The sequence below is a fragment of the Anoplopoma fimbria genome, chromosome 20, assembly GCF_027596085.1.
Source record: "Anoplopoma fimbria isolate UVic2021 breed Golden Eagle Sablefish chromosome 20, Afim_UVic_2022, whole genome shotgun sequence".
In the NCBI taxonomy this organism is placed as follows: domain Eukaryota; kingdom Metazoa; phylum Chordata; class Actinopteri; order Perciformes; family Anoplopomatidae; genus Anoplopoma; species Anoplopoma fimbria.
Genome location: NC_072468.1, coordinates 4158734 through 4230822, shown reverse-complemented (window position 1 = coordinate 4230822; position 72089 = coordinate 4158734). Strand labels below are relative to the sequence as shown.

The 72089-nt window shown below is 39.3% G+C and overlaps 3 protein-coding genes across 3 annotated transcripts; 2 read left to right on the top strand and 1 right to left on the bottom strand.

Moving 5' to 3' along the window:
* The first annotated feature begins 3716 nt into the window (after positions 1-3716).
* On the top strand, positions 3717-17833 carry slc6a3 (solute carrier family 6 member 3). The gene is made up of 15 exons (XM_054621520.1): positions 3717-3803; positions 4237-4447; positions 5013-5144; positions 8347-8563; positions 10259-10397; positions 11528-11662; positions 13052-13155; positions 14032-14156; positions 14319-14431; positions 15004-15132; positions 15343-15442; positions 16929-17029; positions 17203-17370; positions 17566-17637; positions 17810-17833. The coding sequence occupies exons 1-15, from the start codon at positions 3717-3719 to the stop codon at positions 17831-17833; spliced, it is 1857 nt and encodes a 618-aa protein (XP_054477495.1).
* An 8228-nt stretch (positions 17834-26061) lies between these two features.
* LOC129109218 (doublecortin domain-containing protein 2-like) lies at positions 26062-48950 on the top strand. Its single transcript, XM_054621239.1, has 9 exons — positions 26062-26348; positions 27115-27169; positions 30582-30658; positions 30881-31015; positions 31147-31296; positions 32306-32360; positions 32907-33087; positions 47566-47636; positions 48135-48950. The coding sequence occupies exons 1-9, from the start codon at positions 26062-26064 to the stop codon at positions 48948-48950; spliced, it is 1827 nt and encodes a 608-aa protein (XP_054477214.1).
* Positions 48951-53835: 4885 nt separating this feature from the next.
* On the bottom strand, positions 53836-55321 carry nrsn1 (neurensin 1). The gene is made up of 5 exons (XM_054622427.1): positions 55223-55321; positions 54776-54868; positions 54554-54672; positions 54075-54262; positions 53836-53939 (listed from the first exon to the last, which is right to left on the bottom strand). The coding sequence occupies exons 1-5, from the start codon at positions 55319-55321 to the stop codon at positions 53836-53838; spliced, it is 603 nt and encodes a 200-aa protein (XP_054478402.1).
* Between the last annotated feature and the right edge of the window lie 16768 nt (positions 55322-72089).

Here is a 72089-nt window from a genome sequence, read left to right as displayed (position 1 = left end):
CAAACAATTTCTGAAATGAGGCCCAAGGCTTGATGAATGATTGTGTGCCTTGTGGTGGCTGCAGCGGCGTTGGTGTTAGGGATTAGTGGCCGATTGATCACTGCGATTGGCTCGCAAACAGCAGGCTGTCATTTTAGACATGAGGGTCATAAATGTGTCCGTGGGGAGCAGGCTGATTGGGTTATTTAAAGCCACGGTCCTGTTTTGGTTGAGTTTAAAACTGTCGAGGTCTAGATGTCAGGGCTGATTGTGTTTAAGCCTGTCGGACATTACAGGTAATACGATTTCTACCTATTGACAAGTTGTGTGGGCAGGTCAAAAGCTCTATTTAGGGGTGAAGCAACAGTAGAGTAAAAGAAAAAGGGCACCTGGTTTCATGTGGAGTTACAGGGAGGGACTTAGATGCTATAGAGTGAGATGGGAAAGTTGGATTTAACAGGAATTAAAGGCACTGGAAACTCAATTTATTTATCACAGTCTTACTAAAAGTGATGGGGGACTGAAATGCAAAAGTTCAGTGTATTATTTTTCAATTCATACATTTCTGTATATGTGTTTTAGTCTGTGCTTTTTTCACGGGTTTGAAATGAGCAGGGCTCTATTGGAAAAAGATGATGTCACTTACTCCCACAAACCGATCGGGATTTGGTCATGTTGAATCAGAATCTGATTATAGTTGTTGGGTTATTTGCTTAAAATGCCAGGACGTCAATGTCAATCAAATCTGAGCTAACCACACACACAGTCCTGATGGAGCAGACATCATTCATTGCTTATAATACATTTTAAAAGTTATTGAGAATAACTAATGATGTCGAGACAAGATTTCAGGGGCTTTAAATAGTTTTCTCATATTTCTTTCACACCGTTTAGGGTTGATTACATAACTTATGGAACACAGCATTTATTCCTATCTCCAGGCCTTGGTCAAGCCCTACACCCCCGCCCGACCACTTCGCTCTGCTGCCTCGGGGCGACTGGTTGCCCCGTCACTCAGAGGTCCCTGCGGCCGATCCACCCGGTCACAGCTTTTTTCTGTCCTGGCCCCTCAGTGGTGGAATGAACTCCCCACTGACCTCAGGACAGCAGAGTCGCTGCCCATCTTTAGGCGCAGGCTGAAAACTCACCTCTTCAAGAAGTACTACCCTGAGCCTTCCTCGTAGCACTTATTGCATTCGCTGCACTTATTGAATTGGTTTACTGCACTTATCCTATTCGTAGTAGTTTGTAGCACTTATTATATTCGTATTAGTCTGTTGCAATTATTGTTTTCGTAGTAATTTGCCTCTGCACTATACTTTTGCTCTGGTTTATGCTTTAAGATGCTTGTTTAAGAAAGGAGATGCACTTATGACTTCTGGTGACTAGTAGTTCTCTTGAATACCTATGTTGAATACACTTCCTGTAAGTCGCTTTGGATAAAAGCGTCTGCTAAATGACTGTAATGTAATAATGTAATTTATCTGCTTTGATTATCTGTTGAGTTTGCACCACTTTAGGTGAGCACTTTAACATAATATTCAGCTGTCACACTTTTGTACCACCCTCAGGATTCATTCTAGAATGGATGCAAAAAACAGATCTCCAAGAAAATGTATAGAATAAAATGTCTTGAGCAAAAGATTACAATTTCATATCAATTAAATTAATTGTCATATGTTTGAATTTAAAATCTAGATACACATTTCATTATAAAGAACCTGTTGCTGATTTGTCATAAAAAAAATGTTGTTGGATTTGTGATTGAAATTAGGAGGAGGATTTTAAAGAGAAACTAAATGAGATAACACTCTTTTTTTATTAGTCCTTAGGGGACGATGTAAGAATTACATTTATTCATTTAATTGTTTATTGCCAGTTCTAACCACTCCCCTTTTGATTAGAACATGTCATCAACAAAGAGACATGATTTATGTATTCAAAGAACACATTATCTTGTGCATTTCCACACTATATCATGCCGTGAACACCTTCCACCAGTCTTTGTTATGAATATGATTCCACAATGAAGAAAAAATAGTAACTCCTCAACTAACTTGAAGCTTCAGCTATACCCTTGTGCTTCAGATGCATAATGTTCTTATATTATACTTGCATTCATTTAAGTTAGAATAAAACCTCTGGATCAGGTGGGTGATAGTGAAGATATTGATATTTGTTTTGTGTTTACTTGCCAGATTTACATTCACACAGAGAGAAAAGTCATCCAGGAAAATGCTTCAATCAGGTGAGAAAAAGAAAATGCAATAATGTGAGAGAGGAAGAGGAACAGATGAAGCTCCGGTGAAGAGGGAGGGAGGGAGGGAGGAGAGTGACGGCGATGGGGTGGGGGGGTGTTGTTGATTGATTCTCATACAAGAGTGGTAGCGCAGACAGATTTCCATACCAGACCACAGGGTGCTCTTGGATCTGTGTGTCTGTCACTGGAGCCAAGCAGGTTGGGAGGGCTTTCTGTAACTCCCCACAGATCACCAGTCCCTGGGGATTTTTTTCTGTCTTGATCCTCATCTCCTGTCCCACTGTGAATGTCTCTCACTGTCTTTTTTTATTATTTCAGGTTATATAAACATTTATGCTCCAATCTGGGTGCGGGTCTAAAATATTAAGGACGATCTACGTAAATATGGTCAGCATCAATTTGCAGCACACTGAAGAACACCGGCAAAACTGGAATTAAATTTTCCAAACTGACAACTTAAGGAGCTTTTACCTGACATATTTCAAAGGTGAGTGTTTTTGTGTCTTTGCAAATGTTTCTTTTGCAACATTTTTTTTATTTTATTTTTTTATGCTATTTGATTGTATTCTTTAATAAATGTATTTTTAATAATACAGCATTTGGCTGCACCTGATGGTGTTATCTGTTGCCTAATGATAACAGGACATTTACAGAATAAATAGCAATTCAGTGGAATAACAAAGATTAAAATATGATCATTGTCATTACAATTTACAATTTTAAAATTATTACTTACAAATTATGGATATTCCACTTTCAACAAGTTTTAGACTTAGTGTTGTTTTTTTTATCTATGAATGAAAACAGCAACATCGAAAAGCAAAAAAACTGCACATTATCTATTTTACAAAATATGAAACATAGTTTTAAATATAATCACCTTCTTATATTTACCTAATGTGTATAATAACTGGTACTTTTCCCACAAATGTATTTTTTTTATTTAATGGAAAAGTTTTAAAGGGAAATCTGAACAAAATTAGCTGGACAACATGTTGCCAGGGTTAGTAGACACTGGGCCAAATCTGTGAGCAAAATGGCGATCAACAAGTGTGAAATGAGCATGCTGTGATGGCCTGGTGGAGACGCTCCCCCACGCCCTCCTGTTACCCTCAGACTGGATCCCGCTCGCTGCTTTTCTCAAATCTCCTCTTGCTCTTTCTGTATTAATTCAGTTAACAACTCTAGATGTTAAAATAAATGAATATGTTTAATGACATATCCTATTTATCTCCCATACTGTCTGCTTAACATGTTGACTTGTTTTTATTTTATTTATTATTTTTCCTATTGTTTTTTATGGCTAAATTTCTCTCTTTCTTTCTTGTTGAACCTGATTAAGTCAGTTTACAATCGCAATTATAACCCAATTTCCCAAAAAGGAATTAATTATATTCTACCTTTTGTTTTTCTCACGACACCTTCTTCCTCCTCCAAAACCACCGGCATTTCACTCCCGAAGGCTGTGCACCACTTCATGCTGACAGAGAGAGTCCCTGCTGGCCTGATGTCATCGGTTGTAGCCCCGGAAAAGCCCACCTCTAACACCATGGGCCCCAAAGAGGTTAGTGCATATCTGACAAATGTAGTGGGTTAATGGCATGTAATTTAGTCTGGTTAAGAAATCCTGGTATTAATCCCAGTATGGGGCAAGCTTCTTAATTCTGTTAATTTCTCTCTGATTTGGTCTGTCTGACTTAATTTCTGCAGCTCTGAAAAGCATTGGGTCGGGAGAGGAATCATAATTGTAGCAGAAGCCACATTTTCTTGAGGCTAAAATGGACCTAATGACATCTTGAGTAGAATTTGTACATTTACAATAAACTCATTCAGAGGACAACATGTAAAGTCTTGGCTGTTGCATGAAGAATTGATGAAGTAAAAGTGATAGCCATTGTCTGTCATGAGTAGGAATTGAGAGAATAATAAAATGAAGTATGTTTGCAGCGCCTGTTGAATCAAATTCATTTATAACACCTTGACTTCTACCCCTTAAGGTGGAGCTGATCCTGGTGAAGGAGCAGAATGGGGTTCAGTTCACCTCAAGCACCATAGTGGCTCCGGCTCCTACTCAGACCCACCCCAATGGGGAGGAGGAGAGGGAGACCTGGGGGAAGAAAATCGACTTCCTCCTGTCTGTGATCGGATTTGCCGTGGACCTCGCCAACGTCTGGAGATTTCCCTACCTCTGCTATAAGAATGGAGGAGGTGAGATGGATTAAAGGGGTGAGGGGGGCAGCTGAAGTTGGCCCACATCCAAAGGGTCCCTTCCAGGGCATGCACTTTACTCACGAGCACGCTCAAACTATTTGTACATATATGCAAATCTGTGTGTGTGTGTGTGTGTGTGTGTGTGTGTGTGTGTGTGTGTGTGTGTGTGTGTGTGTGTGTGTGTGTGTGTGTGTGTGTGTGTGTGTGTGTGTGTGTGTTCCTTGTGCTCGCTTGTTGTTGTTTGATATTTTTTTCAACCCTTTACAGAGATCAAAATAGTGGAAAAACCACCACAGCTGCTCTGAATAGATTAGCTGTAACAATCACTGCCACTAATTATGGCTGTTTAACATAGAGCCACTCATTACATTTAGGAGCTATAAATAATACTGCAGCCATAGTCAAGGCCGACTACTGTCCCCCAAAATCTTTGGTTTAATTTCAGTCAATTAACCCTAATATATATATATTTTTTTATTAACTATTTTTTAAGAGTGTTGATAATCATCATACACCCTACTGTGTCACTGTACTGACGTTTGACCTGTCTGTGTGTGTGCAGGTGCGTTCCTGGTGCCATACATGTTCTTCATGGTGATAGCTGGCATGCCGCTCTTCTACATGGAGCTGGCTCTGGGACAGTATAACAGAGAGGGGGCAGCGGGCGTCTGGAAGATCTGTCCAATATTTAAAGGTAGGAATTGGTCGTAGGACACAGGTTTAGATATAAAAACAAACACATGCCCACACTTGAGGATGTACACGAGCACATTCTTGACCACGAATGCTTTCACTTGTATTTGAAATCTGTCTCTCATGGTATGTACATGCCTGCCTGTCTGTCTGATAATGGACATTTAATATCTACATGTCTTTCTGTCTGCTTGTCTGCCCACATGCCTGTCTGTCCACATGTCAGTCTCTTTTGTCTGCTTGTCTCCCGTGTTGAGCGGGGCGGCAGGCATTGTTTATCCTCCCCAGAACATCAGGTTCTGTTTGCACTCAGATGGAAAGCAAATGAAAATTGGGCTTTTAGACTCTTGTCCTGATTGTCCAGATTCTTCTGTCAAATTGTTGCGATGAACACTCTCAACGGGTACTTTTCAACACATCAATAAGCAAAGCGCAGTTCAGGAGAATGCCATCCAAACGTGCACTAATGGAGGAATAAACATTAAGACCAATTCATGTTTCTGAGCAAAGTCATTGGTTGGAAATATAATAATACAGTCTGCTTGGTTCAACTTTGTATTCTCTATACCCAGTCTACAAACTGTGACCTGTGTGTATTCATCCATCCCTCTCTCTACACTGTATATTCTGCTCTGGTAAAGTTATAGTTTCACTTAAGTCCATATTTGACACCTCAATATGAATCTAAAGATGCAACAGAAATATAGCCTAAAATACCATTATTACCAGCAGACCAGCTGTTGCTTCACAGTATGATGCAGCAACACTGTCTTTTGTTATTTCATGTCCTTGTTGGTCTGGAGGTGGCCCATAGTGTGTTGTGTATGTGCTCCTTCATAGTGTGTCTGTTCTTGTGTGTGTGTGTCTCTGAGCGTGTGCCTCCTGCGTGTGAACATGTGCCGTCTGTCAGGGACCACACTGAGTAGGTTGACGTTCTAATCACACGCTTCACTCTGCGTGTCTCTGTCTCTCAGCGGGATAACAGTAATTATTCAAATACACACATACACATGCCCGTATTGACAGTAATTATTCTGATCAACAAGCTGGTTTCCTCTCAGGATCAATGCATTTGAAGAAAATGACAGAGAGAGGGAGACAGTGAGAGATAGAGAGATGGAGAGGTGGCATGGCCGCATGTGGCGCTAATAAGAGGCATCGCTCCCTGGACAAATATCACATCCACATTACAAAGGGAATCAATAAGGCACACTTGTGGTCATGCCACTTGGCAAAGGATAACAATTAAATTCTGACTTAGAAGAGGACATGGTTTCAGATTTATAGAAAGGGTAGATGTGTTGATAATTAAGGCATGAAGAGGCAATCTTTAGAAGTTGTGGTGCTTTCTGTGAGACCGCAGGCGTCTTTCATCGGCTGGAGTTCTCATACTGAGTGAGAGATTGTGCTTCCTGGTGTGCCCTCCGTTGGTGTAATCATTCAGGATCTAGTACAGCTATGCCTATGTTGGAACCTTGTGTGGAACATATTACTGTTTCTACTAATTTATAAAGGCTTTTCATCACCAAATACCTTAAAATTAGGACTTGACTAGTTTACAAACATTCCTGCAATTTAAAGTAATAATCTCAAAGTTTAAATTTATCTAAAAGTCACCATCTATGGTTGGATAAGGTCACACAATGGGGATTAAGGCCATCACACACTGATGAAAGCCCTTGCATCTGCAGGAATCCGAACTGGGTGTTTGTGATGACATTTGATGAAAAAACTACAATTGGCAATCTATTGGAGGTGAAATCCAAAAATATACCTGTTAAGATTAGCACAACCACGGTCACTGTTCACTGTGTGGTGCATGATGAAAGCAAACAGTATTTTTAGGGTGTGTGTTGCATGAAAGTGTGAAGAGGTGCTCAACATCCAAGAAAAGTCAATTGGTTCCTTGAGTAAGACAATAAACAATTTCCTGCTACGCTAACATTTATTAGAACAAAGCATACAATATTATATGTTATGTTTCTTTATGTGGATCCTCTCCTGTATCTCAGCTGATGTATCCGCTGTTTACTATTGTAGCTGGTCATGGTTTAGCTATTTATATTTACTTTATATTCTAGTTCAGTGGTGTACAACTTACTGTGGGGGTTGGACTCCCCCAAAGGGATCACAAGATAATGAGGGGCCAAGAGACAAAAAACGCCGTTCCTGTTGAACTTTTCTGAAATGATTATCTTTTGGGGTGAAATATTGGATGATTTTACCTTGTTGGACCTCAGAACAGTTATTTACATGGTAGTATCCAACTGCAAAGTTATGTATTTTGGGAGCATTTCAAGCCTTGATAACTGACAGCAGAAAATGCAGGGGGAGAGAGAGAGGTAGAGAGTTTTAGTGTGACATGCAACATAGATTATATAATCAAGTAATCTCTACAAAATAAAATTAAGACTAATCTCAACTGCTTCAGATTCATCAGCTCTACAGGCATGTCATGATATTCTCACACCTGTCATACTGCGTCACTATCTGGTCAAAAGACTCAAAATCAACTATAAAACCCATCTTATCACTATATAACCACCAAATAAAAAGTTTGGACAAAAGAGCTTTGAAAGCTTCATAATCTATTCCACCTTAAAGCTTATTTTTAAATACCTACATGGTCAAGCTCCTTCCCTGCTTTATGAATTTGTTACAAGACACCAGCACATCTGTAAAGTCAACATACATTACCTAACTTTACATTTTTAAAAAAGCAATAAAAACTCCTGTCCTGACAAGTTTTCTGGTGCTTGTGCATACATTAATGTTACGATTAGTATGTACTGTGATGTCCATATCAAATAAACTAGACTAAACTAAAGGTCATAGGCCAGACTGGCTACGTTGCTTAAATGTTTAAGTATGAATTGTTTTTTATAGGCTTATAATATGTCCATGTATAGACAATACTCATCCACGAAGTAACTAGTTACTCTGAAATGTCGAGGACATGAAGTATAATGAGGCGTAAAATGGAACAGGTACCTAAAAATTGTACAGAAGGACAGTACTTGAGTATTTTACTTAGTTACTTTCCATCACTGGATGGCAGCGGCATGTGGGATGTCAGATTCCACTGAGGTGCCGCTTTCAATGGCGCTAATTTGTGTAGTGAGCACAGAGAATTCCCCCATATTTCTATCAGTGTATCTGTCTTTGATGCCTATAAATATGGTTAATTTGTGTTCCCCTAACAGGTGTAGGCTTTACAGTGATCCTCATTTCCCTCTACGTTGGTTTCTACTATAACGTCATCATCTCCTGGGCGCTGTTCTACCTCTTCTCCTCGTTCACCAGCGAGCTGCCGTGGGTCCACTGCAACAACACTTGGAACAGTCCTAACTGCTCCGACTGGGCTGACAACAGCTCAATCGGTGACATTTACAAGTCAACCCCTGCTCAGGAGTACTTTGAGTAAGTTGTTAATATTTGTTTGATATAGTTTGTTCTTATTCAATAAAATACAAATATATAGACGTAAAGTCAGTTTGGAGCCCCACCTACTCTTGAAAATAGTTGTCATAGTCATACTTATATGACAACTAATGTAGCTAAAAGTGGAAAGATGAAAAAGAAAAGGCTGATATGGATATAACTCCTACCAGTAAAATTGCTTTTAACTAAATATTCTGTTACAAAATTAAGCAAAACTTTGTGTTAATGCTTTTCTAGTTATAACCGTCATTTTCTATTCTAAATTCTCAATCTTTTGTTGGGGTCCTTTAACTTTCAGCATATATGAAAACTTTGAAACCTCTGCACTCTAAGGCAAACATATATATACTTTATGCATTTGTCAAGCTACTAAACATTTGTAGTTTGACATATGTTTAGTAGCCATAGAGCTGCTGGTTGCAGCTAAACTGTTTACTGCAATGCAGTAATAGAGTGTAATAAAACTGAATAGGCTTATATTTAGTAATGTCTCAGAACATCTAATAATGAATACTTAAAGAAATAGAAAAATGTATGGTATGTTTTCCTCAGAATGGATCCAGAGTTTGGATGCATTTAGCTTATGCAGCCTCCCACGTTGTGAAGCTGAACAGGTGTCTCCACAACAAGTAAGGGGTTGTTCTGTTGTGACAGTTGGGACATTTGATCCATGCTAGTTGAAATGGCAGTGTGCTATTTACACAGAACCACCTGCAGACAATTTGACCACATCGGTTGAACATTGGCTGATCTTATTCTGTTTGGCTGTCTCTGAAATGATCTGAATCAAGGCCTTAGCAATGTTCAGTCTTTCAGGTGACACATTCAACTTTACAGAATGCAAAATAAAAGTACACTTTCAAATCTGTTACCTTTTATTGTCAGTGCAGTTTTTCTGTCTTGGCAGGCTGTCATGATCTTTGAGACCTTCAACTTTACTTAAATCCAACATTTTCAAGCAACAGATGTACCGACACTTAATGTAGCATCCATCTGGCCAAATTGCCTAAGGTCTTACATGTCTCTTGTCACCAATAAACCCCCAGGTAACAGTCTTCCAACAAGGCCAGACTTAGATTATTAAGCCAGTTTTATGCAGGATACAAGAACCATTTTCCGGTGTATAGCTAAACTGATGATGTGAATATAATGCAGTTTATTTATCCTGCGTCCAGAATGCATCCAGTATTTGCAAATCTAGAATCAGTTATTTCAGGGTAACCTCTAAATGTCTCTTGGTGAAGTGAGCTCGAAGTGGAGCTCTGCAGGACTCAGTGGGTCTATAACTGCATCTTTGTTTCTCGCTTGGTCATTATGTCAGGGGCTTTTATTGCTTCCCAGCCTGGCAGTTTCAAAAAAATATTCCCAGTTAAGTCTGGGAATTTGTGTGTACTTACCTCCAATTGTTAAGTTAAATCACATTTTCATAACTTTGAAATGACAGATTCAATGACTTATAGGACAATATCCGTCATCCCTTTGACTATAAAAATCAACCCTGAACTCAGATGCGTATTGTACTGAATTGCCTTAATGACAACACACGTGCCATGTAATGTATGCATTATACTGTATATCAACTAGTGGACCATATTTGTCACAGTCATTTATGTAAACTGTAAATATTGACTCAGGAGTGGTCATGGTTCTTACCAGAATATTGTCTTTCCTTAGGCGAGGGGTGCTCCACATCCAGGACAGTAATGGTATTGATAATCTGGGCCGTCCACGTTGGCAGTTGACTTCCTGTCTGGCCGTAGTGATTGTTCTTCTCTACTTCAGTCTCTGGAAGGGAGTCAAGACCTCTGGCAAGGTGGGAAATGATACAGTCGTCATGTTTCTTGTAATGTGAAAACCAGAAAAGTACTCCAAGAATATTTAAGTTAATCAATTTAAGCTATGGAATCACTTTAATGGGAGAGTTTGGGTCTTTTGAAGTAGGGTTGTATGAGGTACTCATCTATAGTCAGTGTATTACCTACAGTAGATGGCGTTCGGCAAGCCCCCAATTTGGATTAGCAGACAGCAGTAGCGTCAACAGAGCAAAGCAATATACTGCTGTGGATGGGGGCAGTAGCAAAACATATTTCTACCCACCTGAAAGAAAGGCTCACTTATTAAAAAAAGCTTAATATTGGTTTAAGTGTAGCCGTCACTATATTTTTCACCACTTTACCTTTTTTTCATTAGCCCTATCTGATGGGACCTAATTTATTTATGCTCTCTAAGCCAAAATATTTCGTTGACAAAAAAGTATGATTGAGTTTCACTTGCAGTTCCCTTCCCTTTCATATACTATTCTTAATTTAGAGTACACGTTTTTTTTAATGTGGCCCTTTATTTTTGGTTGCTACAATAGGTGCTGCTGCCCCCCTTCCACAACAGTAGCCTACATTATTTTGATCCTGTGCTGGTATTCTTGTTTGTTTGCTCAAACTGTTGGCGTGCTGATTGCTGTCTACTGTAGGTAATACTTTGACTATGGATACCTCAGTAGACCCCCTTTCAAAACACAGAAACCATCCCTTTAAAGGCAGGGTTGGTAATCTCCTTCAAAAACATTTTTGATACTTCCTGACAGCAATCAATGAATACAATACTCCGATATAAAATAAAAAAATATCATAACCTTGTCTGTCGCAAGACTGTAATAAGCCTGTCCAATCATTTAATTTTGCCCGAATGTAATAATTTGGTTGGGCTACCTGCCTGTCTACTATTGCCGTTTACTCATTGCTCATCATCAGAGTCTTCCACAAGCTGCTATCTTAACAGTATTCTGTATGTGTGTGTGTGTGTGTGTGTGTGTGTGTGTGTGTGTGTGTGTGTGTGTGTGTGTGTGTGTGTGTGTGTGTGTGTGTGTGTGTGTGTGTGTGTGTGTGTGTGTGTGTGTGTGTGTGTGTGTGTGTGTGCTTGTACTTGTACCTCATGCAACCCTTTCAGGTTGTGTGGATCACAGCCACAATGCCCTATGTGGTCTTGACTGTGCTGCTGATCCGTGGAGTCACCCTGCCCGGAGCCATCGATGGCATTAAGGCCTACCTCTCTGTGGACTTCCTGAGACTCTGTGACGCCAAGGTGAGTGTCGACAGGGAGGGGGGGGGGGTGGAGAGTGGTGGGGGTGCTAGATGAGAAGAAAAGAAGGCTTGGGAAGGTAACTGTGTGTTAGTTTTATTTCTTCTATCCAACAATAGTGCTTCAAACAATGTGTTAAGAAAATTGAAAAAGTTGGGTTGCTCTATAAAGACTTGGCTTGTATCTTGTAACATATATAATACATGCTAATGTGCTATGTCAGACTTAAAATGGCAATTGTACATCATAACAAAATGTCATAACTTATGCTCATTAAATACAAGTAACAACAGCAATAAAATGCAAGCATAGGTTAATTCGATCATTTTTAAATTACTTACAGTTACAAATCTATGTTCACAATGTGAGTTCCTTTTTCCATTCTTTGTAAGCAGATAACGTTCTATGTTCAAGGCTTTGCTAGCAACAATGAGTTTCTCCTTAGGAGCAAAGGCAATATTGACGTTATTTTCAATGTAAAAAAGTGTTTCACTATGACATGCAAAATAGGATAAAAAATGGAGAATGGCAAGTAGATAAGAGAGAATGACAACAAGGCAGGATTGAGAATATGAAGTAAACGTATGCTTGGGAGACATACAAACAGCACACGCACGTTTCCTTTGCAAAATAAATAATCTTTATAAACAGGACGGCTGTGGCTCTGGTGAGCGAGTTGTCCACGAATTGGAAGATCGGCGGTTTGATCGCCAGCTCTTTCAGTCCACTTGTCGAGGTCTCTTTCGGCAAAGATACTAAATCGCAAATCTTTCTTGAAGGTTGTGCTATCAGTGTGTGAATGATTAGATTAGAATCTGATGAGCAGGTTGGCACCTTGTATGGCAGCCTTTGCCATCAGTGTATGATTGTGTGTGAATGGGCGAATGTTGACATGTAGAGTAAAGCGCTTTTAGTGTTGGAAAGACCAGAAAAGGCCCTTTATAAATGCAAGCCCATTTGCCATCGATTTACCAATGCAATATTGGTTTATAATGTTAAGTACTATTAAAGTGGCATTTCCACACGGCATAAAAAAAGTGAGAAAATTGATTGTGTTACCTCTCTCTCATATCTACCTTATCTGTGAAGGCTGCTATCACACCACTAAGGAGCTCAATAAGTAGGTATGCAGGACTAAAAGACACCGTTATGGAGAATGAGAGAGAAAAGAAGAAGGAGAGAGATAGAGCGACGCATGGCAGCAATTGGAGAATTAGATTAGATAGATTCATGGAGCAGTAATTTGCAAAATTACCCCCCGTATTCACGAGGGTCTTTCATCTACTGCCGTTGAATGAGTTTCCTGCAATTATCCCTAATAATGGCTTTTTTCCTCTCCTGTGCCTTTTGTTTGCCGCTTCACACAAGTGTGCTTGTTCTGTTGCTCCCCAGGTCTGGATTGAGGCAGCAACACAGATCTGTTTCTCTCTGGGAGTGGGGTTTGGTGTGCTAATTGCCTTTTCCAGCTACAACAAATTCAGCAACAACTGTTACAGGTACAGACACACAAGGAGAAGAAGGAGGGGAGATGGATAGAGGATGGCGATTGGCTTCTGACACACACACACACACACACACACACACACACACACACACACACACACACACACACACACACACACACAAACACATGCACGCAACATAAGCGGGTGAATTACAATAACCTTTGAAGCTCCTTGAAACCCGCTATGTCTTTGACACCATGCTGTGCCACAGACAGCCGTAACACCAATCAAAACTGTCGCACTCTTTGAAAATCATCAGCATCCCATAGGAGCCTTTTATCTGCTTTTTGTTAATGTTTCTGATAACTGACACATGTTGACACTGTCCACCTTGAGGATTCCTCCATGAGCATAACACAAAATCACTGAAAATATATTTAGGAAAAATGCCCAAGATGTCTGACTTTGTAAATTAATAAGGAACTGCACATTTTCTCGAAGACAATGTTACTGCATTTGAAAAATGTAGTCTCCTTATTATATTTTACACATTCTTGCACACTAAGACCTTATTACACTGACTATTTCATATTTTAGTGTTACCTATTTTTTTTGCAATTGAAAGCGGTTAAACTCCCAACAGAAGGCAGGCAGTCCACTTGCCAGTCTGTCACATAATAAGCAAATCATTGTCCTGCTGACTAATCCATAAAATCTATCTATGGTCTCTAAACTGTTCTGAGACCTAGACTCATTACAGCAAGCTAACATTGTTGTCATTTAAATCCTTAACAGGCCTTAACCCAGCAATGACAGACTCTTCAGTTGACTGACTGGTCAATTATATTGATATTGACTGATGACTTTTTTGTTTTTCATTCTCATTCTGTACTGTTTTTTCATCTCATTTGATTTAAATTGATCCAGAGATGCCATCATCACGAGCTCCATCAACTCCTTAACCAGTTTCTTCTCCGGCTTTGTGGTCTTCTCCTTCCTTGGGTACATGTCCCACAAGCACAACGTAGCCCTGGATAAAGTTGCCAGAGACGGTATGGTATTATTAGTCATGCTCTATTACTCACCATGCATTTTGCTTCTTACCTGTCAAATCTTTAATGTCTGCTTCAATGTTCAATGCTCCAAACACTTATTTGTTTGTTTGTGTTTTGTGCTGTTTTCAACTTTCCTTGCTTTAATTTGTTGCTCTGTAGGTGCTGGTTTAGTGTTTGTCATTTACCCAGAAGCCATTGCAACATTACCTGGATCGTCTGTGTGGGCGGTTATCTTCTTCATCATGCTGTTGACTCTGGGCATTGACAGTGCCGTGAGTATGCACCCCCCACCCGCAAAAGGCATTTCCGACAATCGGCTAGGCTTAAAACAAGCCTTACCTAGTCCGTCTCAGGCCACATTTTGCACTTTGTCGTGGTTTAAAAACTGAAGGTTTAATCTCATTTTGAACTGGAGCATCTGCAGATTTATACCATACCTAAAATGTTACGATCCGAACAAAGCAAAGCATTATACAAGATGAATACATCACAGTTTTTGTTGTCTTCACCGCCATCTTGACTGTAAGGGAGCCAGGGGCACAACTGATTGAGATTCAACGTGTCTTTATTAGTAAAAGGGAGAGAGGGACACACCTGGTGGTGATCCACCCTCTACTGTTTGCACATTTCTAGTTTGTGCCATGAATTGTGTCAGACAGGTTGTTAGTTGCTGCAATAGCTCTGGTGTTTAGGGGTATTTTAAAATATGAAAAGAACAATTTTCATTTGAAATTGTAAGGTTTTGGGGGCCTCAGTGCAGCAATTATGCAATACCAAGTGGTACATCTACAATGATTCGCTATCTTTGTGTTTCAATCTAACAATTCAGTGTCTTCTGTTGTAGATGGGTGGGATGGAATCGGTGATCACAGGTCTGATTGATGAGTTTAAATGCCTACACAAGCACAGGGAGCTGTTCACCCTCTTCATTGTTGTTTCCACCTTTCTCATATCCCTCTTCTGTGTTACAAATGTAAGTATCATACCGGACAGTCTTACACTTTCATACAAACATTTTATCGTTTCCACAAACTCTGGTTTGCAACACTCCAACAATCCAAATGACAACAATAATCTGCAAATGCAAACCGAATCCTCATATTTTTCTTCCTGTAACATACAATAAAGCTTAATTTAATAACACAATTATTGTACATTCATTACATGTTTCCTGTCTCTCCAGGGTGGGATGTATGTGTTCACTCTGCTGGACCACTTTGCTGCAGGAACATCGATTCTCTTTGGAGTGCTTATTGAAGCCATCGGCATTGCATGGTTTTATGGTGAGAGAGATGGACAGTAGGAAAACAGATGATTCATGTTTTCATGCCCACCAAAGCTGATGCTGTGTTAAGGGTTTGATGAAAAATCCCTGGGTATGGACGTGGTGTGCCACAAAGATCCATAGTTCTATTAGAAGTAAGGATACTGCAGCTACAAAGTCTATTCCCACTAAGAGTTTTGGCCTCTTCAGTCTCTGTGCATGTGCTGTTAAAGTACAAGAATATACTGTAGCTGTGCTGCTCATAACAGCTCAGTGAGGTTAAATGGCCAGCGTTTTGAACTCTGCCAATTTTACGTCTGTGTTCACTCAGCAGTGAGCCACCAAACCACATAAAGAAAATTGCAGCTGGGGGGAACAGGCAATTCCCATTTGTCAAGGGAGTCAGCTGTCTAATAGCTAGGTTGTAAATTGTGGTGGGTGGCAAGTGGGGGTGACATCAAAGTCAATTTCTCTCCAGATGTCTAAATTCTATTGACACTCGATTTTATCCAGTTTTGCGATCATCTCTACAATGCTATATGTTTTATATGTATTACTCTACCGACACACAAAATCTCTCTAAAATTACTGTTTATCTCTGCATGACATGAAAGAGTTTTCTGGAGTAAGTGACATGTCTCTAGGGTGATTATTATCATTATTATATCAGGCATTCTATCAGCACAACATGCAAGAAATACTTAAGTTGTGTAAGAGTAAATAGCCATTTTATACTACATGGTACGGCCTCAGAATTCAACCCTTTATTTGCTGAATGAGCCGGCCGTTTGGGGTTTCCCCCTTTTTCACGTTTTATGTGTAAATTATTAGCCAAGACCAACTGCTTTATGGTGGACATTTATCTTCCCCTACAACACCACGAGCTGAAAACTAAGAAAACTGACTTTTGTTTAGTTTAACAAACTCAACCACATCTTGAGACTCCAGCAGGCACAAAATATTATAAAAAAAACAATCTAAAGGTCAGGGAAAATGGTTTACCTGAACTTCCGTATTGAGTTTCTTGTCTCATGTCTACTGAACCTGACTGTGGAGGGATCCATAAAGGGCTAAATAGTAACCAGGCCCCAGGCAGTGGGGTCAGTATATCGCTCCACTTTGGTGGGTCCTGACCTTGACAAGTCAGATAAATCAAGCCTAAGGCTTCAGTGGGTCTTTTTTCCCCATCTTCATAACTGCTGAGAGGAACCCTTGACCCCTGGCCATTGTGGTTTTTCGTTCTACTGTCCACTACATAAATACATTAAGCTGTGCCGAATACCTGGTCGTCAGTCTGGATATATTCCTCTTCAGTGAGAGATGCCTTCCAGGCAGGAAGAAAAAAATGCACAGCCAGTTATGGAGAGAAAGAGAGTTGTGATGAGGTAAAAATGTTGCAGCTGCTTATTACAAATGTCTCTGTAGAGACTTAAGTCACCTACTGTCTGAATAATGTTTTTAATACATGTTATTCAATTCAAGCAAAGTATTTCCATGTATTTCAGGAGTGGACCGATTCAGTGATGACATTGAAGAAATGATTGGCCAGCGACCAGGCTTGTACTGGAGGCTCTGCTGGAAGTTTGTCAGCCCCTGCTTCCTCCTGGTGAGATTGTGCACAGGCTTACAGTGCTGTACATTGGAGCCCAAACCAAGTTCAAAATAGATAGAAGAATGAAAGTATTGAGACTGGGATTGTAACATCACCAATAGAAGCTTTCAGTAATTAAGATGACATGCAATTAACAGCAAATCTCTTGAACTCATTTTCTTCTGTAGTTTATGGTGGTGGTGAGCTTTGCCACGTTTAACCCTCCAAACTACGGCACCTACACGTTTCCTCCATGGGCTAACATGGTGGGGTGGTGTCTGGCCATTTCCTCAATGTCCATGGTGCCTCTCTACGCCATCTACAAACTCTGCATACTGCCTGGAAAGTTTTGCGATGTAAGTCAGAACTATGACTTCTCCAAAAATGGACTAAAGGAAATGAGTGCTTGCAATTCCTAGAATAAATGTTAATCATTTATCTTTAGTAGGATTTTTCTTGCCAGAGACTTTTAATTAAAGATCAAGTTTTCTTTTAGAATGTCTAACCTTTTACAACCATGCCAATTACCCTCTCCCTTTCTCCTGAAACAGAGACTGGCTTATGCAATCACCCCAGAGACAGAGCACCATTTGGTAGACAACGGCGAGGTTCGGCAGTTTACGGTAAGTGTTGACTTCATTTTATTGTATCGTCAGAATTGTGTATTGCTGTTGTCGACTGAAACCTCGCATGTCCAAAGTTTTTGGATAAATGTTCACATTAATGATATTACTGATTTCAATTAAGTAGTCGAATAATTCAGTGTTTCATGGACTTATTTAATTTTTCCCACAGCTGCATCACTGGTTGGTGGTCTGAAAGGTACAAAGAGAGAGACAGAGATCAAGAGAGTGAAAGAGTGAGAGAGAGGTGATGAGAGAATGTAGATTTGGTGGATGAATGAATGCACAGCAAAGGTCTGAAGAACTAGGAAGAAAAACGAAATGGCCATATAAATCAATCACGATGGTGGTTGCGGGGGTGGGAGCAGCTTAAAAGTGCCGACAAAAAAGAAAACCATAGACATTGTAGTGTGTTTTAATTTCAACAATGGATGTGTGAAGCTGTTTATTGACCCTCTCGACCATTGTGTTGACAATGGTGAATGGGATTCAGTCAAACACGCAACGTGGTGGTCCGACTGCTTCTGCCATAATACAAAACTTTTCCTGAATGGAATGTTTTTTGTTTTTTTACAATTTACAATTAAAAAAAGAGTAAATATTTAATCCATGGTTATGGGTGAAGATTTCACAAAATGCACACAACATCTGGAAGAGTTTATTAGATTGTTTTTTGAAAATGAAATTGTTTTAAAGATAATTTTGATTTATTCTTAAATTTCTCAGTCAAGTATTATCAAGCAGTATCTGACGTTTTTTAATTACATGTTTATTCAATTTGTCATTCTGGATCAAAACAATAAAACAGAAATGATAAACTTTTTTTTTAGCAGTTAGACATGAATGCCACAGGCCCAGGTTTCACTGAATCCCAGTCCATGTCTTGTTTATTATATTTATTTATTTACTTGCTCTTCTTAAAGACTGTTATAATAAAAATATTTCCTAAAGATTTTAAGAAAAATACACCTACTTTTGTTACATTAAACAATAGACAGGAAATACCAGCTGCTACATCAACACACCAAAGTAGCATAATCTGAATTACCTAAAAACAGTGACAGAATAAACATAACCTGAGCTTTCTCACTGAGTGGTTCTCATTTCTTCATAAACGAAAAGGACTCATCAGTTACAAATCAATAGTATTGATTGTCTGAAAATAAAAAACACTTCCTCTTACCGTGTTTCTTCTTTTGGTCATGGTGGATAGACAGAAGAGCAGTTGGGTGGTGTTGCAAAATGTTGGCTTATTGTAACATTGTCATTCCATCACATGGTTGGATATATTCTACAAAACATAAATAAAACAAAGCCTGTCTATAATCAGACTTAAATAGGTTCAAACAGCTGCCACAAAGTCCTATCAGCGTATTAAGTGAACAAGCACACAACTTCCAAATAATAATTTCTGACACATTGATAAAAGCAACATCATCAGCCGCACTGATGATTTAATCAACCAAAGACAAAAATAATGTTCTTTCTTTCAATCAATAGATCACTTGATTGGTAACTTAATCGTACCAGGTCAATCTCTCTTCCCCATATTAATAAATTGGTGCCAATGCACATTTAATCTTAGTTTAATTGAACATTAGTTGTGGATTATTATCCCCGCAGAGTTTCAGGTGGTGATTTGAAAGCTATCACTGTCACAAACTCAGAAAGCATAAAGCTTTAATTATACGGTTTACAGAATCTTAAGTGTTTCAATACTGTTTAAAAAGCTGCTTTTTATTGAACTGCAAATGAATAGCGTGTAATGTAATATATGAAGTAATTTAAGCTATATATCTGTGTAAGTAAATGTAATGTAGAGGGGCTTGTATCGTATTGTACTGTATGATATTGAATAACAAGTCCATATATACACATAAATCCATACATATATGGAAAATGCTTTGTTACTTTGAGGTTGATACATATTAACCTTAAGGATCTTAATGATAATCGCATAGAAAATCCATATGAACTCTTTTATCATGAACTCTTTCTTTTAAATCACAGACCATAAACATTTTTTTTAACTTGTCAGCAATGACTTGTTGTACACTTGTAGTACATGTAACACACTGAAGGGTTCATAAATTGTATGCCTGTGCTGCTGTACTGTGCCTTGTGGTGTTTCTGACTGTATAACTTTGTTTTGTACTGTCAAATAAAGTATTATAAATTAAGTTATTACATTTAAAATGTCCCTCTCTGTTTTGGTCTTTTATTGCTTTATTTTAGGATTAAATTACAATTATATGTCTCAGACAGGGACACATGTAAAACTGTATCCAAATGACCACTCGTGTTTTCTAGTTAACAGTACATTTCGTCACCATTCTAACATTTTGCAGATTATGTAAAGCTCAATTCCCAAATGGTAATAAATCAGATATTTTGTAGTTAAAAATCATCATTGCATTCTGTGGCTCATGCTACCACAGTCTCCCAAGTCTGTTGGAAAACTACCTAAATGTAACCGAAAAAACGCAGTAAGCTCAAGCTCGAGCCAGTGTTTGGTATTTCAGTTCAGGGCTACTGTAGAAACATGGCGGTGCAATATGGCGAATTAGATCCGCTCCCTATGTAGATATGAAAGGCTCATTCTAAGTTAAGGAAAACGCAATTCTTGGTTTCAAGTGAATTAAACTAATGGAAACATAGTTATGAATATCATAATTCATTTCTGCAGGAAATGTCCCGAAATGCTGCACACTGGCCCTTTCATTTTTATTTAACAGTTATACTGTGCAGAATAAATAAAGAGCTCCATTAAAATATTGATACAGATATATATATATATGTGTATATATATATAGGGAAACATAAAGACAGCCCTAATGTAGTGAAGAGTACCTAAAATGGTTATGAGCTTTTTCAAGATTGGTCAGCATGACCCTGAATCAACAGTGTTCATTACAGTAACCAGGGAGTCAAATCGCACAGCCTCAGGGACAATCCACACAGACAGAGGACCCTTTATCCACAGCAGACACAATTTGGAGATGATTACTATCTAAAAAGCTTATCGATGTATTGACATATTTTCTAATCAGTGTATTGCCTGGCCATCATTGTTGAGTTAGGTATGTTTTGCAAAGTTTATACACTATTGGCCTTTTGCAAAAAGGAACCAGTCTTATTTATTTAATGGAGGACAGTCTAGCCTCCTGTTGTGCATGTGGGTGTAGTATCCTATATAGCAGTGGTTCTCAAATGGGGGTACGTGTACCCCTGGGGGTACGTGAAGGCACTCCAGGGGGTACGTGAGATTTAAAAAAAATATATTTAAAATTAGCATCCATTCAAAAATCCTTTAAAAAGATTTATTTAATAAATATTCAAAAAATATAAGTGTAAGTTCATGAACTGAATTCAATGCAACGATGCAATCTTCAGTGTTGACAGTTTAATAAATCAGACACTGATGGCAGAGCGCTGTGTATTACATCTTTTTTTCAACCAAAAATTCTTTGCACTGGTTAGGGGGTACTTGGCTGAAAAAATATTTCACAGGGGGTACATCACTGAAAAAAGGTTGAGAACCACTGCTATATAGTATATGGTCTTACTCAGCAGTTACCTATTATAGGTTATTTTATCGACACTTAAATAGAGGAAAATACAGAAATAAATACTTTGTGGATACAATGCGTCATCTTTGTCATTTCACCCTATTTCACCCCTGACCAAGCGCAAAATCCCCCTGCACCATTTATCCAGACTGCAGCTTGGAAGAGGGAATTATTACTCCAACAAATACATATATATTTTTTGTTTGATTTGTGTCCCTGTAATTGACAGGGTTTTTAAATGTAAATATTCACTTGGTAATTGTTCTCTGTAATCCACAGTAATTACCCACTCAGCAAGCCTCCAATGCCCACTACTGCTTTCATAGAATAGATCAGATGACGTGAATATGGCACATTAGCTTTGAGATACATTCATAGAGGACAAATATTGTTGTTACAGTAGAGACCTGATTGAATATATACTTTTTGCTCTCACTCCAATTACAACGTGTAACAGTTAATCTGTTATTTTCATCCATACCGTTAACTATCAGTCATTTTTTTTTACATGTTACATCACATGGAAGGTGATGGGGTCCTTTATGAATCTACATTTTGTTTTTTCTCCACCTTTCCTCCATTGGTTGACACTGATAAAAGGCTCAGACAGATGTAAGCTGTGAGGGTTTCCAAATGTTGTCAAGCTAGGACAATCGCTAAGCAATTTTGGCCATGCAAGGATCGGGTTTAAAAGGTGCCATCATCACATCCAATAAACAACAGCAATTATGTATAATTTCATGTCTTGCCACGGGCGTTGAAACTGAAAGGATATACACAAGGAGAGGTGGTGCACTGCACTATATGGTTTCTTTCTAAATGTAGCGCTAATTTTAACAAAATTTTCTGAAAATTGGTAAAAGAAAATGCTAATTTATGATCGTTCCCATGCAAATATTCAGAGTTAGTTAAACATGATAAGCTCAAGGTAATGCTAATTATCATGTCAGGTGCCATTTTACTATTGCAGAATAGAGGGTGCAACGAGATAACATAATTAAAAGAGCAACAATCAAACAAAATGGTCACAAAATGTCGAAAATGTGATGGAAATATGACATTTATGTTTTTTTCATGTCAGCCAGTTCTCACTCCCATCTCTTCAAATAAAGCCTCTTGGTCTGTACCCTTTATAATAACTTCTTAGAAATTGCGTTTCAAGACAAAATTAAAATGCTTGTTAACAAATGATCATGGTAACGCGCACAATTTTAATCCCTTAACACAACCAAAAATGATGCATTAAAACGTTGGGTAGATTTTTCTAAGCTTTGAGACATCAGGTTTTATACTCCATGCTTTCAACTAACTCCAATGTAAACCCATCCGCATCAGTATTAGAGTGCCAGAGCAAATGACATGTAGAAAGAGCGAGAAAGTCCTTCTATGGCTTAAGGGAGGGGAGGATGGACGGCTCTAACAAACCCTGGACTTTCACCTAGGAGAACGCTGTTCGTGTATAGAACACAATTTGCACGAATATTGTCTTTGCAATTGTGTGTCTAGAGTTTGTGTTTCATGTGAAACTAAGTAAATGTTTACCTATTTACCAGATGTTTGACGTTACCTACTGAACACCAGTTGCATGTTATTCTATGTAACAAACACTCTTATTTTAACCCGAGCAGCAATCTTCACCTGAGCTTAACAAACTACTTGTGTTGCCTAAGTTGTTCAGATTTGCTTTTACTTAGTTGCAAATCTAATTACACACTTGTTATGGTTTTAGCACGTTGCTTTATGTCTGCATTTCATGTCTGTTGCTCTGACTTTTACTAGGTTTTTTTGTCTTCAATTTTGAAGCACTTTGTGTAGAAAGGGACAGGACAGCAAAAAAACTGCATTTGATCCAAGTGTTGCTAAATTTGGAATTTTCACAGAAAGTGTGTGTGAAAGTGTAGGTTTAGGTTAAGTTACATGCTGGGGTTAGGCATTTACTTGAGATGGTTAAGGTCATGGCAAGGGATGGGGAATTCATTATGTCAAAGAGTTCGCTGAAAAATATAGAAGTACAGAGTTGTGTGTTTAAGCTTGTTTTTTTTTTTGTTATACACTGCCCTCTGGTGACAAAACACCTGCACTACATGTCACTTCTAAGAATATTTCTGCAGTCAACATCACATATCCTAATGTAAGAGTCAGCAAGTTCATTCAACAACCCAGGGTCCAAAAAGAGAGTATTTTGTTGGCTTTACTTTCCCAAAGAGGCCATTGATAGAGAATCTTTGTCAAGCAACTGGGTAATTTTAAAAAGTATATATTTTCGACAACTAGATGTTGAAAAGCCCTATGCAAAACATAAAGTTTCACACTTTAAAAATTCCTAAGCACTAAAACACAGTCCCAAAAAACAACAGAAAATACAACAAGAACATTTAATTCAATTGAATTCTTAAAAAAGGATACAGAAACTTATTATGCTTTCATAGCAATCTTAAAACCTATTTCCTTAGGTTTGCCTGAGAAAGTTATAATTCCATAATTGTAGCCCCACATAAGTAATCAATCTTGAACCTACAAGAGTTTCAGGATGGCATGTTAAACTCTACATCCCCCTGTTTCTTTCACTCTGTTCAAAAAGACAATCAAATATAAATTATACCCTTAATGACGTTTACAGTACAGATCGACAGTATATAAGTGGTTCAGCTGGTGCAGAGATGCTGTAGGTTATAACAATCCAATGAATTATTGTACATTATCCTACACAATATATATTTTATTTCTTCATCTACTGACTGAGCTCACCCAACACTTAGAGCATATATTGTATTTTTCCTCTGATTGCTGCTGCTGATGACAGTGACAGTGAAGGAAGTAAGAAGAGGTTTTGGTGATGATTAGCCCCTCTGCCACACTTAATCTGTAGACTGTGGTAGCTTGGCCACAACTAAATAAATATCTGAAATAGAATTATGCATTCACACTTAGGAAACTGGATATAAATCTATCTATCTTTATTTTGTTGTATAGTATGTGTATTTATTGTCTGTGTAGTTGTATAGTTGTATAGTATGTGTATTTATTGTCTGTGTAGTTGTATAGTATGTGTATTTATTGTCTGTGTAGTTGTATAGTATGTGTATTTATTGTCTGTGTAGTTGTATAGTATGTGTATTTATTGTCTGTGTAGTTGTATAGTATGTGTATTTATTGTCTGTGTAGTTGTATAGTATGTGTATTTATTGTCTGTGTAGTTGTATAGTATGTGTATTTATTTATTGTCTGTGTAGTTGTATAGTATGTGTATTTATTGTCTGTGTAGTTGTATAGTATGTGTATTTATTGTCTGTGTAGTTGTATAGTATGTGTATTTATTGTCTGTGTAGTTGTATAGTATGTGTATTTATTGTCTGTGTAGTTGTATAGTATGTGTATTTATTGTCTGTGTAGTTGTATATAGTATGTGTATTTATTGTCTGTGTAGTTGTATAGTATGTGTATTTATTGTCTGTGTAGTTGTATTATGTATGTATTTATTGTCTGTGTAGTTGTATAGTATGTGTATTTATTGTCTGTGTAGTTGTATAGTATGTGTATTTATTGTCTGTGTAGTTGTATAGTATGTGTATTTATTGTCTGTGTAGTTGTATGTATAGTATGTGTATTTATTGTCTGTGTAGTTGTATAGTATGTGTATTTATTGTCTGTGTAGTTGTTAGTATAGTATGTGTATTTATTGTCTGTGTAGTTGTATAGTATAGTATGTGTATTTATTGTCTGTGTAGTTGTATAGTATGTGTATTTATTGTCTGTGTAGTTGTATAGTATGTGTATTTATTGTCTGTGTAGTTGTATAGTATGTGTATTTATTGTCTGTGTAGTTGTATAGTATGTGTATTTATTGTCTTAGTATGTGTATTTATTGTCTGTGTCTGTGTAGTTGAGCTGCTGCAACACTTGAATTTCCCCCATGGGGATCAATAAAGGAATATAATAATAATAATAATAATAATAAATAACCAAATATTCAACGCCTTTATACTATTTACACATTTGGCTTTAAATTGCTATAACAGCAAACGTGTCACTTTGTTTAAAAGGACATTGAGTACAGATCTCCCTGTTGTTACGCAACACATTATAGTAAACAAAGGACAAACATGTTTTTTATCCCACTTTCAGGATGTCACCTCCGGGTTTCCAATTGGTCTCTGGATGCCCAATTAACTTCCTCACATGGCTGCTGGAGAGAGTCACAGCGTCTAACTCATGCAGCAGCTTCAGCCTGCATCACAGAGCATCTTTCATTATGTTTTCTACACACTGATAGTGTGCATTTTTTAATAAATAAGTCTTATTTTTATTTATTTTGCTCATCGGTTAATGATTGACTACCTGTTGATTTGTGAGGTCCCTGGTCATCTGTGGGAAGAGCAGTGGCGTGTTCCCATAGATACATCCAAACAAGTGAGCTCCCATTATAACCAGTCTGCATCGTGGGGAAACCACAGAGTCCCGTTCGGCTGATGCGTAAAGCTGATGACTCTGCACCTGTTCCTCTGTAGCGGATTTGGAAATGTATGCTAAATGTATGGATAGTAACTATTTATAACATCAACAGTTTTATGCATGTGCTCATTCATTTTTTTTATTTTTTATTCAGTATCTTCTATTTAACCTAATAGTAGCCTCTTGCCCCTGAACGCGTCTTCTGTCCAACTTTGGTCCTCTTGGAAGATCTGCGTGGAGCTTCAGTCAGCACTGAACACTTGGCCGGGATGGACCAGCTCTAGTGTGATTATAATGGCCTATGAGCTTTTGTCTCGCAATTGGGATCACCCGGTTGTAAGTTTATTATAACGAAGATCTCTCTCCTCTCTTTTTTTTTTTTTTTTTTTGACGACGCACTACGATGAGCTCGGAGAAGCCAAACTTTCTGTCACAGCCGGTCGTGAAGAACGTCTTCATGTACCGAAACGGCGACCCTTACTACGATGCTCGCCGAATCGTAATCAACCAAAAGAGGGTATCCAACTTCGAGACTTTGCTCAGAGATGTGACCGGTGGGATCCAAGCCCCATTTGGAGCAGTGAGGAACATCTACACACCGAGAGGAGGTCACAGAGTGGACTGCTTGGAGAGCCTGCAGAGCGGGGAGCAGTACGTCGCTGCTGGGAGGGAGAGATTCAAAAGACTGGAGTAAGATAAACGTTTGGCTTAACTATTTTTTTTCTTCAAATGAGTTCCTCACAGTGTCTAAGCATGAACTGGTGTTTTGCATACACATAACTGTGGAAGAGAGTTACTTTAAGACCACGACTTAACAGAGTCACAGCATGAGGCAGATGAGATCAACACTCCAGAGAAGTGTGCACTGCTCTGGCCTAAAAATAAGTGGACTTATACTGCAGATAATGAGATTTCTGCAGAGAGTTATTCATAGAATGCAGCTAAGTGGGAAGGTATTCTGAAGCCAAGACGTATGTGTGTGTGTGTGTGTGCTGTCACTGTGTCACCATGCCAGGCAAAGTTGTGAATTTTGTATGTATTATCTGCTGCAGGACTGGATATAGCCTATAGTGTGCACTTCTTCTTCACCATCCTGTCCATCCTCTCACTGCATACCATGTTGTTGCTTCATTACCCAGAGGAATTGTGTGGAAAATCCAGATCCCAAGAGATGATAATTTCACAAATGATTCACCAACTCACCGTTTCCTCACAGTAAATGTGTTTGTACCTTTTGGGACCTACATTACTTTAACACAGCAGCAAAGCTAGCAACAAAGGAAAGCCATGATGAATATTCCATACTATAAAATACCACGTCAGGACATTTCCCATCACTAATTGATGTAATATTAAAAAATATATATTAGTTTGTTAGTTACAGAATACCTCTGTCGAAAATCAGATAACTGTGTATCTTTAAACAGACAAATTTGCCTTTATGTTTTCTCTGTAGTTACCTACAGATTGGTTCAAGGAGGAAGAAGATGATGCAGACTCTTCCAATGCAGGTAAGGCAAAATAGCTAAATTACACATGCTTTCTTTCATTATATCAGAAAGCAATTTATGCGCTTAGTCAGTCAAGAAAGGTAAGTCCCTGTTGAATGTAGTAAACTGTCTTAAGTTATGTAGTGCAGTAGCTGTAACTAATAGCAGTGTGTTTTTACATGTGTGTATTTGCCTTAAGACTTGGCCCCAGCTTTATACAGATTAATTCATCCAGATCAAATATGAGTCACCATTTAGGAATGGTTGAAATGCTTATGTGTAATAAGAGTGAAGTGCAGTATGCGAAAAGTTTTCGTTAATGCCTGGAATTCCCAATCTGTATCATCTTTGGAATCATATGAACACAATCTGCAGAAATATAACCTGTTTACATAATTGACATTGTTGTGTCAATCACCCAGACAGTCTTGGAGTGCAGTATTTCCCCACATGCACTTGCCAGAGAAGATCCTCAGGTTCCACTTTACCTCTTAGTCCTTTAGTTTTAGCACTAAGAAGTAAGAAGTACTAGTAGATTCACTTGCTTACTCACTCACTCACTGTGGATTGAACAACATCTAAACAGTGAGCCAGTATCCCAGTATCTGTGCTAAGTGTTTGCCAGACACAAAAACAAAACCACAATTAGTTTCCATAAATGTCCCCCTGTTTAAGCTCAGTTAACGTTCAGCCACATGAGAATGAATACCTTAATCATAGACACATTGTCTAAATTGTTGTTACTTTATTGCCTTATTATTATTATTATTTTTTGTTTGGAGATTAATGAAACCCTTCACTGGCTATGTTTCTCAAGACATGGTTTCAGTTACAGTATCCTTACATAATCCCACTTTTGAAATTGAAACTGCCACTAAATGCAAGATACATGAGGATTTGTCACAGTGTAATGGTTTTAGAAAGATCATTTTAAGCAAGGTGTTATGTTTAGCATTCCTCTCTATTGTTCACTGCGAAAAATCACTTTGTTGTTGTCTCAATGGCCATGCATTATTGATTTATGGATCATAATGGATCATCCCTCCTTTCAATGCATCTTTAATCACCAGCTATGAAGTCACAGCCAGAATAAGAGCAGCTCAAAACCTGGTTCAAGGGTGTATTGTTTCTGTTTTGAAAGTCAACTGCAGGTCTTCTGCCAAATTTTTTATAAAAAAAAATTTCATAACGAAATAGATTAATGAATAATGAAACAACAAATAAATAGGGGCAAAAGTTTGTGATGCCTTTTTGACTCTGGCCACACAGCGTTAGCTGTACATGTTAATCAAACAAATTGAATCAGGAGCTGATTGGGAACTGTTCTTGATTTGGTCCTTTTACTGGCTATTTCAATTCAAATAACCATTTTTTTCCCAGCTATATAAGCTCATTCATCACAGATAACCTCAAGGGTTTGTTTTTGCTGTTGTGATTACGTGCCGAGCATAAAAGCAGACAAGATCGTTGATGAGGACCCTGCCCGCCCCCATTACCCCACTTAACCTGCCTGATTGTGTCGATTAATGACGAGAACTCTTAGCCGGCTGAATGGTTGGCAAGTTTTTTTTCTTGTCTTTTTTTAGCATTTTAGGAAACGGTCATTATAGAAAGATCACTGCTTCAGATGTACCATACTGTGCTTGGCTCATCATGACCCTAGCTTGTGACAATAGACCCTGTTATAAAGAAATTATTCTTTTATTTTGCACATACAAGATCTTCTACTGTTCTTAGATTCCCTTCTACCTTGAAATGTGCCTCTTTACTGCTCTATGTTTGATTGGATGGGCTTGAAAAGACCCACTTCTAGCAGTGCTCAAACCTGCTGGTTACAGTGATGATGGTAGATTAATGGAGTGTTTAAGAGAGAGGAATCATAGGGATTTTTACCTCCAGTGAAGACCTGGTTATACCCAGAATTCTTACATCATAAATTAGCACTGACTTTGCTTAATAATTTAACTGCATCTAGCATCTGCACTCTGTAGATGGAATCAACTGGGTGTGAGATGTATTTCAGTGTATGCGCAGCTTTGAAATCACATGGTATTTCCTCTGTCTTGGTTTCCGATAAAGGTTACTGCTTAGCTCTAACAGTACAAAAAGCGTTTTGCCAAACATACATTTTTCCCACCCCTCGCTAAAATGAGCTGAGGTGACATTTATTTCCTTGCTCTACACTCAAAGATGATGTGCTTATAAAACTAATTTTCTATAGAAAAAATTATCTGGTACATCTAATGGATCCCTAGAGAGTGATCCACGCGGCACCTCGCTTGTTTTCTGTTTGTTCCTTGCTTGGATTGGTTATGAGCTATGAGGTTTATTCAAGTCCCTGTGGTTTGTAGTACACATACGTGTAATGGTTAAAATGGAAGTGCAAGTGCATTTTGTTCATATTTAACAATCTGTGTTATAAGAACCTCTCTTTGCTATTATGCAGTCAGTGTATGTGTTCTGACCATATGCCCTGTTACTGGTATACCTCTGAATGTGTCTCACACCTTTTTATATGAAGTAAGGTACTTCTACTTCTGGCCTTCACATCTCTGTTGCCAGGGTGCTCCTACAGGCCCCCAGAAGACTTTTAATATACCTCCTTCCTTATCTCTCTCTCCCTCTCAGGGGATCCAAATCTTAGTGTCACAGTGGGTTGCCTGGTGTTATGGGACAGGACCTGCAGTGCTCACTCTTTGCAATCTCACAACCTCAAAGGACTTCAGAAGGCTTGTTCTTTTGTTGTCACAGAGACGAGAGGCAGATTATTTTGATTGTGAACAATAGCTCTTTCTTTTTTGCTGTCAGGGGTAAAAGCTTTTGTTGTCACACAATCTTGTTTTTTGGTGCCGTTTAACAAAAAGAGAGAAAAAAAGTTGCCAAACAATTAAAGAAGTGGATTGACTTTTTTGTGAATAGACATATTGCTACAACTATGCTACATCAAACTGTTGCCACTCTTGGGTGATTCTGGTTCTCCAAGCAGTTCAGACTCTAGAGGACATTCAGTATTAGCCCTGTTGACTGTCCTGATATGGGCAGCTATATTTAGCTGACCCAACTGTTAGTACTGGTCCCTGAAGCAAAGTCCCCAAAGTTTGTACTGGTCTGATGTTCTGAATCTCCACTGGGAAACACAAGCTGTCCTTAAATCCCAACTGGACTTACTGATCTGCTAATACGCTTTCAAAACAGTCTTAGGTACACAAACACACACACACACACACACACACACACACACACACACACACACACACACACACACACACACACACACACACACACACACACACACACACACACACACACACACACACACACACATACACACAAAGTCACACTTTTCTCTTGTACTCTCATTGCCACTACCAGATGTTACTGTGTGCCAGACAATCTTAGCAGCTGTATGTTTGACATATTTCACTATTTCCAGGCCAAACCACTGCCACCAAATCGAATCATTGTGTCAGCACGATTTCTGAAACCCATCAAGGAGCCATGTACAATTTTGTAAGTTAAATTTTCCTTTTTTCCCCACTAACCATTTTACACTGCAATGATTTCCGATTTACTCTTTATGTATTTAACCTTGTTAAATCTTTCTTGAAATCATAGGATACATTTGAACTTAACAGATAGTATTGGCTTCACTGAACTCAGAGGGATATACTTGACAAGGGAAACTAGTCTGTGTCAGTGTTTGCTTCAGTCATGCATATTTTCTCTACTTAGTGTGGTAGCAAATGGCGATGTCCTGAACCCTGCCATGAGGGTGTTGATCCACCAGAGGATTCTCAGCCAGTTTGAAAGAATACTAGAGATGATCACAGAGAAGATGGGTTTGAGAGTCCTCGGGGGTGTCCGAAGGTAGGCCCACACTTTAAAAATGCTCACGCTTTATATGGATTGTCTGCGACTTAAGTGCATCTGATGTGACAAACTAGTATAAACGCATGATGGAAACTGTGGGGCTTTTTGACATTGTTTCTGTTTCCCAGTCTCTACACCTATGAAGGCCACCAGGTGACTGATGGGAATCACCTGGAGAGTAGTCAGCTGTATGTTGCTGTGGGAAGAGAAAGGTTTAAGAAGCTGCCCTACAGTGATCTTCTCTTCACAAAACCCAGAGGGACAAGGAGAGTCAATGGGTAAGCAATGCACTATAAGAAAAATATTCAATTAAATGTTGTTATTCTCCTTCTCAAACCTAAAAGAAAAACGTGAAGATGCAGTTAGTAGGATTTGGCGGCATCTAGTGGTGAGATTTCAGAATACAACCAACTGAAACTTCGTCTGTGTGCCAAACGTGTAGGAGAACGACAATAGCCGATGCGAAAACACAGATGGTACTTGACCATGTGTTTGGTTTGTCCTTTCTGGGCAAATGTAGAAACATGGCGGACGGCTTTGTGAAGATAATACTGTCCGTATGTAGATATAAATGGCTCACGACAAAAACAAACAGCAATTCTTATTTTCAGGTGATTATACATTAAAGAAAACATATTTGTTAATATTATATTCAATTACTGCCAAAAGACCCACCTAAATACTACACACTGTTCCTCTAAACTCACTTTCAGAATATCTGTTTGTCCTTGAAAACTCTTTAAATAATTACCTTATATTGAGCAAGGTATCTAAGGTCACTAATTTAACAACAACAACAACAACATTGACCAAATATACACACGATAAGCACCATCAGTATGTACATTCATGACTTAGATAACTGAGTTGGGTAAATTAAAAAAATGGAAGATTATGTCAATCAGGAATAGTTCTTGAAGAGCAATTAGATTGTGTGTCTGTGTTCCAGTGTGGCAACTTATTACACCTCAAGGGTTAATATCTGCTTTCCAATTTCCTTAAACCTACATCCTTTAGGTCAAATTAGTCTTTTAAGGATGTATAACTTGCTACATGTTAATTAAAGTGTTGCCTTTTTTTGTGATGTTTGAATAATCATTAGAAAGGAACAAATAAAAACCAAATATCACACAGTACAGTGTTCAAACCTTAAACTTCTAATTTTCAGTTGAAGTTTGGTTTCATTGTAGTTTAATTTCATTTCAGATGCTTTTGTTAATGTATCTGAGATGTAAGGCAAGCACTCGCTATCTTGTATTTATGTTAATAATATTGTTTTATTCACAGAATGAAAGCTCACTCTCTACCACCTATCTACAGATTCTCCAAGCAAAATGGAAATGTAAGAATTACATATGCCTTCCACATAATATATTTTGATGATTTTGTTTAGTTTAAAATTGGAAAATAGAAATTCACTATTTTCATAGCTGGCGTCCCAAACGTTGCTTATATAAACCAGCTTGCAAAGAGATAATTTGGACAGATTTACATACACAAAATGGAGGACAGTATTTGATTTTCTGTATGATTTAGGTCATTCAAACTAATCTGATGAGGGATTGCTAGATAGACAAAGGGTCTAAGGTCTTCAAATGTTAAACCCAAGCCTAGTTCAGGTTGTATTATTTGGCCTTGTTGTTTGATTATTTAGTTAACGCAGTTCTCATTTCCACAGCCTTTCAAACATAATTAATACAATAAACGTTCAAAGTAAAACTGTGGGCATTCATGCAAGGTCATGAACTTTAGATAAACAGAACCAGATAGTTTAGATAGAAAATATTTTGTTAATTTTGTTTATATTCCAATGCTGTATTTATGTTTATTGTTTGTCATGTTTTCCACAAGTTTCTCATCAACTGAACTAGACTTGTATGTCCTCCAGAGTAAGTCAATGATCAGATGCAGTGATAGTGGTGAGGGAGACTCCAAGGCCTCTCCTCTAAGCCACAATGGCAGCAAGGATCACCTGTCCTCCATCGTCAGAGAGCTCTCTAAGGCCAGACTCATGTCCCTCAGGAAGAAGAGGAGTGGACAAAGCATGACCCTCGGCATCTCAGATAATGGTAATGCCGAAACAAATAGAACGGTATGAATAGGAATTCCGATGTAAATACAGTGTGGTGAAAGTGGCCTTATCTCAACAGCACCACATTCAAAATTGTGTGTGTATTTCTATTCCTCCGCGTCGACCACAGCTGTGGCCGAAGACATGAAGTTTTTGGGTTTTCAGTCCGTCCGTTTCGGTACATTCTTGTGAACACGATCTCTCTGGAACCCCCTGAATGTTTTCAAATTTGGTGCAAACGTGCTGTTGCACTGGGAGTAATGTGTGTTATGTCTGGGGCAGGAAATCGGAGATACCATAGCGACGGAGCAGCAGCTAGGAGTATGGAGGAAAATCCTTAAAAAGCGTCCAAAAAAGAAGTGGACAATCCAAATAAAAAATAAACTCAGTGTTCGAAGGAAGTATTAAAGTCAATAAAATGAAAGCGATCTTTGGCGGGAAAAAACACGATCACCATTGGCGTAGCTTTCCTTCATTGGAGAGCGCCGAAAGAAAAGAAGGTACTAAGGACAGACACAGATGTAGTTGTGCTGCTCTTGGACTGGTGCCAGTGCAGTGCCAGTTTAAAACCTTAACTTTTTTGCTCGACAAGACTTGAAGTTAGCACTCCTGGGGGCGGGGGGGATGCAGCGAGCTCACCTGTAGGCATTGGTCACAAGCACACGTCGATAGTGTTCGTGTATTACTCTCACTACAAGAGGGAGGAAATCAAAGTTCCACCATGCGTATGGTTTAGAGCGGGAGAGAGTTTGTGTTTCTGTGTGTGTTTCTGTTTCTAAATCCCTGATTAAGTGAATACTGGCGTAGTTGTATGCTCACATGTGTGGTTGCATGTGCTTGTGCAATCAAGAAGATGAGTGTCCTGGAATAATGACACTTCTCACAAGAATGTCACATAGCGTTAGAGACTCCTGGCCTTTTAATGTCTGTATGTCTGAATTGTGTTCTCCCATTAATCATCTCCATAAACATGTGCACAAACAGGGTTTATATACAGTTAGGCTTATATGTTATCCAGATATATGATGTAATGCATGGCCTTTGAAAGCTTATGTAACCTGCTGCAATCTTAAATGCCCACATAGTGGCGCTGTTGCTCTGCAAAAAAATTGAAAGAAATCAAGAAATATTGAAAGTAGGTCTTGCATGATGTCATCAACTACTATTACAAGAAACACATTGCGTCATCTTCTGGGCTTATGATCAGTATTATAATGCCCTGCAGAAACTACTGTTTTTACCTCTGAACATTAAGATGTTTTATTGCTCTGGGTCCCTATAGATGTTTTGTATACATTGTATATAACATTGTTAGAAGGAGTTGAGAGCATTTCTTCACTTAAAAAAAGAATAATCTTACAGTAAAAAGGACTGTCTGCAGACTACTGCTGACCTTGTTATAACTACTGCGGTACGAACCACCATTACATCATCTCTGGCTCATGATAGATGTCGCCTGTTTGCTACTCTGGCAGGAGTCTTGATAGAAGAAGCCCAAAGGAGCGTGGAGAATTGTGTCTGTGGTTCAGGGGAGCTGGCATTTTGCATCAAGAGAGGGATCAGGGATGTGTGTGCGTTTGTCTTTTTGTGTATTTGAAACCTATAATGTCACCCTCAGAATCCTGCATGCATCAGATTGTGTGGCATGTCGTATTACAGGTAGAGAAAACATGTTGCGTTATTGGTACCCTTGGGTGACATTGAGCAAAGATTAAATTAACAGACAGACAGCTTGGAAAACAAGATCAGGCATCAGAAAAGATTGTCTGAAAAGCTTGGAGAGCATATCATATTTTAATGCACCGTTCACTGTTTGACCTTTAAAGTCTTTTTTCAAATGTGCCATGTTTACAAGGAACAATATTTATTTATTTGTTTGGTTTAGTAGCTAGGTGTTGTCCATGTAATGCAGTCTCTGCATGGCAGTTGTTCTGTCTCTGTCCATGGTGCTGAACAAACTTGTTCATAAGATTCAGCAGGTTGAGGTTCCCTGAAGAAATTTAATATTTTTGTTCGTCTTCTCTCCCAAAGCGAACCAATGCTAAAATGTTATTTGTGCATTTTGCTTCTACAAAGCAAACAAGAGCTGAAATCATAGTTGCCCATTGGCTTACAAAAAACTAATTATGTATGTACCCATTAACTGTTACATTTAGTGATGTGTTCATGTTTGTCTAGTGTAGCTTCTCAATAGGGACACTGTGTCCATATCCACTTTGTTTAGTGATTCACAGCAGCACAGAGGTGTTTTTTGGTGTCCCTTTGGGAAATCCTGCCCTGGCTGGGTATCAGGTAAACACATCCCAATCTGGTGCCAAAATGAACACAGCCAAAAAGTTTGCTGACTGGCAGAGGCTATGGAAAGAACACAGCATGAAACCCACACTTCAGATCTCCGGTGTGCTGGAACATTGGAATGAAAACAAAAGATTATTATAAAGGTGTCATTGGATTAGCAATGTTTTTGTGAGAGAGGGTGGGGTAGGAAAAGAAAGAGACATGCACAGACTGTAATGCTTTAAAAGAAGAAAAAGAGAGAGAAAGAGAAGGGAAAAAACAACAAATGAGACAGAGTGACCCCGTAACTCGAGATTCTCCCTCTGTTATGTGCTGACTCTGTTGTGACAGGGAGGTTAGTTTTTGTGTCTGTCAGTATGCCGGTCTCCATTATTCACTGTCTATCAGCTGCTGTGAGGCTGACTGAGGATAACTCCAGCAGTTTCTGTCTGGTGTATTGTAAAGCTTCTGACTTTTCTGCTTCATTAGAGTGAACACAGTGGTGAGTGACAGCAAAGACAAGGGGGAGGCAGAGCGACAACTCATGCAGCAAAGGTCACAGAATGAATCTGAACTATAACAAAGACATTTGGCGTAAAGGACTTAACCAACAAGACACATTGCCTGTCTTACGCTTCACCCAATATAGTTATTTCTATGGCAGCCGTTTTAAATGAAGGAAAAGTATTTGGCCAGTTTAGCCAGTAATCCAAAACACATTCATGTTCAGGTTGTATATAACCAGTCAGCAGTTGTTGCAAACCTCAAAATAGAAATAGGATGTTTATTAGTGTCTTAAAGGGCCTTGGTGACCAGTTCAGTTAATGTTTCCCTTGGGAAAAGAGGAGGGATGATGAGAAGTAAAAATAGAAGCAGTAGGAATGGGAAAAGAGAAAGAGGATAAAGAGGAAAGGATTTGTTTTGGCAGAGGAGGGGAGATAGGATGTAAAAAGAAAGGAAGAAAAAAGAGAAGGTTAAATAAAAGGGAATAAAGGGTTGAAGACATTAGGATGAAGGAGAAAAAAAGAGTCCAGGTGGAATCAAATAGTGAGTATGATGAATAGCCTGAGATGGTGGAGCATATGCATTGAGTGGAGGAAAAACGGTAGACGGATGGGTGGGGTTGGGATAATTGCCTTTCATTTGGATAATCTCTCCATTTAGAGTCATCAAAGCAGAATTTTACTTGTCCCTGCCCCTCGCTGGGACCAAATTGCTGCTCTAAAAATCAACAAAAGAGCCTTGCACTTCAAGAAGGACAGACAGACAGAAAGGTATGGACAAGAGGAGAAAGAATGGAAAGGGGAAGAAAGAGGAAAAGCACACCAGAAGGGGTGGAATAAGAGTGTCTACTGATTATCTGGACTCTTACATGCATTGTATATGTCTCTGTGCGTGCATTAGTAAGGGGGCGCTCTGATTTGCAAAACTGTGTGTGTCCTTGTCAAGGCTACTCTGAAAATAATTGGTATCTGCGAAAATAAGCAAATTTTTCCTCTTTAGCAATGGCAAGAATTAGGCCAATAACTCTACAGCATTGATATATAACACAGGTGTTGCTTTAAAACATATAACAGTGCGTGGTGGTTTTTGTCACAGATAACCTTATTGTAATTAATTTGATCAAATGTGCTTAAAGAGGGTTGGAATAATACCTCATCAGGAAATAGTGATACACTGGATATGATGAAAAAACACTCAAAGGCCACTTTTATGGTATCTCCATTTGAGCTGTCCTTTAATTATCACGAAAACAAGTTTATTCCTTGGAAGATGAAGCTTACTTAAATCACATCATGCTCTTTACATTGTAGGGCACTCTAAGGGCACTGTAAATTACGTTGGTGCCAGTAGAGCAACACTGTAATAATGATTTACAGAGCTGTAAATCAAACAAGCTTTCATATGTGTAGTTTTTGCAATGGCAAGCAGATCCCATGCAGCCTATACAACCTGAAACCCAGCAATATCGTAAAAAACTAAGTCTTCCAACTGGTATGAACAAAATGGTTGTTTATTCATACACCCTTATACAACCTACAGGAGCGTCTCTTAAATTAGAGCCCCTACAGGTGGAAGGATATAACCGTTGCAGTTTGAAACATGGGTTTAACGATGCAAAACAGTCGCAGTTTGGTTAGGTTTAGGCAACGAAACTACTTGGTTATGTTTATGAAAAGATCATGATTTGGGTTAAAAGGCTATGTTTGTTGTTCAGCTTAATTTAAGTTAGTAAGATAACATGCGTTACAAATGTGATGCAAGTTAAGTGCATTACGTAAGTTTACCTACCTCCTTTTTTTTGCATGAGGACAGTGTCAAAAGAACAAATGTTTCAACAGTCGCCCTTACTTTATTTTATTTTATTTAATTTTGGAATCTCAATTGTGCAGTCTCAGTATCTCAGTTAGGTTTATCTTGCCTTTTGCTTCACATCTGGAGACGTTGAGTTCCGACCGACTCAGGTAACTCTACCCGGCCTTCATTGAAACATCAAGGACATCCACTTTACGCATGACGTTATGTTCTGAGTAGCCTGCTGCCTCCTTTTCATGTACAAGGCTGCATCCTTTAATGTAGCAGGAGCCGATTCAATTCATGCCACACAATAGGTACACAATATGTCCATTCCATTTTTCTCGAAGTGACTTTAATTTAAAGTCAAGGAAGTTCTGAGGTATTTTTTAAAATAACTAATTTCCAAAACTCTAAATGGAAATGCTCTTGGTATTATTTGCAAGTTGAAAATGAGAGGAATGAAGATTGCTGCATATGTGAGCGTGTCTGTGTGTTTATGCGTCCCTTTACACATGCACAAGCCATCCAAGCCAGATCAACTTTCTGCCTCTGGTGTCATAAAATGTGATGCTGCCTTGGGGAATTAGCTCTGTTAGCATGTGTATCTGTACCGCCTGTCAGAGTGAAATAGGGTTCAAAACAGCATTCGGAGGCAGGAGACATGTACATAAAGAGGCTGTGTGTCTGAAATCGTGTGCCTGTGTCAAAAAAAAAGAGGCTCAGCAGCAAATGTTGAGAGATGGCAACATTTAAAGGACGTTTTTTTTTCCTTGCCAAGTTCTTCGAAAGTGTGGTTTGTGAGCACTGCGTCAAAAGTATTTATGTGTGTGTTTTGTGTGTGTTATGTGCGTGACTGTTTTTATGTGCACACGCTTGCATGTCACATTTCAGACAACATGGCCATCCTTTCCAATTCCCTCTTCAACACTTCTTCTCGTTTCATCTCTCCCTTTTCACTAGAGCTCAAAAAGGTTCTTTGTGACCCTTTGATGCAGGATTACTGGATTAAAGTGCAGGGTAGCTGTACTAATCTGCAACATAATCTGTTAACAAGTGTTTCAGCTGTGACATACAACAGTGCTAGCTGTGACACGTAAATTATAGGGTTAGGGTAACGTGTGACACTTTCAATGAATGTTTTTTTCTTAATTTCTCTCACTTGTAATCTAGCCCGCTTCGCGTGTTTTTGCTTTGAAGTTTAGCTAGTCGCAAATCTGGAGTAGCTGTGATAGGAACATCAGCATTTGCAGGATTTGTATCAGTCTAAGACAGTGAAACAGCGTTGACATTCAACCTAAATGGCAAAAGGACATTTTCTGACATTTGTGGAGATCTTAAATTTACATCATTAGTTGGAGCTGGGCTCAGGAAGTTGCTGTGTTGCCAGCGCAAAGGGCTTTTCGTTTATCACCGTCAGTTATATATCAGTAATACATACACTTTCAAATGTGTGCTTCATTTCTGTTATTTATTATTTTTCATCCCAAAACAAAGCATTTTAGGTATTCCATGAGAAAAGTTACTAAAAGTAATTGCTTAGTAAAACATTTGCATACAAAACAGTTGTGTTTTAAAGCATGCAATCATGTTTATTTGTGTTGAGAAAGAAAAATCATTGCAATCACTGCAATTTTGTTTATATTTGGTCATATTACACTATTACAGAAGCTGTTTGAAATAAACATTTCATGTGATAAAGACACTGGATGGTATGATTTCCGGCAACTGTGAGAAAAGTAAGAGAGAACAAGCTCCATGAATCATTAAACTATTTAACTAAAGCTGTGACCTTTATGAATATTACTCTGCCTGTCTGACTGCAACATTGTTAAGCAGCACTTTCCTCTGATTTAATGTCAAAACTATCTAAGCACAGGGCTGCACATAACTTTAGATGAGAGGCATTTTCTATATTATAGAAAAAGTTCACTCTAGTTATAATGTAGGGTGTTTATTTAATCAGATGCATCTTGGAAACAAAACTTAATGTAAATGGTGTTACACTCATACTTTAAATAACCCCTGTATTTGTCCTGTTACCATTGTATAAGCAAGGCCATGCTGCTTCCAGGACCCCTTCGAATAAGCCTGAGGCCTGCTGGGGGAGAAGAAGTCCAGCTTAGTGACAGCCAAAGGGAGAGCAGCCTGGATCATCAGGGCATGAACCTCGCCCACCCGAGCAATCCTCACAGTTCAGCACCATCCATCCATCCATCCATTTCCTCCGCTTATCCGGGGCCGGGTCGCGGGGGCAGCAAGCTAAGGAGGGTCCTCCAGACGTCCTTCTCCCCAGCAACACTTTCCAGCTCCTCCTGGGGGACCCCGAGGCGTTCCCAGGCCAGACGAGATATATAATCTCTCCAGCGTGTTCTGGGTCTACCCCGGGGCCTCTTACCAGTTGGACGTGCCTGGAAAACCTCTAAAGGGAGGCGTCCAGGAGGCATCCTGATCAGATGCCCGAATAAACTCAGCTGGCCCCTTTCGACGCGAAGGAGCAGCGGCTCTACTCCGAGCTCCCTCCGGATGTCTGAGCTCCTCACCCTATCTCTAAGGCTGAGCCCAGCCACCCTACGAAGGAAGCTCATTTCGGCCGCTTGTATTCGCGATCTCATTCTTTCGGTCACTACCCAAAGCTCATGACCATAGGTGAGGGTTGGAACGTAGATGGACTGGTAAATCGAGAGCTTTGCCTTACGGCTCAGCTCCTTCTTCACCAAAACGGTCCGGTACAACGCCCGCATCACTGCTGACGCTGCACCGAACCGCCTGTCCATCTCCTGCTCCATTTTACCCTCACTCGTGAATAAGATCCCGAGATACTTGAACTCCTCGCTTGGGGCAGTGACTCACTCCCAACCCAGAGGGTGCAATCCACCATTTTCCGGAAGAGAACCATGGCCTCAGACTTGGAGGTACTGACTCTCATCCCGACCGCTTCACACTCGGCTGTGAACCGCCCCAGTGCGTGCTGAAGGCCACATTCTGAAGAAGCTAACAGAACCACATCTTCTGCAAAAAGCCGGGATTTGATTCTGAGGTCCCCAAACCGGAAACTCTCCTCCCCTGGCTGCGCCTTGAAATCCTGTCCATGAAAATCACAAACAGGATTGGTGACAATGGGCAGCCCTGGCGGAGGCCAACACGCACTGGGAACAAGCTCGACTTTGTGCCGAGTATCCGGACACAGCTCTCACTTTGGTCATACAAGGACCGAATGGCTCGTAGTAACGAACCAGGTACCCCATATTCCCACAGTACCCCCCACAGGACTCCCGAGGGACACGGTCGAAGGCCTTCTCCAAGTCCACAAAACACATGTAGACTGGATGAGCAAACTCCCATGCCCCCTCCAAGAGACCTGCAAGGGTAAAGAGCTGGTCCACTGTTCCACGGCCAGGACGGAATCCGCATTGCTCCTCCTGAATCCGAGGTTCGACAATCGGACGGAGCCTCCTTTCCAGCACCCTGGAGTAAACTTTCCCGGGGAGGCTGAGCAGTGTGATGCCCCTATAATTGGAGCACACTCTCCAGTCCCCCTTTTGAAAATGGGAACCACCACCCCGGTTTGCCACTCCACAGGCACTGTACCCGACTTCCACGCGACAGTGAAGAGACGTGTCAACCAAGACAGCCCAACACTGTCCAGAGCCTTTAGCATCTCCGGTCGAATCTCATCCACTCCTGCCGCTTTGCCGCTGAAGAGCTTTTTAACTACCTCAACGACCTCCACCAGGCATATGGACGAGTCTTCCCCTGAGTCTTCAGACTCTGCCTTTTCCACAGAGGATGTGTTGGTTGGGTTCAGGAGTTCCTCAAAGTGTTCTTTCCACTGCTCGACAATATCCCCAGTCCGGGTCTGCAGTTCTCCCCCCCTGCTGAGCACAGCCTGAGAGAAGCCCTGCTTCCCCTTTCTGAGTCGTCTCACGGTTTGCCAGAACTTCCTTGAGGCCATTCGAAAGTCCTTCTCCATGGCCTCGCCGAACTCCTCCCACACCCGGGTTTTTGCCTCAGCAACTGCCGCAGCTGCAGCCCTTCTGGCCAACCGGTACCTGCCTGCTGATTCAGGAGACCCCTGGGCCAGCCAAGCCCGAAAGGCCTCCTTCTTCAGCTTGACGGCCTCCTTCACCGCTGGTGTCCACCAGCGGGTTCTCGGATTGCCGCCACGACAGGCACCGATCGCCTTCCGGCCACAACTTCTAGCAGCAATGGAGGATTTGAACATGGCCCACTCGGATTCCATGTCCCCAGCCTCCCCCGGGATGCACGAGAAATTATTCCGGAGGTGGGAGTTGAAGACTCTGCCGACAGGATCCTCAGCCAGACGTTCCCAGTTCACCCTCACTACACGTTTGGGTTTACCGGGTCTGTCCGGCAGCCTCCCCGCCACCTGATCCAACTCACCACCAGGTGGTGATCAGTTGACAGCTCTGCTCCTCTCTTCACCCAGTGTCCAAGACATACGGCCGCAGGTCTTATGACACAACTACAAAGTCGATCATAGACCTTTGGCCTAGGGTGTTCTGGTACCAAGTACACTTATGAACCTCCCTATGCTCAAACATGGTGTTTGTTATGGACAGTCCATGACTAGCACAAAAGTCCAACAACAAAGCACCACTCGGGTTCAGATCGGGCAGGCCGTTCCTCCCAATCACACCCCTTCAGGTTTCTCCATCGTTACCCACGTGAGCATTGAAGTCTCCCAGAAGAACTATGGAGTCCCCAGTCGGCGCCCTTTCCAGAACACCACCCAAGGACTCCAAGAAGGCTGCGTACTCCGAACTGCCGTTTGGTGCATAGGCACAAATGACAGTCAGAGACTTCCCCCTGCGATTCGCAGTCGCAGGGAGGCGACCCTCTCGTTCTCCAGGGAGAACTCCAAAACAGCGGCGCTCAGCCGGGGCTTGTGAGTAAAATCCCACTAAGGATAACGACTTCTGGCCTTACATACCTAAATGGATGATGTGACCATTCTCCCTCAGACCCAGCATTCACCTCCAGACTCCTGAAAAGTCTAAAGGAGCTGCTACCATGGGCCAGGATGACAATAAAATCAGTCCTGCAGTCTCTCAATTCGGAGTCAGGAACAAGTACATTCCCTTTCAGTTGATAGTCAGAATATATGGCTTTATGTGGTCAGCAGAATTGAAACAGGTCAAGTACAAATGGCACCGCGACTGGGTCTTGCATAAGATAGTAGAAACCCTGAACGCACTCAGGGTGGAAACATACAGGGTCAGACCGGTAACAGCACAGGAGTGGATCCAGTATGTCAGGCAAGAATGTGAGGCTCAGAGCAGCAGGATGAGGGAATGGCCCCTCCTGTCATTTGGAAGTGAGTGGAACATGAGAGCTGACCTCCAGTTAAAGTTTCCACAAGAGATCCCCACAACCTCCCTATTGTTAGATATCATGCTCTGGTCCACCTCTACTAGAACAGTCATTGCTGAATTGACTGTTACGCGACAGGAGAATGGAGGCTGCCTTCAAGAGAAAGAAGGGCAAGTACACAGAGCTCGCTGCTGTTTGCTTACAAGCAGGTTGGAGGGCCTTCACCTATCCAGTGGAAGATGCTTAAAGATGGTACACTGGAACATCGGCAGTGTAGTAGACTGATCAGGGGAGCTTCTTGCTCTGGCCCTGAAGAAAGGACAGGGCAGGGGGAGAGCCAGAAACATAGCTGGCTGCAGTGGGGAGGTAGGGAAAAGTCACTGCCACTGCTATTACCTCGAATTGTTCAGGGATTAAAGGAGGGAAACATCAGTGAAAGGGGCTCCTGGCTGATGACCCTAAAGCCAGCACAACAGCACCGTCAGAGGTGCGTCAGACAGAAAATACCAACATATGGACCCACGTATGCTAACATAACAGGCATCACTCTTGCCCAAAGATTCTCTTGATACCTACACTGTATGCTATTTAGCCTCTTACACCTATGAATAACATTCAAATATTTTTATGATAATGCATGAGAGAGAGAAATAGTTGAACAGAATGAATGTGCAGTCATCAGTTTTTTTATTTAAATAGCTGGATTGCTTTCCTGTCTGTCACATCAATATAAACCCAATACCAACTAGGTCTTTCTCATTGTGGCTGCGGCCATACAGTCATTAATTGTTTTAACAAGACTCTTGCCAGTGACTGGAGCACACTTGCTGAGTGGCAACATTTCATAATTACCATTTAGAGTTACTACCCATGTTGTTTTACAACCCACCGTAACTCAGCCATGTGCTGAGTGGGTTAAATTAGCTGGATATAAATAAGCAATATAACCTACTGTATCGTGATATACAGAGAGTGTTGTGTGAAGTGATTTAGGTACATTAAGTAGTACGTCAAGTGTTTATTCAACACTGCAGAGCTAATCCGCTGAAAGTAGAATTGGCTTGTGGAGGCCATGTCAACAATTTGTTCCTGCCTTGTTTTATAAGCATAAACAGAGTGTGTATTAAAACAGTGATTTGTATTAGAACTACAACCTCTCCCATTTAGGGATGGATTTCTTCATGAAGATTCTACTATTCCTCATCCCATAAAAAGGAAAAAAAAGAAAAATGACCATAGAATCCAAAACATTTCTAAGAACACCCGTAACAGAGTCGGTCACAAGACGGGCATGGTCTGAACAAAGGGGGCGAAGAGGCCTTTGGTCCCTAAACCACATTAATTTTCAGTCGAGGATCACTGTATCCAAGTTTCAATCATTCCTATTCACTCTTTCACTCACTGACAAAGGAGAATCCTTAAAATTTTCATTGCCATCACAAAGACACTGTACATCAACATTGTGTCATCCGCCAGCAGATTTTTCAAAGATGAAGTGGATGAAATACAATTAATTTAAACCCATAGCTACAACTATTGTAAGAAAAGAGAAGCTTGGCAACTATCCTTTAGATCCTGTGGAGTTCATTAAACAATGCACCTGTTTGCTAACCCTGTGCTGGGACTTGAATTTAAAAAAGAATGCTCTATTGTTGACAATGTAGATCAGATTCAGGGTTCATTTGAGCACAGGGAACCATGAGGGATGATTCTGCTGTGATGCATATTGTTTTATTCATTGAGTTGATGAATGGAATTCATACATACAGTATTTTGTGGAATAGTATTTACTTCATGTTACCTAGTATGAACTACACACTCCATTCCCCCAGTGTGTTAGAGTTGCCAGTAGTGGATGATCAAATGGAAACAGAGATCAAAGCAATGCTGCACAATGTAACTCTATTTAGCTTGAGTGCAGAGACAGAGATCAGGTCGCCTGCTTTTTTATTGTTTTTTGTTTTGTTTTGTCATACAAACCAGTTCCCTAAAACTAAAATCTGCAGCAGTAAGGCAGAATGTGTGTGTATGTGTGTTTGCGAAGAGAGAAATAGTTTGTTTGTAGAGAAGTGGGAGGATGTTGTAGTTTACTACCTGCTAGCACTTCATCTTCAGTTTTATTATTGCAGTGCAGTGCAGTTATTACACTTCTCTGGAACAACTTTCATTTATAAGTTTTCCTTTCACAAGAATGGCAGCGAGAACCATTTATATGAGTAAAATATACATATTTACAGTTGCATCCATGTTTTACCTCACACTGATGGATGACATTTAGCATTACTTCAGAAGTCTTTGTGTTCTGTCGGAGTTTGTTAGACAGTAGTGTGTAAGGGAAAGAAGGATTATGTGTGTGTGTGTGTCTGTGTCTTTGTGTCTTTGCCTGACTATGAAAGAAAAAAAAGACAGACACATATTTACCTTTACCCACAGACACACAAACACACACACACACACACACACACACACACACACACACACACACACACACACACACACACACACACACACACACACACACACACACACACACACACTGTAAAGTCATTTGCAAAGCCCGAGAACCTAAATCCACTGGATTTAATGAAGAGCAAGAAAGGGAGATTCTAAATATTGTGTTTAATTTGATTTAGCATTTTCATAAGCCTGTGCCTCATCCTCAAATCATGTTAAGATGTTTAGAGTCGTTGCGGCTCATCTGCTGCTTACTGCTTACACTCAATCGCTCGGCCCTCGCTGTTAATGAATGTGGGCAATTTCCATAAAATATTCTTAAAGAGGTCCGGTATTATTACCATAACGTTTCATCTCCCACCATAGCTAAACTTCAATCAGTTTTGCATTTGAAATGCATTAAATGTCTCCATAAACTCTTCTAATCTCTACCCAAGTCATTTTTCTTCTTTAACTGCTGTGTGTAGAAAGGGGAAATAATATTAAAGACATTAATTACACTGTTTTTTTCCTCACTCTTTTGTCGCTTATTTCTGATTGGAAATTTCAGTCGCATCCGGTGTTTCAAAACTAGTGTGTAATTATGTTGTTTATCAGAGCGTATAGTTGTATTCCTCTTATGATGTCTAGGGTTAATTATTTCAAGCCCTTTGATGCAGATGCTCACATGAAAACTGAAAAGAAAAAAATATATATTAATTTTGCACTCCAACAAACCTGCCTTGCTGGGCTGATTGCGTCAATAGAAATGAGTGTGCAGGGTCTTGGTATGTCTTCATTTAACACCAAAACCCACAATATCGCTATGCTGTTGTTTTGGCAGTAAATGATGACAGGTGATTCCTTTGGGGGTCTGGGCAATATATGTTCTTGTCTTCCAGACTGCTATTATGGCATTTCTTTCTTTTTTTTTCTTGTTTCCAATCTATTCCCCCAAGCTACGTTTTCAGTCTGTCTTACACATCTTGTCTTGGGTAAAATTATTTAGACTGTAGCTTTCAAACAACGCTGATAAGAATATAGGAAATTAAAAAAGCTTCTGCAGATTGAACAAGTGATTTCTCCATATTAATAAGAAATGATGGGGCCCATTTCTTCTCTCAAATCAATGTTGTGTGCCCACTCTTACATTGAAAGCTGGTGTCGGGGATACACACCAACACTGGTTGTGGGGACCCTGAATAAACTCTTTAAATGTTTGTGTGTTGGTCAGTGGTTACATGTACCTTAACAGGGATTTTTAGGACAATAATGGTATTGTTGATGATGAAGATGATTTAATTCTGAATCTTCTCACAACCTTGAACTTCCCTGCCGTAGCCATGTTTTCTAGCTTATAAATTGTTCTCTGGCTCTCTCTGCCACAGTTCCATTGTCTGGGCAAGTTGTTTACTTGGCTTAGACGGTCTTGGGTGTTTTCCTTCTTCACCACCAGGTGTCAGTCTTGTGCTGTGTTTTGGTCATGAAAGACTGAAAACACAGCTGCCTATAATTTCAATAACTGGATCGTGAGTAAAAGCTCCCTTATGGATTTCTGAAATGATGTAATGGGCTCTGACTGAGCTTATGGTCCTGAAAAGTAGTCAGCAATAATCCTTATATTAAACCTGTGAAATTGCATAAGGGAATGAAAAACAAATACTTGGCAAGAGTGCTTTGAATTGGAATTAACGAGCACATAGCCTATTTGGTATTGTTTTACGTTAAATTCATGCTGTGATGTGCAGAGTTAAAAATGTTGATTCAAAATAGTATTCATGTCTTTGATGCATCTAATAGCATTTTATTACCTCTCTCTCTATTTTGTCTGATATGGCCAAGAGTCTCTTCAAGCCTGTGCGAGATATAATAAATGCATTTACACAAGGACGAGACCCATAATCATCCTTCATGTAATATTGCCCCTAACAAGCCCATTCAGGTCATAATTTCACACATTTTGATGAGACACATAGATTTCTCTTTCTCATAATGTCACACTGAACCATACTTTATTCATGTTCTTTATTTAAAAAAAACAGACTACTTTTCAGTGAAATCAGCTTGCATTTCTCTCCTCAGCTATTTGCAAACGGTGTGCTCAGGTAATATATTTGTGTTTTCTCTCTATTTCCAGATGACCTGGAATCAAAGGCTGATGATGGAAACACTGAGGACAAGACCCCCCAAGACGAGCCAGCTGAGGAGGTAGAAACATACAGAACTGTACATAATAGACTACTACGGGAGCAAGCAATGCCATCTTTGTAAAGAGGTTATAGGTGTGCACTCAGCTTCGCGTGTTACCCAAAGAATGATGATTAGTCTGCTCTAGTTTTGAAGATGCTTATATTTTCATATTTATGTCCATTTCAACTACTTTCACTTTGCTTTAAGATACAAAACTCATATGAAAATCACCCATGGTATGTTCAGAATAAGTTTCATTCATATGTGCCATCTAATGTGTTTAGCCATTACTTGTTGCATATTGATTGACATAGCATTAAAAGGGTTTTGAAATAAAACGTAGTGCTTTTGCTCCTCTTGATTTGTTAGTGTTCATGATTCATTAGTGCTATCTGTCTCTTTCAGAAAACTGTAAGTCCCAGGGAGAATGATTGTAAGAATGCAATTATATTGTGTGCCTGTTAAAATATTTAGAGCCACAGTATGAATCGTTTCTGTGGTATTATTGCATTACAGAATTCTGCAGAGGAGAATGGTGAAACAGTAGGAGAGAAGGAGGAGGCTGTTGCTGAAAACACCACAGAAGAAGACCCTTCTACCAATAAAGATGAAACGAAGGAAAGCCACGAGAGAAGTGGCGAAGAGGAAGAAGGGGAAGATAAGGAGGAAAATGCAGAGCAAAATGATGAAAAAGAGGGAGCAACAGCGGTATCTGAGGAGGAGAAGGAGGAGGAAGTAAAAAAAGAGGTACAGGAGGTGGTCACAGATGAGAGTGAGAAGGAGGTTAAATGTGAGGAGCAGGGGTCCAGCAGTAGCAACATTGATAAGACCCAGGACAGTAAAGGGAAAGAGGATGGAAGCCATATATCTTCTGAGGGTGAAAAAGATGAGCCAGACAAAAATATAGAAGAGAAGCAAGATAAAGACAGCGTAAAGGGGGAGAAGAGCAGTGAGGACCAAGTTAATGATGAAGACATGGGGGAAGAACAGAAAGAGACAGAAAACAGCATTGACCCAGGGAAGACTCAGTCAGATAACGAGACAAAAGAGAACGATAACGGCAGAAAAAGCAGCAGCTGCAGTAACCAGGAAGAAGATGTGAGCAAAACAGAAGAGGGAGCTACCAAGGAGTCAGGAGAAGAAAAGAGAGAGGTGAATGGAGAGGTCAGTGGAGAAGATGATGAAGTGGAAAGTGAAACAGAGCAGGACACTGTCAAGAATTCAGCCAAAGATCCCGCAGCAAATGGAGAGAAAGGGGCGGATCATGATGAAGATAATGAAGCTAAAAGCACTGGGAAAGGATTAGGAGAAAAAGAGAAAGTTGTTGGATGAGCCATGCTGGAAATAGTAAACAATGCTTTACAATACAGGCTTAAAATAATGAATGGGAAAGCACTGAAAAATAAACAGGGTCTCACATTTCAAGCAAGCAATAGAAGTTTAGACAGCCTAATGATGTCAGGTTAAAAAAGAAACATTACAATTTCATATATATATTCAAAGGCTATTCATCAAAACATTATTAATTAATATCATGACTGAAAAAGGCAAAACAAATTAAAGCATTCTTATTTTTAATTTAACACATTATGTTCATGTCTATGAGCGCTGTAGTGAGTGATGCTGGGAAATGGAAATATGATTACAGTCTTACAATCTTTGATAAATATACAGTATCTTTATTTTAACATGTATAATTATACTAGTTGGCAGATTTTTTTGTATGTATGGTATATTTTGTTCTATTTCCCAAAACATGTGATACAAATTAACTTTTTTAAGAACAATAAGCTACGTGTAATATTGTAAGCTCACTGCATGCATTTGAATGTTGTTCCAAATCATAATCCTTCATTAGGTTGTCTTACAACTTATGATATCTGTTTATTTAAAACTATGCCCTACTATAAATATAAAAGAGAAAATTACAGTGGGGCACCTTTTAAAAGATGCTTTAATCATTTGTCAAAATATAATAAAAAGAATACATGAAGTTTGATAATACTAGCTTTTTTTCTAGCAGGGGATATGATCATTATTGACTTAACTATACACAATGTTTGTCTAAAATCAACAATCTATATGACATTTTTAAAGATAAACATTCATATTCTCTATAGCCACAACTGGTACAAGATTATTATTTTTTGAATGCTTTATTTTTAAGTACTATTTATTTATTTTCATTATTCATTATTATTTGTTAAATAGTGGCGCCAAATCCAGCACATACAGAAACAGTGATGGTGTCTTTGTTGCTAGGACAACTGATCCTACAGCTAGAGGCAAGTACAGCACATGTTAGAAGTAGATGAAGTTAGAGTTACATGACAACCATCATCCAATCATGACAACATGGTGAGCAACACAATGTTTCTATAATTCTTTTGTCAATCAGAAGAATATATCTCCAGTATACATGTCAGCCAGTCTTTTCATGCAAAGCAGTGATTTGTGTGCATGATAATAATGTGTGCACAAACACTTGAGTGCTTTTTGTGAAACAGTCTTCTTAATGCACCAATAAATATAATGATTATGTGCATTAACCATAACTTATTTAGGCCTTTAATCTAATTCAAGGAACCAACATGCAAAGTTTAGCAAGTAACAGTCTTGAGTCTTGAACATCTTTAATTGGAAAGACAGATGAAACAAGACTTAGAATGTAATGTAGCTAATACATCTTGTTATTTTGTCCCATGATTTTGTCACTCTGTTTTCCAATGAAACAAGGTTGCATAAAGCCACTATAAACTGCCTTCCCACAGGCAGGAAACTATAGTGTAAAATGTGATCTAATTCAGTGTCTATGATGGCCTCGCTGCCCTCTCATCCCTGCAGCTGTTCAAATTGGGATTCAGTCAATGTGGTTGTGAGTCACCACCCCACTAGAGAGAAACATGGGTGAGAGAGAGGGTGAGGTGGAAGGAGAGCGCAAAGTGGAAGAGACACAGAGAGGCGGGGGAGGGCGTGTGTGTGAGTCATACGGCCTGACTGGACGAGGTGATGATCCTCAAGGTGCTATTTCTGGAGTTACCATCAATTCAGTCTTATCTCATCCACTGGCTCCTTTTTAATGTGTGTGCGTGTGTGTCTGTGTATGTGTGTGTGTGTGTGTGTGCGCATGGTGGTGTGTTAATAAGCCCCTGAGCAGCACTGACACCCTTCTGCGCTTCCCCTACCTAAATGTCTTCACTGATTTATTACAGTAAGAGTTTCTACACGGTGTAATGGAGGCTCAGTATGTTGGAACACCATTGACAGTCTTAGTGAAAACTAAATCCTTTGATTACTGATTCTTTTGGTTTTTCTCCATGACGTGAAGGAGACACACTTTATCTTTACGAACAATAAATATTTGCTTAAACATGCACAGTACATAGAACTAGTCCTGTATTTCAGGTACTTAAAGATTTAGAATAAAATAGTGAAGTGTCAGTTTTTTTCGGCCCAATACAAAACAGCATGGAAGTTACAACAAGGTTGAAAAGGCATGAGTAAAGAATACAACTCTGTCTAACTGAGACATGTTCACAATAAAGACATTCATTTGAGCAATTCAGGATGCCTAATAGCCCATGTGATGTTCTTCGCATTGTAAGTTATTAAGTATTATGATTCATGAAAATACTGACAATATAACATTTGTGAGCAAGTATAAATACAATACCCACACGTTTTGAGCTGCAGATATTTCAATTTTTATTGTGTTGTTTGAAAAATAGACATAATGTATATAGACATTGATATATATTTGTTCTTTATTCAATCCAACCTCCATTAAGTACAGTATACGTGTTTTATTTACTGGGAAAATCCACTTTTACATCAGGAGACACTTAAACCGGGAAATGGTCAGATTAAGAGCTGACAAATATCCATTGTGAATTTGGGATTGTAAATTAAAACTCAACTTTGGTCAATGTTAGGATAAAAAAAATAAACTCACAATTTACAGCATGAAACTACAAGTCAGCACATTTCTTGATCACTTAATAACGCTCTGACCAGGCTGGAGGGTTTGTTGATAACTTTGTTTAACAGCTTGTTTTTTCTTCTTATACTGTAGGTTTGCAGCTTGACAGTGGTTTTGTAAATTCCTTGAACATGTCTTGATTATTAGTATATTGTTCTTCATAGTTAAAGCTCCACGTTTGTGTTGTTTCTGAGACCAAATGTGTTGACATAACAGAATAGAGAAGAGGTTGTGAGATATTTAAAGGTCAACTTACATGAACAAATGTTAGCCAGCATAGCAAAAGCTCATATAGCTTATATAATATATGTTTATAGAAGCAGTATATAAACATATATTACTTCACACAGTATGTGGATTTGAAGAGGATGAATAGTTTGGAAAGAGCTGCAGCACTGCTTGATGGCACTTAGACTGTGACTACCACAAAAACATTGTTCTAACCAAAAAGAGTAAAAAAAAAAAGAATAAGAAAAAAAATACTGATTTTTTTTTACAGCACTGTATCTGTGTGCAATAAATTCTGAACAAACAAAGCAAAATAAAAAACAAACATAACAATTTAAAGTTGCAGGGTCACAATATTTAAAAATATATATATTTAAATACATATATAGACACATAGTTTTGAAATGCAGCAAAACGTGACTATTAACAGCTAATTGTGCTTACAGCGCGTAAAAGGGAGTGGTAATAAAAAAAAAAAACCTTCTTGATGTAACTCCTGTTTGGTATATAAAGTATGCAAGTAAATATGCAACCAATTAAAAGACAGCTTTGATGACACATACATACCATAAGCTGTTCAGCTTCCTGCATTATGTAGTTTCAAGTTTTGTTTGTGAGCACATGAAGGCAGTTAGTGTGTTGAAAGCATTTGTGGATCCAGACACACTGTAAACAACGAGCGCTGTCAAATTTGATGTAGCTGTTGTGTTCTCACTGGAGAGCTGAGGTTGCTCTCTTCATCCCCCTTGTTATGCAACATAATCTGTCACATTGTTTGTTGGTGCGTCCTTGCTCTGTCTTCATTTCAACACGCAGCACCTGCACATCTTTCTCTTTCTTTTTTACCAACTGCTAGCTGCAAAAATGTGCATACTTGGATGGATAGGTGTGGATCTACATGCTTGGGTTTGTCACAGGAATAGACATATAAAAGAAGAGCAATCGGTAATGAAGTGTTTAGGAAAACAGAAAAAGATAATAATTAAAGACAGAAACATGACGAATGCCCCCATTTGTATTATCGAGAAAGTAATCTGGTTGATTATGATTTTGTTATTAAGCGACAGACCATGTTGTTCTGCATGTTGCGTCCGGTTCAATGTACCTTTCCTCAGTCTGTCTGGTCTCGACTATCGATCGTGTCTGAAGATGCACTGAAGGAGACAAGGTCAGAGGCCTAATAAGACAGGAGAAATGTCAGTGTGATACCTACCCTGAAGGCTTATTCTAATCTGTGTTTATCTAAATCTGTTCTGATGATGTGTGAACTTCTAGCAGTGTAAGACTTCTCTCGGCTTGTTGCTGCATGTAAACAGAACTTAAAAGAAGTATTCAGCTACAGTAATGCACATGTACTCATATTGTGCATTTGTGATTGACGAAGTTGCGCTGCACGTGCATGTTCACACAGTACCCACAAAGTGTTCTGCACTCAGACACTATCATTCTCTGATGTCCTTTTAGACACTATAGGCAGAGAGATAATGGTTGTTGTGTTCAGTGCTGCTTGTGATCATTTTCTGGCTATGTGGGCCAATCACCAATAACTTAAAACAACACTGCATCTGCTGCTCTACTCCCTCCAGCAGTAACACCATCCTCCTTTACAAAATGTGAATCCTCTTCACAGAGAATTGCTAAGCTACGATCTCGTCGTTCAGCTGCTATGTTCCATTGATTTGTTTCTGTGGTTTGTTTGTTTTTCTGGGTAGGGCTCAAGACCTGCAGGCGCTTTGTCAGACCACTTTGATGTTCAAACACAAGGCTTCAACTTTTCTCAGCTATATTAACTCTGCACCTATGTAACCTCAAAATCAAGCTTTAATGTCAAACACAGCAAAAAAAGATGATGAACCAATACTAGCAATCATGTAAGCTGACCTTTCAAAAGAGAAAAAGCACACTTAAATCAACACACGCTCACACACATGTTCGCACTCACGCACAGTCTGCACACTAAATCCCTAATCACACACACTTCTTCACTTTATGCCTTCATCTGGTCTTCTGTCAGGTCTCTGACTTTGTGGTCACTGGCTGTATGTTCTGGACTTTTGAAAGTGTGACTGGCACCTTTCCCTCGCCGGGAGCTGGTGCTTTCATTATGGGGGTACCTGTGATGAAAGCAGTTCTGTTATGTGGGATATTTATACAAAGCCCGTTGAGTACAATTTAACAGTAAACAATTACCCTTTCACTTACTCTTTGGCATTTATGTTTTAACAAGAGAGTAGAGAGTGAAACCTTACCAACTGTTGCGTGCAGATCTGCCAACCTCTCCTTAAACTTCTGCTGCAGGTACAGTTCTTCTTTGGAGTAGCTTTTGGCGAAGGCAGACAGCATGAGACCCACAGCCATGGAGGTGCCTCCCACACAGAACAACACAGCCCCAGTCAGCTTGCAAACGTCCAATGCACGGTTGAAACTGACAGCATGGCTGTTCAAGAAAAAGAAAATTGGTTTAAAGCGTTAATTAAAAGACTAAAATCTATACTTGTGCCAAAATAACTGTGAACCTACGGAAGTTAAAAGTCTGCACCTAAAAAAGTCACCTTATTTTTACTGCTATTTTCAAATGTCGCAACTAGACTATTGCTCTATATAGAATAAACCTTATGTGCATTCCACTAGAATATCATATGATGATAATGTGAAAATGCAGCACATATTGTAACTGTTAATGTTCAATACACAGAGTAGTATAGTAGTACTTGTTCCTAAACAGTACCTGTCAACAAAAAGAAGATCATCTTCGCCAAATGCTTCGATCCTGGCTGGAGTGGCATAACCCACCAAAACAACAATGAGGCCTGCAAACATGATCAGGGATCCAAACGCGAGACAGACCTAGCGGAGTAAAAGAAGAACCTTTGCAATAACAGTATGACTACCAAAATAACAACAGGTGATATGATGTTTTTTTGTGTTTCAGCATGAATGTCAACCACACCTTCCAGAGTAAAGAGCTCCACCTGCTAGGCGATCTCTGAATCTGAAAATCTTCATCACGTTCCCAGATAGAAGCTGTGCACTCCTCATAAAACTGGAGAAGAGATCAGAGAGATACATTTTACTTTATAAACCTGGAATATGAAACCCACAAGCAATCAAGAACTAAAACCCTCAAGTTTCAAAAAAAAGAAATAAAGTCAGGTGATTACAGAACAATATGAGACTGGGAAGATGAAGAGCTGGGGTTGAAGAGAATGTTTAATATTTTTAGAGGGATGCCCTATACTCTCTTTACAGTGTGTGTGTGTGTGTGTGTGTGTGTGTGTGTGTGTGTGTGTGTGTGTGTGTGTGTGTGTGTGTGTGTGTGTGTGTGTGTGTGTGTGTGTGTGTGTGTGTGTGTGTCTGTCTGTCTGTCTGTCTGTCTGTCTGTCTGTCTGTAATATACCTGGTGTAGGTAGGAGCGGACTCCATACTGCTGGCAGTTCCCGCTGGCTTGAACTTGTTCACCATACTCCGACCCACAGATCTCTGGGCAGGAAGTCATCCTTCACATCTGCCTACCTGCTTGAGGACACACACACATGCATGACTGCACCCCCTTGCTTTAACAGCCCACCCACAGACAAACTGTCTCCTGCTTTTACCAATGCCTAAACATGCACACACGGATATGCAGTGCATTAATACATACATAAACACAAACATATACCCTCACACACAGTGCAAGAAGGTTATGTAACATTGTACTGAAAGCATGGGCGCCTCGGTAAGATTGAGATTAATGATGCATCCTTCTTCTCTGCTGTTATGAAATCGGTCCTCCTTTTTACATTCAATGTAGTGTCGGCTAAAAACAAAGAGGGCTGACGTGAACAAAATTGAACCTGGTAACATTCTAACCTTCCTTAATTCTGCTCTTTTTCATATTGTCTTTCATGCAACTATTAAACATGGAAACATTTATTTTATTTTTTGTGCTGTGCATCAAACATTAAGCAATATATTAAGTTTGTTGCAGTTTACAAGGTTTCGCAGATGATATAAAGGACATAATGTAGACATTTATCATGATTTTATTCTTGCATACAGAAATTATCAGGTTCTGTTAAGATAAAACTTTTAATATATCGGTGATACACAGTAGAAAATAACTTGCCCAAACTTGTTTTACTAATCTATAATTTACTTCATCTAACTAGATATTTTACTTCAACTTACATTATATTACATAGTATCCCTATTACCCTTTTATTTTCTGTTTCTATAAAAAAAACAAAAAAACATTTGCATCCTGATAAATCAAATTACATTAAAAGGCAGGAAAAGAGATGCTCTGGGGAATCGTATTTTGCGCACAAATGCAATTCCCTCACTAACCATTTGAGATCTAGAACCATTTCACAGCTCAGTGCCTCTATACAAACACACTTAACTATGTTTCAAGTTTTGGTCAGCTAGCAGTAAATCACAACTGCTGTTTTTGTTGCACCACCAGCGCACATTATTGGGACTTAAACACTGATCCCAGTGTTGGCAACATTTCTTATAAATGCCAAAGCAGTAAAACTAAATGAAGACACATCTTAGAAACACACTCATTTACATTATGTTGTAAAGCAGCATGCAATTATGATACACGTGACAAATAGACAAAGAAACTGCCCTACGCAAAAAAGCTATATATCTAACCAATGTGACTCAACAGGCTTTCTGGTTCATTGTGACAGGAATGTAAATCAACTCGTGGTTAATGTAACATTTCATAAAGAAGCAGTAGTCACACACCTCTGATGAAAAACTTGAATGTTGTTAACTTAAATAGAGTTGGGAATACATTTGGACTTGCATCTGGAGGGGCTTTCTAGCCTAAACTGTATTTGTGATATTTACTGATGCAAGCTGTGCAATAATAATAAGGGAGGTGAGCACAAAAGAGCATCTTTGACCTTCAGCCTGTGTTGCCATCAATGTGATAACACAGCTTGTGTATGTTAAAGCTGTGGAACCGAGGCTTTACTTTTAAAGGCATTCATTTTAATGAATCCATAACAGACATCGCCAGTGTCTTCCTTATTGTTGATCACATTTAAAAGTTAACATAACACATTCAGATGCATCTTGTGAGGTTTAAGTGAAGTGAAGTGTTTTTGTTGTTTATTTATTTATCTAGCACACATTATTCATGAATCACAAATTGCCCTCAATAAACTTGACAATCTGTGAAGCATATATCACCCTTTATCCTAATACCCTTGATTTAGGATTGACCTATTTAGACCTATTTACCATTAGAATGATCAAATGTCAAACAGCACACAAGTTTAATCTGCTTGTAAAATGTAAAAAATGTAGACATAACCAATACGTTGTCATTCTATTCTACAGACTGTTTGTGTTATCGACATATAATAGATAATAGAGATGATAGATGGTCAGAAATGTGTGAGATTGAGAGTGTCTCACGTCCATAAATTGCCAAACATGAATTCACACAATATATCAGAGATGTCACCGTTACAATCAGATAGCATAATATGAGTGTGATGAGAGGAATGCTGCATTAAGATGAGACACGGTGTTCCCTGGTACCTCGTGTTAATCATATTACTGCCTAATTTGTACCAACTGAGGACTGTCATGAACATCTGGCGCTGCCCAGATGCTGTGAACTTTCTCTCTACCCATATCTGCATATTCAGGAAAGTTTAAATATTCATCAGCAAGCCAAATAATGTAAAATACTAAATATGGAAATATGAGCGATTATGAACAGCTTGTTCCAGGGACTCCATTGAGCCTTAATGTATCCCCACATAGTGGGGAACATGTGTGATTAGGAATTTCATAAAACAGGCTAATTTTACATTATCATATTACAATTTGCAATAACATGTTTTTGAAACAACATAGAAGTTCTTCAGTTATTGTAGATTTAATCAGTGCCCTTGACCTTGTGAGGTCCAGGAGAACATTCAAGCATAAAGAAATACACATGCAACGATTTACAAATAAGGTAATTTGATTGACTTAATGAGATGACTGCAATGCAAAGTACCAACTAGGGCTGAATAAAGACAACACTACCAAAACAAATAGTTAAAATGGCCAAATACTAAATGCAGAGGGGATAATAGGTCGCAGGTGTACAGTCTGTTTCTAGTAAGGCGATTTTCACTCTCATCATGGTGCATCCTCTCCTGTTTTGATTGTGTCTTCATCTACAAAATACACCTCGACCTTCATTGACCTACATCAAAAACTAGAATCTTTCAAATAAAAGCAGAATAAATCAATACAATGTAAGTGGTAACCTGCCTACAAATGATCCATCAACCGTTGAACCGGGAGCTGGCCGTGGTGCTGAACAGCATCCAGCCCTCAGCCCAGCAGGACAACACACAGACGTCATGTGTGACGCGTCATATGTGATCCCAACCCCCCCATGAGACACAAATAGAAAGGCAGCAGCGTTTCAATTAAACTTCGAAACGCGGACTTTGTATCAAAGACTACATCGGGTCGTCTGAAGTCAAATGTAATCTCATAATATGACCTCCGCAGGTACAAGCTTAATGAAGTTTTATTTCATCTGAAAAGGACAGCAACGCCCCAAACCCCCCCCATAGATGTATATAGAAACCAGAGAATAGGTATAAAGGTGAAAACACAAAGTTAGAAGGAAAAAAAAAAAAGATGTTTTGACAGTGTTTCCCAGAATAACGCTACTTCCAGATGTGCTAAACGACCTATGCAGGAAATGGGAAATTTAATTTCCCGATATGTTATTTACAGAATCATCAATCCATCTGAGTCTCTCTATAGTTCAAGAAATATGTCTTAAAAATCACTGAAATCGTCATTTACCTGTCATTAACAGCGTGGAGAGTGATCACGCTGCCGTTCCCTCAGCCGGGTCCCATCACTCTACAGTCACCTCTCTCTCTCTCTCTCTCTCTCTCTCTCTCTCTCCTCCGATGATTCAGATTTTCACGCTGTCTTGTGCGCAGGCGTCAAATCCATGACAACATATGATTCAACGGCGAATATAAATAACCAGACAGGAGGGAGGAGTAGCTGAACAGAAGAGACATTCATTCAAGACTAAACATTCAGTCCTAGATGAATGAGATTAGATGGATGGATGGATGGATGGATGGATGGATGGATGGATGGATGGATGGATGGATGTTTCTATAGGAACAGAGGGCAGGTACACTCATTGTTTCTCAGGGAGCTTGTCATAACAATGTCAGTGGAAAGTCAAAGACAGGTACAGGCCTCCAGAATGTATTGGTCTCAATCATAATATAATAATAACCTTTCCAGTATGCATTTAACTTCCCTCATATGTTCATGTTGGAACATATAGATAGAAAATGACAAAATACAGTCATTTGCATAGGCGCAACGGGATGTCATACCAGTCACAGAAACACAATTGATAACCTCCGGGTAAAGGAAAGGCATTTTAGACTTGCATCAAAATCCACAGCAGATACACAATAATGAAACACACACACACACACACACACACACACCATTTTCTAGAATTCCAGTCACATTCCAGTCTATTTGTAGCGCTGTCAATGACATACACTGTTGAAGGAAGTATTAGTCACCATCTCAGTGCTCCTCTCGAAGAAGGTATGACCTAAAGGGACGAACCACATCACGACTCAAGTACAAAACTCCTGTTCATAAAGTACAAGAATGAGTCTGCTGTCCATTAAAACTCACCACATTAAAACGAGAGAAGCGTTTTTACTTTTCAGATTTGTTCAATGATTGCCCTACAGTAATTACAGCATTTCTTGGCAGTTAATTTCTTGTAAACACTTAAAGTGGACAACAAACATTAGGCACATAGAATGCGGTGTAGAATGAGCCCTGATTATGCCTATGACCTCGCACACTGTGTAAAGTTGGGTAATTTGAAATGGCCAACTGGTGAAGTGGGAACCCCAGTATAATTTCAGATTTTCAGAAAGAAACCTTCCAGACAAAAACACATTGTGAAAGAATGGAACTAGTGTTAGCCCTTAATAAAGATCTCTGAGGTTTTGACAAAGTGGCAGCTAAAATGAATCCTACTTGCACCTATTTAACATAAATCAGCATTTATTAATTGGCAAAGGCTGTAAATGGAGAGATTCTATTAGCAACACTGGACTAGAGATCTTATTCTCACAATATAGATTCATGAGGCATTACAGGTCTGGTAAAGTTAGACTTCAGTGGTTGAAAGGCAGAATGTCAGTCAGCTTCTCAGGCGAACAATATTCAGGGGGGCTAACCCAGACAGGTACTGTAATCTAGATTAAAGATGACTGATTGAGAACGAGGAGCCTGGTGGAGAGGTGAGTGGGTCAGATGATCAGCTGAGGCAAGAAACTCAAAATGTACAGCTCATGGGCAGGTGTGGAATAGAACATCTCTGTTAGGTTAGTGGGCACACATTAGCTGAACTAGAGGCAGCAAATGGGGATGAGAAGGTGGGAGCAGCGGTCACCATCACAGTTATCTTGGGGATATTTCTAAGGTGAAGAGATGCTGTTTTGTCTCAAAGATGAGAATGTGTTGTTTTGTGCTGCAAATGAGCATTTCAGTTTGCTTGTATGAGGACAGGTGTCAATTCATTCATGTAAATGAACTGCTGGTATTAAGGTTTACTCAGTTGTATTATATCTTCAAATTGTGTTGCTTTAAAAAGTTGTTTAATATAGACTTGACAATAACTGATTCAATTATTCCATATTTTTAACGTATGAAAGATGGGTATAACAATTTGCAGACGTAGGTTTTCAATGATTAGACATGATTTTTGTTTCAGATCTAAAAATGACATTGTATTTCACCTTATTTGCAATTACTTGAGTCGCGCGTACACATTTGTTGCACTGCCTATGTACCACATACAAATGATGATATGTGAAGGACTGGAGACCCATCTAGGGGGTATGTCTGCCTTTTGTCTGATGTATGTTAACATAGGCATAGGCCACTCTATATGATCCTGAATGAATCCTGAAGCCCCATATCTCTCATTTTGTACCGGTGTCATACAGAATACGACTTTTTCACACAAGAGCCTTGATAATCTATCAGAGCTTTGTTTTTGCATCTTGAGTGGTCTCATAGTGTATTTTTAGACATCCCAGAACACTTCTCACAGCATCCACTTGCTCTAGCTGACAATTGCAGATTCATTGCATGCATTACTGGGTTCAATCACACAAAGCAGTGCTCGCACACACTCACCCCATACACATTCAGTGGAGAATATGTTTCTCTGAGGCCCTTTCAGCTTACCTTTTAGAGTCATTTGTTTTTTCTCTAGCCAAATCCACTTATAAACATGTTTAAATCAGCAAAACAATCTGTGCTGTTACATCATACATAGACTTGTGCTATCACATTGCAGCATACTAATGCACTTTTGTTGGGAAGAAAATGTTCTGTTATCTCTCTCGCTTCCTCTCTCACTCTGTGTACAAGCTGAGCATCTCAGAGCGGAGAGAGGAGGTTTCTATGGCGACGTGAAAAGGTCACCTTCAGGAAGTTCTCTGTGAGCGTGTGCAGAATGCCAGTTGGATAATCAGGCTTCCTGTAATGACTGATAACAGACCACAGCTCATTAGAGAGAAAGAAAGAGATTGGGTAGGGTGGGGTGGAGTGTGTTCCGGGGGGGATTATTAGTCATTGAGCAAAGAAACAATAGAACATTTATACCAGTGGTATTCCACATTTTTAATTTGAAATGCAGTGCAATACATACACTTAAATCATACATAGCATAAAGTGATACAAAAAAAGGAGAAATTGGAGCAGCCAAGCAGACATGACTTTGGACTAAGCTACTAATTGTTTACTGTCCTCTCTACTTGTTGGATGACGATTCTGTAGGCATATAGCTAACTTAGGTTAACGTAGGTACTACATGAAATAAACAAAAGACACTTTGATCTGCTAAAATGTCTGTAGAGTAGGCTATATATATATCAGGTTGACAAATCTTCTAGCCAGAAACAAGACGACCTAACTACCATGTAGGATAATGCTTCCTGGCTGCCTTGCAGGACATTGTGATCTACATTAGCAGCAATTTTGCAGCTAAATTGCTAAACAAGACATTTCTTCTGTACAGTGGTATGATAAGAAATGATTACAAAGGTAAAATAATGATTAGGATAAGTTGCAAAAATCAAATTATTTTGCACACCCTAAGTTGAATAAAAAAAAGTCTAAATAAATAATTACCAAGAACAAGTGTAATCTTGTTTTCCTCAGTAAACAGAGAAAAAATATGTATTTCATCACTACTCTGGAAAGGGTCTAAGCCAACTTGTAGTCATTAGTTTTTTCTTGTTATTTGCTGTAGGCTACCTTTTCTGAAGTAGGGCCATGTTTCCTTTAAGCGTGTGTGATTTATGTTACTCTCTCATGCTTAACTTTACCGATGACTTCACCCCTTGCATGCCAGATTACTACCGTTAGACCAAAATACACACTAGACAACATTTGTGTCTCACGCCTTCAAAAATCAGAAATAGTTATAAATATATATATTATATCTGAGTGGGGGCTGGTCCATTTATGTCTTCATATGCATCTTTATGCAATTGTAACATTTGAATAGTAAAAATTGCTTAATTTATTATGGAGAATCTGTGGGTCTTTGCAGGTGCTGTACATTCCAGATATTTAAATGATATTTTAAACCATTAGCAACCACATAGTCAAGTCTGATTTAGTTTATCTTAGACAGTAAAAGGGGTGGGTTCTTGGTCAAATTGTGTCCCTGTTTCTGTGAACGGTTTGTTGTTATGATGTGTCCTCTCATAATCTATCCAATAGGTGCACTATTATGATGGTGGCCATCTTGCTATAAATTAAATTAATTGATAATCCATTTGAGCAGCTTAACACAGAACATAATTTTATATTTAACTACTACTGTACACACCAGCACTGGAGTCAGTAATTACTCTGAACTAACAAGGCTGACATCTACTGGGCATAAGGGGCTCTGCATCAACAGTGAATAAATGCTATTATATATAACATATAAGTATTAACTTTAAAATCTTATTTATAACATTCAAAGCTCTTCACAACTTAGCCCAACCGTCAACTTCAGCACAGTGACTGCCAGGGCCTTCTCCTATGCTGCACCTAAACTCTGGAACTCCCCCTCACATCCGTATACTACACTCCACTACAGAATTCAGATCTGCTCTTAAAACCCATCTTTTCAAACTAGCATATTCACTTTAACTACTCCAGCTGCATCTTTTCTCATTCGTTCTTTCGCATGTGTTTATGTATACATGTGTATATATATATGTATATATGAATATATATTTTTTTACTTATTTCCCAGATATGCTCTGGTGCTGAATGTACAGATGTGCTACTGTTGTTTTATTATAGTCCATCCATCCATTTTCCGTAACCTGCTTATCCAGTTAAGGGTCGCAGGGGTGCTGGAGCCGATCTCAGCTGTCAATGGGCGAAGGCAGGGTACACCCTGGATAGGTCGCCAGTCTGACATATAGAGACAGACAACCATTCACACTCACATCCACACCTACGGGCAATTTAGAGTCTTCAATTAACCTAAGCTGCATGTCTTTGGACTGTGGGAGGAAGCCAGAGAACCTGGAGAGAACCCACGCTGACACAGGGAGAACATGCAAACTCCACACAGAAGGTTGTCCAGCCCGGGAAATGAACCCGGGCCCCTCTTGCTGTGAGGCGACAATGCTAACCACTAGCCCCTGTTTTATTATAGTGATGTTTTTATTAATCTGTTGTTTATTGTGCTTTACCACTGATTTAATATGCTGTAAGGTGACCTTGAGTGCCATGAAAGACGCCACCAAATAAAATGTATTATTATTATTATATGTATGGGAGTAGTTTAACCTTCAGAATACAGTACTGTCTATGTTTGGCCTCATAATATTACATCACGTCACAAATGTTGGATTTAGGCATGTTAGTGTATTCTGTTGTGTGTACTGTCATTTAATAACTTCAAAACCATGCTTGTGCAAGGTGTGTTTGACAATCAACAATTACTGTAGATTTTATGCTATATGTCAAAGCTAGTGCAATAACTCTTTTAGTTGTTATTTGATTTATTTCACATGATTTATTTTGGTTCACATTATAATGAGAATGTACGACAATAATATTAACATGTTACAGAGTTGTCCATCCAAAACTGAATCTATGCTTTTTTCCACTTAAACCAGTAATAAATAATGGTTCATTGTAAAATTTCTCAAATATGATAATCACTTTCTGTCAAATTTGTACTCCGATCTAAGCACAGATGTATTTAGCTGACTTGCATTAGCCCTTCCCCTATATTTTATGATAGATGGGAGGGAGGGCCACCTAATCTATCCATCTAAAGGAACCTTAGCCTTGGTGTTGTTGTCCATTCTTCATCATATTGATTCCTCTGTCATTCTGCCATACCAGGGCTGGAAGCTCGGACTTTCCACTTGGGCCTTGCTGTATTTCATAAACTATTGACTAGAGAGGCCAAAAAGGTGTCTTTCTCTGTGGGACAAAGCTGTCAAAGTTATGGCTATACAGACATAAAAGTGTGGCAACATTTATGCTGTTGGTACATGTGAGGAAACATCTTAGTAAAAGCACAATTAAATAATTTGGAAAAATTACATAATAGGTTCCATTTGTTAAAAGGAATTGGTTTAAATGTATCTTTACCCTTGCGATGTGCCCTGTATAAGTACAGGGCAGTCCTTTGATCAAAGTACTTTTATCAAATAGAACTACGGTCTCTTTAAAAAAAAAAAAAAAAATACAGATGCAAGTCATGCAAGTTTTATTAAAATTCTAACACATCTGCCCCCATCACTAATGATACCAATATATTAAAACTGTGGCCAAAGGCTCTCTGTTTTATTGGCCATCAACAAATCTAGTTATGAGAATGCTTTGCTCATATTTCCTGTAATCATTTATAAACAAACTGAGAAGCTTCAGGGGAAATACAGACAATCAGGTTAGGATGGCAAAGCCGCAGTTCTAAACAAATCAATCAAAAAAATACTCTAAGGTAGGCATAGAGCTATATGGGCAAACCGTAATTGTACAATATTTTTCTATTAAATGTAAGTGTAACAGCATTAGACACTTGGGCTTTCAATACAAACTAAACTTACATATTTCTTTATACAATTTTCTTGATCAAATTTCATGTTGAAATTTACCACAATAAATCATGAGTTAAAATTGAACTTATAACGACAAGAAACAATAACTGCCAAATAGTGTGCAGCAGTGACAGAAGTGTTTATGTAAATTAAATTATGTTTGTCTTTGTTAAGTACCTCCTTTTTTAGTCCCCTAAATTACATGTGTAGGAAGTCTGGCAGAGAAACAAAAAAGTTTCTATTCATATATTAATCATGATCATACAACACTCGTAAATAACAACAGTTAATCGTTTTTTGCCAACTCTTTACCTATTGGCCCTGACACACATGTGCACACACAGTTTCTGGGGCTCTAGCCTTGTGTTCCTCCAGTGATCCTCCGCTACCCCCATATTTTAATTGTACCATTTCACACATTTACGCTGAGTGGTCATCAGTCACCGACCCATGGGGGATGATGTATGAGTCTGAGTTTTAATAGTCTCTGCTTTGCTCTCCAGGCACAACATCACTTATGAGAGACACACTTAATTGCAATTAATCATGCTTGATCACACCCCACAGACCAGTCAAGGATGCTCTCTCTTTCTCTCTCTCTACCTATCTCTCTCTCTCACAAACAAACACACACACACACACACACACACACACACACACATTTATTTATATTTGTTTTATTACCATCTATGTGAGTATTGCCAAAAAAGTAAATGTTTGGCAATTACTACAGAATATAGATCAGTTTCCTACAAGTCAGGCTGATAACCAGCAATTCTGAGGAATCATTGGTTTTCAGTTAAAGGCTTGGTTTAGACTCTAGATTAAGATTAGAGATGGTTAGGTATAGGAAAGAGCTTGTGTGGGATTGGTATTTGAGGATTGGTCCATATCTGCCTATAACTACAGCGGAATCTGTATAGAGGCAGTGTTTCTCATGGCCTAAAATTTCAAATTCATGAATTGTGTGGCCTGCCAGTGCATCCAAGTGTCCTTGCTTTCATTGTGACAACTGAATGCCAGAAAATTTCATAATTTTGGCAACATTGTAGGAAAATGAGGCCCTTTTAGTTCAAACAGTCATTTCTTAAACGTGTCCTACGTACAACTAGTTTCTAGACACTATATATATATATTTTATAAAACATTGCCAGCTCCTTGAGTTACCCTGAACTTAATCTGAACCTACTTCATGCAATCTTGCACTTTCCTAACTGGCGTCAGGGTGAGGTTGGGTCCAGCTCACAATATAGCTCCTATATAGTCCTCTTTTTGTATTCTGTAGATCCATCTGCAATCTCAACCCACTCTACTTTGGTTCTCTTCCCCTCTCTTTCTCCCTGTTTCTCTGTAATGGTCCTTTAATAAAGCTTCAAATTGGAGTATTAGAGGTGCATGTTTCTCTCTCTGTCTCTCTGTCTCTTACTATGAATTAGTAACAGAGAAAGACAGTCACATGGAGATATGGCAGACCATGTCCAAGGGTTGTCCTTTAGAATAAAAGCATCTGGAAGAGGCCTCCTTTTCTCTCTCAGTTACCGTGGTTACAGGCTTGCAGCTTGTGTGTGTTTATATATGTGAGCCTGTAATGTCAGTATTTACTATATTGTGCAGATGAAATATCCTGACTGAAATATTCATGAAACTTCAATTATGATGAAATCCTTTTAAATTTCAGAGATGAGGCTGAGAATTGCACTTTTGGCTATGATAAAGCTACAGTAGCAGTTACTGTGGGTAGAATCAGGAAAGGATCAGAACAAATGCTAGTCAATGGAAGGCACTCAAAAGTTTAAACGTCTGCCTAAATGTGTGTATTTGTGTGAGTCTGAATGCATAAATGTGAGTGTGTGCAGGCTGGCAAGCAACTGTCACCACGTGGCAACAGCCAACCATGCTTTACTTCTGGCCCTGCCAAGCTCTCCAATTACAGAGGCCAGCTCTGCCAGAAGCCCCCTCTTTTCCACTCAATAGATGGGATGACTGGGCTGCATCCTCTGACACACACACACACACACACACACACACACACACACACACACACACACACACACACACACACACACACACACACACACACACACACACACACACACAGACACACAGACACAGGCCTCTCTCCCCTCCTCTCTTCTTGTGGTGCACCTGCCTCCCTGCTCTCCAGGCCAGCTCCAATCCTATCAAAGGAGCTGAGCTCTTTTCTTCCAGAAAGCTAATCCAACACCTGTCTCCAGGCTTTATACTGGGAATAGAGGACTCTGTGGTGTGTGAGTGTGAATGCAAGAGTACAGTGTGTTGAAGGGAGAGTGTGTGTTTTTTGGGAGAGGGAGACAGTTTGTGTTCCTGGTAGATCAAGAGCAAAAAAAAAAATTGTGTGTGTGCGGCTCTTTTATGTTAGGATTTGAGAATGGACATATGGAGACTACAAGGCACACTGTATTCTTTTCATTAGTAATGGAGTATCAAAGGGCATTTTGGGAATAGATGGGGTTTTATTTTGCAGGGGGTCAGATTAGCAGTAACACAGAGACCAAGAGAGCTTTCATTCTACTGTCAATGATACCCACTGTGACTGTTGAATGGTGTGCTTCTTTTCGTCAGAGTGAAGATATACAGTATAGCACATAATGCCACAATAAAGTTATACAAAAGGCATTCAGAAAGCATATGAAGTTGCATATACATAGACCAGACTCTAAATCTTATAGGATATCCTAACATCTCTATTTGAGGGATCTACTTGTGACATGAAGCCAATTCGCTTACCATTCAAGGCAGTGTGTTTCATGATTTTGTGTGTGTTTTCAGGGCCTATTTTTGTCTCACCCTGGGTTTGGCCTCTTTGAGTCATGTTACTTCTCATGTCATATGGGAACTTGTTAAGTCCTAGAAGCCAAGGTGGTAAGTGATGCATACTGCTCTGTGTACAGAACATGGATGGTGTTCTGGTCTTGTTACTCTATAAACATTGGTGGCCATTGAAATATTTTGCCATTTTTTATTGACTTTAATTTAACAGGACGACTCACATCAGACCCGCTGAAGATTCGCCTCCAGCAGCAGGGGTCTCTCAAATTGGAAATTGGAGGTAAAATAAATCTTAGATTGCTTCCCTCCCTGTAGAGTCCCGAAAATGGCTGCAGGGGAGATATTAGAGAGGGCTGAGAAGGAGAGTTAGATGGATAGCAGGGCCAAGTAAGGAAAGAGAAAAAGAGAGGGAAAGAAAGAAAGAAAGATAAAGACAAAAAGGAAATAAACAGAGAAGGGGAGAGGAAAATGGAGGGAATTATTGAGAAAAGAAGAGATATAGAGTTAATGGAGGCTTATTCACTTTGGCCATCGGAGCCTGAAATAGTGATTTTTAACAGAAAACGGTCCTGAAACCTCTGCTGCTTGTCGGAGAACATACATGAGTCTTGGTGCATGTCTGTGCTTGCAGACATGTCATGGATTTCACAGCATGTAGGCATGTACAGGTGGTTTATACTTTGTTATATATTCCTCCAGTCGTCGGGGGAGAGCTATGATCGGACACATCTAATCGTGGCATGCAAAAGTCCCATGAACATGTGTCACTGAAAAAGAAACAAGGTTTATTTGAATCAGATGTACCAATGTGGTGGCAGGTGATCGGTCACACTACACACACGTAGATACAGTACTGACAGTTTGTCTCTGCCTAGACATGTCCTTACATGGATAGTGTTGTTTAGGTTATAATCTAAATGTGTTACTAGGTCAAGTCTCAGAGATAACAAGATGCATGTCCAATTGATTGGCCACAAGAATGGGAGATACATTTATAGCCATGTGATTTGAAAATGACAGTGTCTGTGGGTTGTCGGATATTAAAGTTCTGATATGTATAGATTCCTTTTAGGCAATTCTAGGTTAGGTTATTGAGCAAATACCGTAGATCACTGCTTCATAGCATGCACATTTATTAAGTAAAGTAATCCTTGTAAGGCTAGTATTTTGCATTTTAATTCATCTAAATGCTTTCAAATAGGAAGGAATTTTCTTATCTATGCCATTGCATCAAACTATAATGTCAAGTACAAGTGGGCACATTTGTCTTACGAATCAAGCTAATCCAAATGCATCATTGTTGTTGAAACAACACCTTCGCCTTGATGACATAGGAATATTACTCAAGCATAAATTACCTAACCCTCTAGCTCTTTGTGTATGCACCAATTGTCGCTCTTCCTCTGCAACATATTCACATAAATGCACGCACACATAAATCCCATCCTCCATGAACTTACCACACTTCTGCTCTCTTTTACTTCCTTCCACACACTCAAACACATTCCACGCTTTATTCATTTTTTCCCTTGCCTTAACACACACAGTTTTATTTTGTTGAATGCCTTAGACGTAATTTATACTCACTTTTCCATTGCAAAGAGATTATAACTGTGTCATCCAGCACTGGCTAAGCAGTGCTGGTGTAACTGGAAGCATAGGCAACTGGGTCTTTTCTCACACCCAAGCTCTCTCTCTCTCTCACACAAACACACACACACACACACACACACACACACACACACACACACACACACACACACACACACACACACACACACACACACACACACACACACAACACACACACACACTCACATACTCATACACACACACCAGCCAGGCTGTTAAACTCATATCAGCAGAGGCTCACTGGATTAGCATATCTGGGTGAGATAAAGAAGCAGACGATGGTTACTTAACTTTGACTTAATGTCCCCCATCTGCCTCTTTCCATCTCTTGCTCCTGCTGTCTGCCTGTCTTTGTCATCACTTCTGTCCGTATATCTGAATGTTTGTTTTTTTTATTCTCACCCATGCTCATTTTGTCTCATTTAATGACTAAGTGTCGGTCTTTCTCTCTGTTTCCTTCCGCCGCTCTATTTCTCTCTCGTTTTTTTTTCACCCTCTTGTGCTCTCTCTACCTCTTTGCTTTTGGCAGATGATCATATCAATGAAAGCACATTAGTATGACATGAATGTCTTATCATGTTGCATCCACTGTGGGGATTAACTATTTGTGCATTAAACTGGTCTGTCCCTCAATACACACCACTGGCACTGCAAATCAAGGACAGTGTCAGTGCCAAAACAAAATATCACAAAGTCCACCTGCACACATAGAAACACACAAAACACTCACATAGCGTCGACACAACAGAGGTTATATACACAATAAACACACAAGGAAACACACAGTAAAAGACACAAATGCATAGACACATGCAAAATACACACAGACACAGGGATAAACAAAGTTTATACTCCATGCTCAAGAAATGTCACGGGTATGTACATGAGATAGAGGACCGTGACATTTTATTCCCATTTTTGGAATTTTGGATTATCCAGATAAGGATGAGATGGAAAAATGTTGCATGGTGTCTACACAGCATATCAGCATGGTTTAAATTAGATTTTTCTGAGTCCCCTAGTTTCAAAGCATGTGTAAAATACCAATTGCTTTTCTACGGTTATATTTTTCTGTACAGTATATAACTGTCAAAATAATAAATATGTACCCTATAAACATATGACAGTATGATATGAAATAAGCACATAAATATACATTTTACAATGGTAATCATGATCCCCATTGTGGGACACTGTACCATAACCTATTCCATGTTAAAAGTATGACGAAAAAACAACAACTCACTTGTGGATGCATTATAATAACAACTATGTGGAGCAGTTATTCACATTTCATACAAAGGATGCCAACTTCCATTGCGTTTGTGAATCCATGTGCCCATCTTTATCATGTGAAGCCTGTGGGTCTTTTGAGTTATTGTATTTGAAAGTCTAAGCAAGTGTAGAAACTTCCCAGATTTAATTGATTTGAGCAGACTTTATTTTGTATTAGAGCTGGACATTACACACATTAAATTCTACGGTTTCACCTCTTGTAGAATCTGAATAAAAGTGATCCATGGACATGAATGTTCCATTTGAATCAATGGCAGTTCAAAATGTCAAATCCATACATAATCATAAGATTGAACCAGGAGTGATGGTTAAGAAACTAACTGCAGTGAAACATATGAATCTCCCTTTTGGACTTAGTTAGTGTTTTCATTTGTCAGGCCTAATGGTGCTATTAGGCAGCTCATTGGTAATTGTTGCCCCACAGAATGAATTCATGCATATGGCTCTTCATCCCGAAATGGGACACACGTGTACAGGCATCCACAATAACATACATAGACACACAGTGATACATTTGGCTGCACTCTGTAGACATAATGATAATTTATTCAGTTCACTGTCACCTGTCAGTGTAATTGAGATTTGCTTGCTACTGACCACCCTTACTGTCTGTCTGACTAAGTCCCTAGGGTAAATAGTGATTGTGGATGCAGCCAGATACAGTAATTCAAATAGATAGCTACATATTAAAAAAGCGTATACAGACATGTAGTTCAATGCATTCAAGAATGTGTTTCCACGCACAAAATAATGAGTGTGGATCCTACAATGACACTATCCCTTCACTGGATGGCTGCAAAATATATGCATGCATAAAAACACAAATTTATATTGACCGACTTTATGCAAATTTATAAAAAATAAAATAAAAACACTTTCACTCAACGTCACATGATGCACACTTCTAAACATGGTAACAAGGGTAAGTCATTGTTAGCATTGTAAAATGATCTCCAGTAATTTCCCCAATGATACAATTCCAAAATAGAAGGCATTGCATTAAGTGCACATTGTGGTGGAGCTCATTCTTTAAGTTGATTTGCAATTATCTTTATCTACCTGTCTTATACAACTGTTACTATGCAACAGACTGTCTTAACATCTGTTACTTCTTCTTTTCGCCCCTCTACTCTTCCTTTTTTTTTACATTTTAAAATACCTCTCTTTTTATTCCCATTCTTCCTTCTCTATATCTCTCGTCCTTCTCTAATTTACCTCAATGACGGATCCCCCCACCTGCCTCAGATAATAAGATACTCCCACTGGCCTGCAAGACTCATTTCCCCAGCATCCATCACTCCCCGAGTCACATTACTGCCCTTTACAAGCACCAGAATGTTTTTCTCCTTAATTGTAGCCGTATACATACCTCACCCCCCAATAATA

Excerpts from the sequence above, each read along its gene's own strand:
- nrsn1 (XM_054622427.1), bottom strand. The coding sequence starts at position 55,321 with ATGACTTCCTGCCCAGAGATCTGTGGGTCGGAGTATGGTGAACAAGTT. Across the intron at positions 54,869-55,222 it reads TCCGCTCCTACCTACACCAG|TTTTATGAGGAGTGCACAGC; the intron begins GTATATTACAGA and ends TCTCTTCTCCAG. Across the intron at positions 53,940-54,074 it reads AGATCTGCACGCAACAGTTG|GTACCCCCATAATGAAAGCA; the intron begins GTAAGGTTTCAC and ends CTTTCATCACAG.
- LOC129109218 (XM_054621239.1), top strand. The coding sequence starts at position 26,062 with ATGAGCTCGGAGAAGCCAAACTTTCTGTCACAGCCGGTCGTGAAGAAC. Across the intron at positions 32,361-32,906 it reads TCTCCAAGCAAAATGGAAAT|AGTAAGTCAATGATCAGATG; the intron begins GTAAGAATTACA and ends TATGTCCTCCAG. Across the intron at positions 33,088-47,565 it reads CCTCGGCATCTCAGATAATG|ATGACCTGGAATCAAAGGCT; the intron begins GTAATGCCGAAA and ends CTCTATTTCCAG.
- slc6a3 (XM_054621520.1), top strand. The coding sequence starts at position 3,717 with ATGCTGACAGAGAGAGTCCCTGCTGGCCTGATGTCATCGGTTGTAGCC. Across the intron at positions 5,145-8,346 it reads GATCTGTCCAATATTTAAAG|GTGTAGGCTTTACAGTGATC; the intron begins GTAGGAATTGGT and ends TTCCCCTAACAG. Across the intron at positions 17,371-17,565 it reads TGCCTGGAAAGTTTTGCGAT|AGACTGGCTTATGCAATCAC; the intron begins GTAAGTCAGAAC and ends CTCCTGAAACAG.